The 72,089-nt window shown below is 44.3% G+C and overlaps 2 protein-coding genes across 2 annotated transcripts; both read left to right on the top strand.

Annotated features, from left to right (window-relative positions):
- Nucleotides 1-18,942: 18,942 nt before the first annotated feature.
- Nucleotides 18,943-37,134, top strand: LOC144694971 (vesicle-associated membrane protein 8-like). The gene is made up of 3 exons (XM_078565795.1): nt 18,943-19,165; nt 27,825-27,977; nt 36,741-37,134. Exons 1-3 carry the CDS (start codon nt 19,151-19,153, stop codon nt 36,882-36,884), a joined length of 312 nt encoding a protein of 103 aa, XP_078421921.1. The 5' UTR covers nt 18,943-19,150; the 3' UTR covers nt 36,885-37,134.
- A 28,732-nt stretch (nt 37,135-65,866) lies between these two features.
- On the top strand, nt 65,867-71,011 carry LOC144694957 (vesicle-associated membrane protein 5-like). The gene is made up of 2 exons (XM_078565764.1): nt 65,867-66,040; nt 69,061-71,011. The coding sequence occupies exons 1-2, from the start codon at nt 65,957-65,959 to the stop codon at nt 69,214-69,216; spliced, it is 240 nt and encodes a 79-aa protein (XP_078421890.1). The 5' UTR covers nt 65,867-65,956; the 3' UTR covers nt 69,217-71,011.
- Nucleotides 71,012-72,089: the final 1,078 nt, after the last annotated feature.

Raw genomic sequence — 72,089 nt, 5'->3', positions numbered from 1 at the left:
GACAGGGCTCCTGCTCACAGGGCTGCTGTTTAACACTGACATTAGCGGACAGGGCTCCTGTTCACAGCAGAAATGACAATTCACTTAGCAAGTGTTGTGCTTCTCCTCATGAGAGTACAAGCTGAGTCCCACATCTGCTGAAACTGGCTCTTAAAAAATTCGCCTGCAGCTGCTTGGGCCCTGAGCTCTGGAATTCCCTCCCCATTACCTCTCTTTCCTCATGTTAGACGCTGCCTCAAGCCTCCCTCTTTGACCAACGTTATGTGGTTCAGTCTCAATATGTGCAATGTTTGATAATGCTCCTTTCAATAAGCGCCTTGGGCCATTTACCTATGTTTAAAGGTTAGGGTTGCCAACTGTGGTTAAATGTATTTCTGGAAGTTTCATCACATGACTCGTCCCCAAACTCCAGCTATTGGTCCACCAGCTCATCCATCCTTGTGATGCACTTTCTTCCTACACTAATTTGAAAGCAAAAAGACTCATTACCCAATTGGATGATAGTTGATTGTCACCAAACAGCCTTTTGTCCCCCATTTTCAATACTTTTATATCTGGTAAAAATAAATGTTCAAAAATCATTACAAAAGACCATTTTTTTTAATGTCCCAAAGACATTTCCCTAGGGCTGTTCACAGCAGTGTCCTGGAGATTAATCTTCAATTCTTGGAGCCTCCAGGCCATTCCTGGAGGGTTAGCAACCCTGTTAAAGGTGCTATATAAATGCAAGTTCTTGTTAAAGAATGGTGCTGTCCCAGAGTCCTGGCCAACCTTCCTCCCTTGCCAAACTGCAGATTCATGAAATTTCAGGGATCGCAGTGTGTTTTGACCACTAGGATTAATGTACCTGTAAAAGAATATTCATCAAGGCCACCAGACAAGTCCTTAAAAAAAGTCTTCACCTTATCTCATTATTTACCTTGGGTTTATCATCCCTAAGAGTTAATTATACCTAACTTTAGCTCCTTAGACTGTCTGATATCAACCAATTTGGATTATATTAGTATTTAAGCTACCACTGATCAGGATCCCCATAAGCTATTGAATGAATTAATCAACCCTTTCTTGCCAATTTTCAACAAAGTCAAAGATTGTTTATTAACTTTAGCACATAGCTCATCAAAATTACAAATGACATCCTGTTGACTGTAACAGAGGTAAGCTATCCCTCCTCATCCTTCCTGGCCTGTCTGGAGCCTTTGACATGGTTGACCACAATGTCCTCCTCCAACGCCTCTCCTCTCTGACCTGGCCAGAAGACAAGAAGGAAAATATATGTATATTTATGTCAACCCGGCTACTTCGTAAAATTGTTATTTTTATTTTAAAAATGGACAAGGCTTTACCCTGACTAGCCATGACTCATACCAGAGGAATTTCTAACCTTCAGAAACCAGCAGGGACCTTGTTATCTTTAAAGAGGTGCTGTTTAACTCAACCACCCTCCTGTCCGTAACAACTGTCATCCAGCTGTGTGGGACTGCACTCACCTGGTTCCATTCTTAGCTATCTAATCATTGCCAGAATATCATCTGCAATAGTTTCTCTTCCCACTCCTGCAACGTTACCTCTGGTGTCTTCAAGGGATCCTTGAGCCCCACCTGATTTATCATCTACATGCTGCCCCTTGGCGACATCATCCAAAAGCACAGTGACAGTTTTCACAAGCCCGTTGTCTTCAGCCCCCGCTCCAAACTGTGTTGCCTAGCTACCAATTCTATCTCTCTCCGTGGCAACTGAGTCTGAGGCTGAACCAGGCTGTTCACAGTGTTTGGCCCTGAGATGAGCTTCCGACCACATATCAATGCCATCACGAAGGTCACCTATTTCCACCTCCATAACATCGCCCAACTTCGCTCCTCCCTCAGCTCATGATGCCACCACCAAATACATCTTCCCTACACCGCCCCCCCCCCCCCCACCCCACCACCCCAGTCGGCATTCCGCAGGGACCTTTCCCTCAGGGACACCCTGGTTCACTCCTCCTTCACTCCCAACACCTCAACCCCATCCCACAGCACCTTCCCATGCAATCATAGAAGGTGCAACACCTACCCCTTTACTTCCCCCTCCTCACCATCCAAGGGCCCAAACACTCCTTTCATTTGCACCTCCTTCAATTTGGTCTACTGCATTCGCTGTTCCCAATGCGGTCTCCTCTACATTGGAGAGACCAAACACAGACTGGATGACCGCTTTGCGGAACACCTTCGGTCTGTCCACAAGCATGACCCAGACCTCCCTGTCACTTGCCATTTCAACACACCACCCTGCTCTCATGCCCACATGTCAACGCAAACTGGAGGAACAGCACCTCACCTTCCAATTAGGCACTTTACAGCCTTCCGGACTTGACACTGAGTTCAACAACTTCAGACCATGAACTCTCCCCTCCATTCCCACCCCCTTTCTGAAAACCCCCTTTCTCTTATTTATTTTTATTTTTAAATTTTTATTTATTTCTTTATTTTTTTTATTTTTTCCCACTTATTATTATTTTTTACATTTATTTCCATTTTATTAATTATTTTATCCCCAGCTTTTAGCCTTTCCGATCTTCTTTCCCACCACCATCCCCTACCCCCACTCCACCCCCACTAGGGCTATCTGTCACTTTCCAGAGTGCTTACCCTGGTCCGGCCATTATCACATTCTGCTTCCCACTCTTAATGTCACCATTAGCACCTCCTATAGCCAGAACCACCACTATTAACAACTTTGACCTGTTCCACCCACCCCCGCCACCTTAAACAGTATATATTTCATCATATTTCTACTTCCCTTCAGCTCTGAAGAAGAGTCATACAGACCCGAAACGTTAACTCTGTCTTCCTCTCCACAGATGCTGTCAGACCTGCTGAGCTTTTCCTGAAGGGTAGATGTTGGCTACTGTGTATGTTATCTAGAATATTTGGCTAAGACGAAAATCATGATTGATAGAAGACAGGAGAACATGGACAGTTAGGAATAAGGGTGCCTTTTAATGAATTTAAGTAAAGACAAGATAATTAGAGCATTTTCAGAGCCACACTGGGCATGCTTAAATAAAGGCAAAGCAACCTGAGCCTTGGAATCATGTGACATTAGTCAGACCTTATTCACTGTTCAACTGTTTGATAAGTAAACCTTTGTATTTAACATTTCACTTCTTGTACTGTAGACTGGTTTATAAGTATACAAAACATATATACTTTGGAGCAAGGCCCCTTCCAGCCATAGTACTGAAACAGTCCATATCCATATGCAGCAAGAATTGGACAATATTCAGACTTGGGCTGATAAATGGCAAGTTCATTTGTGCCACACAAGTGCTCGGCAATGACCATCCCCAACAAGAGAAAATCTAACCATCTCCCCTTGACAGTGTGACAGTTAACTGTCAATCACCTGAAACCTGATTAGGGCCTGAATAGGTGTTGATTACTATTTGAAGCTTAACTAGTGTGAGTCAACTCAGTTCTATGTAAGAAAGGGACTGTTTAGAAGCACACTACAGTGTGCTTGCACATGAACAGGGGTGAGACCTCATCGTGAGTGAGACACAGCCAGAGTGAGTGTGGGTAATGGCAATTTGGTGCACAGTGGGAATTCGGTGCATAGAGGAAGAGGTGATCTTTGCATTTTTTCTTTGCTATCCAACTTCTTAAATCTTCAGAAAGAGGTCTTGCCCTGCTGCAGCAGTAGAAGCTACAAGAGAAAGGAATGACTGGTAAGTAGTGGGTGAGGTCGGGTAAGTATTTACTACTTTAATTGCTTATAGTTTAAGGTATCTTTGTGGTTTATAGTTTGTATATTCTATAGTAACAAGGATCAGGAAAGAAGGGCCCTAGAGTAATTGATTTAAAAGGTTTAATTTAAAGGGGTAAGTCATGGCAGGAGAGCTCAAAGCCGTGGTGTGCTCCTCGCGCTCCATGTGGGAAGCCAGGAACATTTCCAGTGCCCGGGACCAGCATGTGTGCAGGAAGTGTGTCCAGCTGCAGCTCCTGGAAGCTCATGTTTCAGAACTGGAACAGCGGCTGGGGACACTGTGTAGCATCCGCGAGTCTGAGAGCATCGTTATAGCACGTTTAGAGAGGTGGCCACATGGCAGATGAAGGGACTTGAGGAAGGAAGGGAATGGGTGACCACCAGGCAGTCCAAGAGAAACAGGCAGGTAGTTCAGGAGTCCCCTGGGGTCCCGCTCGCAAATTGGTATTCCATTTTGGAGGTTGATGAGGGTGATGGTTCCTTCAGGGAGTGCAGACAGAGCCATTCTTCTGGTGTCACAAGCAGCCTGTCTGTACAGGAGAACAGGAAGAGAGGAAGAGCAATAGTAATAGTGGATTCTATAGTCAGGGGAACAGATAGGCGCTACTGTCGCCATCAGCATGACTCCAGGATGGTATGTTGCCTCCCTGGTGCCAGGGTCTGGGATGTCACTGAATGGCTGCCAGGGCATCCTGAAGGGGGAGGGTGATAAGGCAGAGGTCATGGTACATGTTGGTACCAATGACATAGGTAGAAAGAGGGATGAGATCTTGCATCAAGAATTCAGGGAGTTAGGCAGTAGACTAAAAAGCAAGACCTCTCAGGTTGTAATCTCTGGATTACTCCCAGTGCCACCTGCTAGCGAGCACAGAAATAGGAGAATAGTGCAGATGAATATGTGGCTTAAGAGTTGATGCAGGAAGGAGGGTTTTAGATTCCTGGATCACTGGGATCGTTTCTGGGGAAGGTGGGGCCTGTACAAGCGGGACAGTCTACATCTGAACCAGAGCGGGACTAACATCCTTGCGGGCGGGTTTGCTATTGCTGTTGGGAGGAATTTAAACTAATTTGGCAGGGGGAGGGGCACAGAATGTTAGCAGAATAGGGACACATCATAATACAGTAAAACAATCAAGTCAAAGGGAGTACAGCTGCATTAAGTTTCAATGGAGTAAGACAAGGCTGGCCTCTACTTTAATGCCAGGAGTATTATAAAACAGATGAGTTAAGGGTGAGGATTGACACGTGGAATTGCGATATAGTAGCCATCACTGAGACGTGGTTGAGGGAAGGGCAGGATTGGCAGCTCAACATTCCAGGATATAGAATCTTCTGGCCAGACAGGGGAGGGGGTAAAAAAGGAGGAGGCGTTGCATTGTTAGTTAAAGGCCCAGTTACTGCAGTAAGGAGAGATGATATCTTGGAGGGGGCATCGAATGAAGCTTTGTGGGTAGGGCTTAGGAATAAAAAAGGGGCAGCCAGATTGTTAGGTATTTATTATAGACCTCCAGATAGTCAGCGGGAAATTGAGGAGAAAATATGTACACAATTTGCGGAGGTGTGTAAAAACAATAACAATAGGGTAATTATATTAGGTGATTTCAACTTTCCCAACATTAATTGGGATAGGCAGTGTTAAGGGCTTGGATGGAGTGGATTTCTTGAAATGTGTACAGGAGAACTTTTTAGGTCAATATGTAGAGGGTCCAACAAGAGACGGCGCAGTGCTGGACCTAATTCTGGGAAATGAAGCCGGACAGGTGGCTGAGGTGGTGGTGGGGGAGCATTTTAGCGATAGCGACCACAACATGGTACAATTTAAATTTGATATAGACAAAGAAATCGACAAGTTGCAAAAAAATGTTTTGAACTGGGGGAGAGTGGATTTTAGTAAAACAAGGTAGGATCTGGCCAAGGTAGACTGGGAACAGCTACTTGTGGGGAAATCTACAGAGGAACAGTGGGAGGCGTTTAAAAAAGAAATGGAGAGGGTACAGGTTCAATATGTTCCCTCTAGGAAGGAGTAACAAACCCAGAGAACCATGGATGACCAGAGATATTCAGGATACGATGAGAAGGAAAAGAGAGACTTTCAGCAGGTACAAGGGAAGCAAATCAGCAGAGGCATTATTGGAGTACAGAAAGTGCAGGGTGGAGCTTAAGAAAGCAATTAGGAGAGCAAAGAAGGGATATGAGAAAGCCCTGGCTGGTAAAAGTAGGGAAAATCCCAAGATATTCTATAAGTATATCAATGGGAAGAGGATAATCAGGGAAAGAGTAGGGCCCATTAGGGACCAAGGGGGCAATCTATAGGTGGAGCCAGAGGACATCGCTAGAGTGTTGAACCAATACTTCACATCCATCTTCACCCAAGAGAATGAGGATGAAGGTATCGCATTTGGAGAGAGACTGCGAGGTTCTTGAGCAAATTGATATAGGGAGTGACAAGGTATTGGAGGTGTTGGCAGGCTTAAAAGTGGACAAATCTCCAGGTCCAGATGATTTGTGTCCCAGACAGCTGAGGGAGGCAAGGGAGGAGATCGCAGGGGCTCTGACCCAAATTTGTAATTCCTCTCTGGCCACAGGGGAGGTGCCAGAGGACTGGAGAACAGCTAATGTGGCTCCGCTACTTAAGAAGGGTTGTAGAAATAAGCCAGGGAACTACAGGCCAGTGAGTTGCACGTCAGTGGTAGGGAAACTATTGGAGAAAATTCTGAAGGAGAGAATCTATCTCCACTTGGAGAGGCAAGGTTTGATCAGGGATAGTCAGCATGGCTTTGCCAGAAGGAGGTCATGCCTAACAAATTTGATTGAATTCTTTGAGGAGGTGACCAGGTGTGTAGATGAGGGTAGTGCAACTAATGTAGTTGATATGGATTTCAGCAAAGCCTTTGACAAGGTCCCACATGGGAGACTTATAAAGAAGGCAAATGCACATGGGATACAGGGTAATTTGATAAGGTGGATTCAAAATTGGCTTAGTTGTAGGAGACAGAGGGTGATGACAGAAGGATGCTTTAGTGACTGGAAGCCAGTGTCCAGTGGTGTACCACAGGGATCTGTGCTGGGTCCCCTATTATTCGTCATTTATATAAATGACATAGATGACTATGTCAGGGGTAGGATTAGTAAGTTTGCGGATGACACAAAGATTGGCCGGGTGGTTAATAGTGAGGTTGAGTGTCTTGGGCTACAGGAAGATATAGACGGTGGTCAAATGGGCAGATGAGTGGCAGATGGAATTTAACCCTTAAAAGTGTGAGGTGATACACTTTGGAAGGGGTAATTTGACAAGGAAGTATTCAATGAACGGCATAACACTAGGAAGTTCTGAGGAACAAAGGGACCTTGGCATGTGTGTCCATAGATCTCTGATGGCGGAGGGGCATGTTGGTGGGGTGGTAAAAAAGGCATATGGGACAATTGCCTTTATCAATCGAGGCATAGATTACAAAAGTAAGGAGATCATGTTGGAGTTGTATAAAACCTTGGTGAGGCCACAGCTGGAGTACTGTGTGCAGTTCCGGTCGCCACATTATAGGAAGGATGTGTTGCACTGGAGGGGGTGCAGAGGAGATTCATCAGGATGTTGCCTGGGATGAAATATTTAAGTTATGAAGAGAGGTTGGATAGACTTGGGTAGTTTTCGTTGGAGCAGAGAAGACTGAGGGGCGACCTGATCGAGGTGTACAAGATTATGAGGGGCATGGACAGGGTGGATAGGGAGCAGCTGTTCCCCTTAGTTGAAGGGTCAGTCATGAGGGGACATAAGTTCAAGGTGAGGAGCAGGAGGTTTAGGGGGGCGGTGAGGAAAAGCTTTTTTACCCAGAGGGTGGTGATGGTCTGGAATGCGTTGCCTGGGAGGGTGGTGGAGGCAGGTTGCCTCACAACCTTTAAAAAGTACCTGGATGAGCACTTGGCACATCATAACATTCAAGGCCAAATGCTGGTAAATGGGATTAGGTAGGTAGGTCAGGTGTTTCTCACATGTCGGTGCAGACTCGATAGAACGAGGGCCTCTTCTGCACTGTGTGATTCTGTGATTCTGTGATACTGTGACATTTGAAGTCATTACCATTGCTGAATCCCCCACCATTAACATCCTGGAGGTTGATTCTGGAAAGGTCCCATCAGATTGGAAAGTAACGAATGTAACTCCTCTGTTCAAGAAAGGCGGGAGGCGGAAAGCAGGAAACTACAGGCTAGTTAGCCTAACATCTGTCATAGGGAAAATGCTAGAATCTATTATTAAGAAGGTTATAGCAGGGCACTTAGAGAAACTTAATGCAATCAGGCAGTCATTTTGGTTTTGTGAAAGGGAAATCATGTTTGACTAATATATTAGAATTCTTTGAGGAAGTAACAGGCAACGTGGGTGCAAAAGGGGAACTTATAGATGTGGTGTTCTTGAATTTTCAAAAGGCATTTGATAAGGAGCCACATCAAAGATGAATTCACCAAATAAGAGCTCATGGTGTAGGGAGTAACAATTTGCATGGATAGAGGATTGGCTGGCTCATAGGAAGCAGAGAGTAGAGATAAATGGATCATTTTTGGGTTGGCAAGATGTAACTAGTGGAGTGCCTCAGGGATCAGTGCTGGGTCATCAATGATTTACAACATATATCAATGACTTGGATGAAGGGACCGAACGTATGGTTACTAAATTTGCTGATGACACCAAGATAGATAGGAGAGTAAGTTGTGAAGAGGATAAACGGAGTCTGCAAAGAGATTTAGATAGGTTAAGTGATTGGGCAAAAATTTGGCGGATGGAGTATAATGTGGGAAAATGTGAATTTGTCCACTTTGGCAGGAAGAATAGAAAAGAAGTATATTGTTTAAATGGAGGGAGGCTGAAGAACTCGGTAGCACGGAGATATCTGGATGTCCTCGTACATGAATCACATAAAGTTATTATGCAAGTGATTAGGAAGGCAAGTGGAACTTTGTGGTTTATTACAAGGGGAATAGAATATAAAAGTAGGGAAGTTCTCCAATAGGGCGTTGGTGAGACCACGGAGTACCGTGTACAGTTTTGTTCTCCTTACTTAAGAAAGGATATAATTGCATTGGAAGCAATTCAGAGAAGGTTCACTTGACTGATTTCCAGAATGAAAAAGGTTATCTTCTGAGGGAAGGTTGGACAGGTTAGGTCTATATCCATTGGAGATTAGAAGTGATCTTACTGAGACATATAAGATCTTGAGGGGTCTTCACAGGATGGATAATGAGAGGATGTTTCCCCTTATATGAGAGACTAGAGCTAGTGAGGAACAGGTTAAAAATAAGGGGTTACCTTTTTAAGATGGAGAAGTGGAGAAATTCTTTATTCCAGAGGGTCATTAATCTGTGGAATTCTCTTCCCCAGGGAGCAGTGGAGGCAGGGTTGAATATTGTTAACAAAAACAAAAATACCTGGAAAAACTCAGCAGGGTTACATTTGACTTTTCGAGTCCGTATGACCCTTCATCAGAACTAAGACATATAGAAATGAGATGAAATATAAGCTGGTAGAAGGGGGTGGGACAGGAGAGCTCGATATGGGGCCAGTGACAGGTGGAGGCCAAGAAGAGACTGCCAAAGATGTTATAGACAAAAGGACAAAGGGGTGTTGACGGTGGTGATATTATCTAAAGGATGTGCTAATGGGGACATTAAGGTAGTGGCAGATGGCCCTAGTGCGGGTGGGGTGGGGGGAAGGGATCAAAATGGGCTAAAAGATGGAGATGAAACAATAGATCGAAATAAATGTTAAAATAGGAGGGAAGAGAAAAAAATATAGTTGTAAAAAAAAATATTGGAAAAATTCGCTGCTCCCAATGCGGTCTCCTCTACATTGGAGAGACCAAACGCAGACTGGGTGACTGCTTTGCAGAACACCTTCGGTCTGTCCACAAGCATTACCCAGACCTCCCTGTCGCTTGCCATTTCACACTCCACCCTGCTCTCATGCCCACATGTCCATCCTTGGCCTGCTGCATTGTTCCAGTGAAACTCAACGCAAGCTGGAGGAACAGCACTTCATCTTCCGACTAGGCACTTTACAGCCTTCCGGACTGAATATTGAGTTCTCCAATTTCAGATCATGAATTCTCTCCTCCATCCCCACCCCCTTTCTGTTCCCCCATTTTCCAATATTTTTTTTACAACTATATATTTTTTTCATCTCATTTCTATATGTCTTAGTTCTAATGAAGAGTCATAGGGACTCGAAACATCAACTGTACCCCTCTCTGCAGATGCTGTCAGACCTGCTGAGCTTTCTCAGGTATTTTTGTTTTTGTTCTAGATTTCCAGCGTCCGCAGTATTTTGCTTTTATCTTAGTGTTGAATATTGATAAGGCTGAGTTAGGTAGATTCATGGAGGGAATCAAAGGGAATAGTGGGTGGGCAGGAAAATAGAGTTGAGGCCACAGGCAGATCAGCCATGATCTTATCAAATGGCGGAGCAGGCCTGAGGGGCCGAACAGCCTACTCCTGCTCCTAATTCGTATGTTGCCATTGATAAGAAACTGAATGGGATTAGCCATAAAAATACTGTGGCGACGAGAACAGGTCAGAGGTTGGGAATTTTGCGGCGAAAGTAACTCACCTCCTGACTCCACAAAGCCTGTCCACCATCTACAAGGCACAAGTCAGGAGTGTGATGGAATACTCCCCACTTGCCTGGATGAGTGCAGCTCCCACAGCACTCAAGAAACTCAACACTGTCCAGGACAAAGCATCCCGCTTGATCGGCACCCCATCCACCACCTTAAACATTCACTCCCTCCACCACCAACGCACAGTGGCAGTAGTGTGTACCATCTACAAGATGCACTGCAGGAACTCGCCAAGCACCTTCCAAACCTGTGACCTCTACCACCTAGAAGGACAAGGGCAGCAGATACATGGGAACATCACCACCTGCAAGTTTCCCTCCAAGTCACTCACCATCCTGATTTGGATATAAGTCGCTGTTCCTTCACTGTCACTGGGTCGAAATTCTGGAACTCCCTTCCTAACAGCATTGTGGGTGTACCTACACCACATGGACTGCAGAGGTTCAAGAAGGCAGCTCACCACCACCTTCCCAAGGGCAATTATGGGTGGGCAACAATTGCTGGCCCAGCCAGCGACACCCACATCCTGTGAGAGAATAAATTTTAATAAATCAAAGAACGGATCTAATATAAGTTACTTATATAGAGACACCCTTCTATATATATTAGATAAAGTACCTTTACACCGTTCTACTATTATAGAAATTACTGAAGGAACTACAGCATAATGATAGACTGAAGAATGAGACTTAGAAACAAATTTTCACCTCCAAGTAGACAGGAGGGAAGGTGGGTGAGAGGGGGTTAAACATTGGGAAACCCGATCCCAAGCTGTCCCCACTTCAGGTTTTAATGGAGGCAGGTTCGGATGTGGACAACTAACTTCCCTGTTCCAGATTTAAGTCTTGGGAAACCAAGCAGGTATAAGGAGTTAGAATGGCCTAATCCAACAGCTAAGAGTCTTTCCAGCACTGCTTGTGGGCCAAGAGGAGCAGGGTTTGTTTATTCCACCCCCCGCCCAGGCCACTAAACTGAACCACTTCCATTCCCACGATTGATCCGTTCTCTGCACAATCAGGCTCCCTCCATGTCCAACTCACTCTCTCCAGTATCCAGCCCCTGAGCTCTGATTCGCCCCATGTCTGACTCCACACTCATAATAGAACTATAGAAAAGTTACAGCACAGGAGGAGACCATTCAGCCCATCTTGTCCATGTCAGCCCGAGGACACCCAGGTGCCCTTTCTAATCCCTCCTTCCTGCACCCGGCCCACAGCCCTGCAGCTTACAACACTTTAGGTGCAGATCCAGGTACTTCTTAAAAGAGTTTAAAGTTTCTGCCTCTACCATCAACTTGGGCAGTGAATTCCAGACACCCACTACCCTCTGCGTAAAAAGGTTCTTCCTCATGTCCCCCCTACTGTCTGGTTTCGCTCATCGCCACAATGCCCAACTCCCCACCAGTGTCCCCAGTGATTTTTGACTGTCCCATCCCTTCCAAATTCTGACTCCCCCTTCAAAAGAAAGATCCTTCGCTGCAGCCAGGAAATGGATTGAAATTTAAACAAGGGCCTGCCACTAAATCTGCATTATTTCAGACTAAGAGTATGTAGCAAATATAGCTGAGGTACAAATCAGCCATGATCTAATTGAATGGCGGAGCAGGTTTGAGGGGCTGAATGGCCTCCTCCTGTTCCTAATATTCATGCACACTTGAAAAATTTGAAAGACTATGGGGGAAGAGAGGAGGAGTGGAAATATTTTGATAGCTCTTCCAGAGAGTCAGCACAGGCACAATGGGCCAAATGGCCTCCTTCTGTGCTGTATGATTCTATAAAATTTCAAGATCTCATTCCAAGCCTTATAAACTGGTACCTTACAGTAGCTATTTGTTTCCCTGAAATGTTCTTCCCCTTTAATCTCCAACTGTCAGTCCTGCTTTTAACCCACAGTTGTTACAAAATTGTTTTAACAGTCAATAGGTGAAAATGCTGGCTGGTGTGACTCTGCCCAACAAACAGGAACTCTGTCCAGCTGCGAATCAACCAATCCTTAGATGACTGAACAAAAAAGGAGCTGGTAGAGTTACACACTACAAACAATAAAACTCAGCAGGTCTGGCAGCATCGCGGAGAAGAGTGCAGTTGACATTTCGAGTCCTCATGACCCTTCAACAGAACTAAGTAAAAATAGGAGAGGGGTGAAATATAAGCTGGTTTAAGGGGGGAGAGGGGCAGAAGGGGGGGGGTGGTGGTTGTTGGGACAAGCAAGCAGTGAAAGAAGGAGATAACCAAAAGATGTCACAGACAAAAGAACAAAGAGGTGTTGAAGGTGGTGATATTATCTAAAAGAATGTGCTAATTAAGAATGGATAGCAGGACAAGCAAGGTAGCTCTAGTGGGGGTGGGGTGAAATAAGACTAAAAGGGCATAAAAGGTATAGATAAATGATCGGTGGAATACATTAAAAATAATGGAAAACAAAAACAGAATTACCTGGAAAAACTCAGCAGGTCTGGCAGCATCGGTGGAGAAGAAATCAGTTGACGTTTCGAGTCCTCACGACCCTTCGGCAGAACTGAGTATAGTTAGGAGAGAGGTGAAATATAAGCTGGTAAAATAATGGAAATAGGTGGGAAAAGAAAAATCTATATAAATTATTGGAAAAAACAAGGAGGGGGAATAAACGGAAAGGGGGTGGGGATGGAGGAGGGAGTTAAAGATCTAAAATTGTTGAACTCAATATGCAGTCCAGAAGGCTGTAAAGTGCCTAGTGGGAAGATGAGGTACTGTTCCTCCAGTTTGCGTTGAGCTTCACTGGAACAATGCAGCAAGCCAAGGACAGACATGTGGGCAAGAGAGCAGGGTGGAGTGTTAAAATGGCAAGCGACAGGGAGGTCTGGGTTATGCTTGCGGACAGACCAAAGGTGTTCCGCAAAGAGATCACCCAGTCTGCGTTTGGTCTCTCCAATGTAGAGGAAACCACATTGGGAGCAACGAATGCAGTAGACTAAGTTAAAGGAAATGCAAGTGAAATGCTGCTTCACTTGAAAGGAGTGTTTGGGCCCTTGGACGGTGAGGAGAGAGGAAGTGAAGGGGCAGGTGTTGCATATCTTCTGTTCGCATGGAGAGGTGCCATAGGAGAGGTTTGAGGAGTAGGGGGTGATGGAGGAGTAGACCAGGGTGTCACGGAGGGAACGATCCCTACGGAATGTTGCCAGGTGGGGTGAAGGGAAGATGTGTTTGGTGGTGGCATCATGCTGGAGTTGGCGGAAATGGCGGAGGATGATCCTTTGAATGCGGAGGCTGGTGGGGTGATAAGTGAGGACAAGGGGGACCCTATCATGTTTCTGGGAGGGAGGAGAAGGCGTGAGCGGATGCGCAGGAGATGGGCTGGACACAGTTGAAGGCCCTGTCAACTACCGTGGGTGGAAAACCTCGGTTAAGGAAGAAGGAGGACATGTCAGAGGAACTGTTTTTGAAGGTAGCATTATCAGAACAGATGCGACGGAGGCGAAGGAACTAAGAGAATGGGATGGAGTCCTTACAGGAAGTGGGGTGTGAGGAGCTGTAGTCGAGGTAGCTGTGGGAGTCGGTAGGCACTGCTCTCTTGCCCACATGTCTGTCCTTGGCTTGCTGCATTGTTCCAGTGAAGCTCAACGCAAACTGGAGGAACAGCACCTCATCTTCCGACTAGGCACTTTACAATCTTCCAGACTGAATATTGAGTTCAACAATTTTAGATCTTAAACTCCCTCCCCCATCCCCACCCACTTTCCATTTCTTCCCCCTCCTCCTTGTTTTTTCCAATAATTTATATAGATTTTTCTTTTCCCACCTATTTCCATTATTTTTAATGTATTCCACCAATCATTTATCTATACCTTTTATGCCCTTTTAGTCTTATTTCACCCCACCCCCACTAGAGCTACCTTGCTTGTCCTGCTATCCATTCTTAATTAGCACATTTTTTTAGATAATATCACCACCTTCAACACCTCTTTGTTCTTTTGTCTGTGACATCTTTTGATTATCTCCTCCTATCACTGCTTGCTTGTCCCAACAACCACCACCCCCCCACTTCTCTCTCCCCCCCTTAAACCAGCTTATATTTCACCCCTCTCCTATTTTTACTCAGTTCTGTTGAAGGATCATGAGGACTCGAAACGTCAACTGTACTCTTCTCCGCTGATGCTGCCAGACCTGCTGAGTTTTTCCAGGTATTTTTTATTTTTTGTTTTGGATTTCCAGCATCCGCAGTTTTTTTGTTTTTATCTCAGAGTTACACACTAACTTGGAGCTTGCTGTAGAAACGGAAAAGCTATACAGTTACAAAGTGAGTAATCTGAAACTGAAATTTCATAGTCAGGTTTTTTCAATATACTTTATTTATCAAATTTGTAAAATTACATTACATGACAGTTCAAATTTGGGATTATATAAAGTGCAATACGGTTCAGTTACTTTCAATACAGCTGTGTGGCACACTGAGGTGCCACACTACATTTACAATCACCCAGGTTACATTTACGGTTTACATTTCATGTCAAACATTCTCTTGCATACAGCCCAATAAGTTTTACACAGTTTTCAGCCCCTCGGTGTGTGATGACAGGAGGGCCTTAGACTGTCCTTTCACCATTGAGCCTTTGCGGTGGCTGCCCCAAGCTTTAGTGCGTCCCTCAGCACAAAGTCCTGGATCTTGGAATGTGCCAGTCTGCAAGAGTCAAGTGCTCTTTGCACTGGGAGACCAGCAAGTCTTGGGCAGACCAGAGGGTGTTTTTCACCAAATTGATGGTCCTCCAGCAGCAGTTGATGTTCATCTCGGTGTGTGAGACTGGGGAACTGCACCAGGTATTACAGCACCAGATATCATTAATGCTGAACCAGGTATCAGTAATACTACACAAGCTATCAGTAATTTTGCACCAGGTATCAATAATATGGCACCAAATATCAGTAATACTACACTGGGTATCCACAATGCTACACCAGACACTGACAATATTACACGACGTACCGGCAGTACTACACCAGGTCTGGCAACACTACACCAGATATTAATAATACTGCACCAGGTATCAGTAATACTGCATCAAATATCAGTAATACTATACCAGCTATCAATAATATGACACCAGGTATCAATAATATGGCACCAGGTATCAGCAATACTACACCAGGTATCCACAATACTGCACCAGATTTTAATAATACTGTACCAGGTATCAGTACTACAGCACCAGGTATCAATAATACTGCAACAAATATCAGCAATACTACACCAGAATTTCATAATACTACACCAGGTATCAGTAATGCTGCACCATGTATCAGTATTAGAGCACCAGCTATCAGTAATACTGCACCAGGCATTAGTAGTACCGCACCAGGCATCAATAATACTGCACTTGGTATCAAAAATACTCTACCAGATATCAGTAATAATGCACCAGGTATCAATAATACTGTACCAGGTATCAGTATTACTATACCAGCTATCAATAATACTTCACCAGGTATCAGTGATACTGCATTATGTATCAGTAATACTACACCAGCTATCAATAATACTTCACCAGGTATCAATAATACTGCACCGGATATCAGTATTACAGCACCAAGTATCAGTAATAGTACACCAGATATCAGTAATAGTACACCAGATATCAGTAATACTGCACCAGGTATTGGTATTAGAGCATCAGCTATCAGTAATACAGCACCAACTATCAGTAATACTGCACTAGGCATCAGTAATACTGCACCAGGCATCAATAATACTGCATCAGGTGTCAGTATTACAGCACCAGGTATCAGTAATATTGCACCAGGTATCAGTACTACAGCAGAAGATATCAATAATACTGCACCAGGTATCACTAATGCTATACCAGCTTTCAATAATTTTGCATCAGGTATCAATAACACTACACCAGATATCAGTAATACTGCATATTCCAATATCCAAGTCATATATTTATATAATAATAAACCTAGTGGTTCTAGCACTGACATTTGGAGGGCACCACATCCCGATGTTCTCTGTGTCAACAGCTCCAAACTGTACAAATAAGTTTTTCTTGTTTCCCCATCAAACTGCCTGCCAGAGGGATCTGAGAAAGCAGCTGCCAAGATTGAACCTGTATTGACGTTGTGAGTCCTGAGCACTAACCGTCCCTGACAGGTGCCACTGAATCTCACCTCCGATTCTCTGATGGGTTTCCAGGGAACACCAGGGATTAGTAAAACAATGAATGACCCTCCTCTCCAGGCTGGGGTTACACAGACATTACAAAACCCACAGAGGTTAAAGGGGGAACCAAACTACTTCACAATGGCTTGGGGGCAGGTTTAGTGAATTTGACAATTTAACTACACTCCCACCCCACCCTCTGTGGAATAGCAGAGGAGCTAATATTGACTCCATGAAGCCTGGATAACTTTCTCTTCATTACTTGCCAAGTTTGTACTGTGTCCTATGTCAGTTGTGTGTGTGGAGTTCTGCTCGGTAGTTGAGGTTTTTGCACAGCCTTCAAATCCACCGTGGAATTGGGCATCACAATTTCCTGCGCCATTCTGGGATCGAGAGGGAAGATCAACAGTGATAAAATAAAATAGTATTGATGGAAGCAAAATGGCCTATCAATAACTGATGCAAAGGATAGATAGAGCAGGGGTATGGGACTGATTGGATTGCTCTACAGAGAGCCACCATGGACTTGATGGGCTGAATGGCCTCTTGTTGCACCAGAATGACTCACTGAATTAAAATAATACACATATATTATAAATCTTTTAAAAATAATTCAGAAAAATTATTAAGCACTTACATGATGACGCCCATGAACAGCTAGCTTATAAACACAATATCTATGCTTTACATATGAAGCATGTCCTTTAGATCAGATGCTGGGAGGTAGCTATTGCAAAGGAATGGTATCTCGGGGCAGTGGGCAGTGGGGGTGTTCCAAAGCTCCTTACAGCCTGTGAAGCACTTTAGAAACAAAGTCACAATTGTAATGTAGGGAGCAAAACAGCCAATTTACACTAAAACTCCCACAAACAGCAATGAGATCATGACCAGATAATCTGTTTCTGAAATGAATGCTAGTTGAGGGATAAATATTGTCCAAGACACCAGGGTGAGCTCAAATGGGGCATTGGGATCTTTTATGTCTACCCATGGGGGGCGGGGGGGGGGGGGGGGGGGGGGGTTTAAACCTTTGTTTAACATTTCAGTTGAAAGTTGGTATAGGTGACAGTGTAGCACTCTGTCAGGACTGCACTGAAGCAGTCTGGAATGATGTGCTCAAGTATCTATGGAGTGGGACTTCTGGAGAGGAGTGGACCCTGTCATCAGCATCATTCCTGCTGCCAAGCTCCTGTAGCCACTAATGGTCAGGGTGGCACACACCAGGCCACAGGTGATGTCACCATTTCCCCCCTATCATTGGTTAGTAAATCCAGGTGCAAAAATCAAAGCTTTTGGCCTTCATTCACGCTTGCATTCTTGAAATGAAGATTTGGGCGTTTTACTGTGTTTTTTGGCTCCAGTTACCTCACCATACAGAAAATGTTAGCTATGTGACCGTCTTCCACCCTGCGAATGTGCCTGAGCCAGCCAAGCTGCCTCTACTTGATGCGTGCCAACATGCTTAGGAGCTTTGCCTTTGGAAAACTGCCACACTCGTGACTTTTTTCTTCCGAGAGATGCCCAGAATGTGTGGCAAACAGTGAAGATGAAAGTCGCTGAGCTTCCTTTCTCAATATGAAGGAATTTACATTCGAAATGATCTCAAAAGGATTACCGAGTGCGTGAGATGCTTCAGAGAGCAACTGGAAGACTTCACACACTATGTCTTCCCAAGGATCATGAAATATCTCAAACTGACCTATTCACTGTGTTCAATAGTTATGTAATTGTTCAATACGCAGCATCAGTTTGGAATGCTGGACTTACCAAACAGCATGTGAACAAGACTGGAGTGTTCAGAAATGAGTGTTTAAACTGATCCTGGTTAATCCGTACCGATGCTAGTCTGGACACGAACAAACAACTGAATATGTGTTCCCTTACTGAAAGACGGGTAAAGCTCTGCCTGGACTTCGCTAGTAAACTCTTGAATCCCACCTCCCACTGCCTCTCTCTCTCCTACCACAACCACACGAAAATAAATGTGCGATGGGAATAAGGAGGAAAGACTGCATTCTGTAAATAAGATATAGAACGAATACACAGCCTGATCCCCTACTTTAGAAAACTCATAAATAGTATGTAAATGATTGAGAATTTAAGGAACTCAATCTGATCTATGGACTTTAATACAAAATGCAGAATGCAGTAAACCTTTAATTTCTATTCTGTAAATTAAGGAAACCTGCATTTTGTAATGTATTAGTTGTATGCCGAAATGTTCATAATTTCAAAATCCTTTTATTATTTTATACTTGATTTTTATTTTAATGGTTGTCTATAACTATGTCATGACTTATTATTATTTGTAATAGTCATCGCAAATCAGTAAACCAATATCTATCTATCATCGCTTTAAGGGAAGGCGAGCTAGCAATTTGAAACATTTCTGATTTGAGTACAGGATGGATTCCAGGACAGTGCTGAGAGGGTTAAGTAGTCACACATTCCTGTTCTTTAGTATCTGCCCAGCTGCAGCCTCTCACAGGGTTGGTCTTTGCGGCATGGTAATTAAGAAGGAAGCAGGAAGTTTGAAAAGATGATGACATTTAAGAAGCAGGAAGTACACTGAAAACTTTTGCTCGACTCACTGGGACAGCAAAGTGCATGAACGTCCGGCGGTTAAAAGTCGAACGAAGATTGCTATTCCTGTGGGGGAGATCATGGCAGCAGCCGCTGTAAGTAGTGCTAGGAGCTTGTGTTTCTTGTCTGTGTATCAGAAGTTTGCTTGAGACAGCTTTTACCCAGCTCTGTGCGCCGGGTCCCGGCATTTGTTTTGTTTTGTTCTGACTAGGGGCAGTGAGGCCCCAGCAAGTGAAGTTAAAAGTGTCTCCTAGAGTTGGATTGGACAATTGTTCATTTTTATTGGATCTTACTGAACAATTCACTTTGCCGGACACTCTGTAGGTGGCCTTACCTTCCCTGTTACTGTAAACTCCTCCTGGTAAACTGCGAACTTTCTACTTCTGTGATTTCCTGTGACAACACCTGATGATTTGTTCATTGTTCATACTTTGTGGAAAAGAATTTGTCACACCCTTGTTTCGTTAAGACTGATGTGAGTTAACGTCACCTCATTGTGCGACATGATTAAAATGAAAATGATAGCCTCCCTTAAGGGAGTCGGCGCTCCTATTTAATATCTGCCCTGAGTTGGATGTGGAGACTCACTGTCTCTTGAGTTTAATCTTTCATCTGAAAGACAACACGCAGACAGTGCAGCATCCCCTCAGTGCTGTATTAAAGTGTCAGCCTATATTGCATCTGGACAGGGTAGATAGGGGGAAACTTTTCTCTTTTGCGGAAGGGTCAAGGATCAGAGGGCACTGATTTAAGTTGATTGGACAAAGAACCAGAGGTGGCAATGAGAAAAAACTTTTCTACGCAGCAAGTGGTTAGGATCTGGAATGTGCTGCCTGAGAGTGTGGTGGAGGCTGCTTCAATTGCGACATTCAAAAGGGAATTGGATACTGACCTTAAGAGAACGATTTGCAGGGCTACAGGGAAAAGGGCAGCAGAGTGGGACGAGCTGAGTTGCCCTTACTGAGAACTGGCTCAGACATTACAGACTGGATGGCCTCCTTCTGTGCTGGAACATTCTATGATTCTACACGTGTGCCAGTCAAGCTTGGGCAATGGTTTTGGGCAATAGGATGGTGGAGCTGACTGTTTTAATTTAAAATTTCTTGTTGATTAATGACTGGGCTTTTAACAAGTGGATTTCAAAATTTGTTGGGAGATTAGCTGAACTTGTTGTGCAAAAGAAGTCTAAGGATTGAGGTATTGCACCACAGTCTCACTGTGGTAGACCCACTTCAACAAATTAGTTCCAACTTAGCTCATTGAGAATGTTGAGTGGTACAGAACTCACCTTTACGACTATATCAAACTGTGATTTTATATAGTCTGATTCAGCAAATCAAATTCTTGAAATGGTATATCCGATATCTGGTGCGACATTGCTGATACCAGATACGGTGCTGATGATATCTGGATATGTTCGCACTGGATGGTGATCAGAGTGAGGACTCCTGGTAGACCATTACCTTCTCTAACTTTGCTACCTAAGGTATTGGCTAAGGTTGTCTCTGGGTCAGAAAGTTGTATGATTACATTCCCACTCCAGAGACTTGAGCACAAGATCTAGGCTTAGAGGAGTGCTGCATTGTCAGAGGTGTCACCTTGCAAATGAGACTTTAAACCAAAGTCCTGTCTGTCCACTCAGGTGGATGCAAAAGGTGCCATGGCACTATTTCAATGATCATTCAGTCAATTATCTCATTGTTTTAGGAAGGATGTGAGGGTCCTTGAGAGGGTGCAGTGGAGATTTACCCGAATGGCTCCAGGGATGAAGGATTTTAGTTACAAGGTTAGGTTGGAGAAGCTGGGGTTGTTCTCCTTGGAGCAAAGGAGATTGAGGGGAGGTTTGATAGAGGTGGACAAGCTTCTGACAGGTTTGGATAAGGTAGACAAAGAAAAGCTGTTCCTTTAGTTGATGGTACAAGGACTAGGGGGACACAGATAAGAGATATGGTGGGGGGAGGGGGGATGTGAGGAAAAATTTATTTATGCAGCGAGTGGTAATGAGCTGGAACTCGCTGCCTACGAAGGTGGTGGAAACAGAGACAATCAATAATTTCAAAAGGAAATTGGATGGGCACTTGAGTGAAATAAACTCTCAAGGTTACGGGGATACTCACCTCTGAATCACAGGTTCAAGTCACTCTAGGGCTTGAATGCAAAAATCAAGGCTGACACTCCAGTGCAGTACTGAGTGAATGCCAGATCTCCTTACAGTCTTTTGAAAGAGATGTTAAACTGTGGCCTGATCTGCCTGCTCAAGTGGCTGTAAAAGATCCCATGGCACTATTCTGAAGAAGAGCAGGGGAGTTCTCCCTGGCATCCTGGACAATATTTATCCCTCAATCAACATCACGAAAAATTGATTATCTGGTCATTATCACATTGCCGTTTTTGGGAGCTTGCTGTGTGCAAATTGGCTACTGCTTTTCCGACATTACAATGGCGACAGACAACACTTCAAAGAGCGCTTCATTGGCTTTAAAATGTTTTGAGATGTCCAGTCATTGTTTTAGCCATTTTTCTTGCTATATGTGCTTCCTTTAGTCTATCATAGGCATTGATATTTTACGATGGATAAGGGAATGACAGAATTCTTCTATAGAACAAAGTGGCAGGCCCCACGTCCAAATTCCACTCCCTGCTCCTCCACCATTTTTTTTCTCTGACCTGAAACGATCTCTTTACACTTTCCTTTAATTTGTATCTTTTCCACGACTGAAATCCTAAATATATTCCATGGGGTCAAGGCAATCCTCCTTTACAATACACCTTGCCAATAGGCAAGTACATAAATGCACTGGAAGAAAAACGAGGCAGAAAAGATCCAGGTTTGATCCCAGTTCATGTGGAACTAGCTGATCTAGTTGGGGGCAACAGTGATACAATGCCCACAGTATAGGGTTAAGTTTCTGTCCCTCCACTCCATTGAGGGACCCCTGTAAACTGTGTAACGTTGGGCGAGGCTAAAATCAGGATTGCCTACAATGCCTCATCTGTCAATATACCGACAGATACTGCACTCCTAAAGTAATTCAAAACATGGTAGGCTCTGTAAATTTTCATTCAATCACTCATTGAGTCCCATTGTCCAGGATGACGAATGAGCACTTGGATGAAGGAGGCTGTCAGTATCCATGGTTACACAGCAAGATGCCAGTGCAAAAGAGGGAGCAAAATAGATGTAAGATTAAGATGATTAATATTCACTTGGATGGCAGACTCACTTTTATTCTGGAGACTCCAAGGCTGTCATTTTGTGTCACAGCAGATGTTCCAGTAGTGACAGAGCAGTGGGTCAGTGGTTTTCAAAGTGCCCAACTCCAGCAGAGTGACATGTTTCCACAATGCCCATCTGGTGGTTCCTTTGAGTGCTAACTTGAAGATGGTTTAAGAATTGGGAGCAGGAGTAGGCCATTTGGCCTTCCGAGCCTGCTCCACTATTCAATGAGATCAGGGATGATCCTCTACATCAACTCCTCTTTCCTGCCCTATTCTCACATCCCTTTATATCCTTAGAGTCTAAAAATCTCAGTCTATGAATATACTTAATGATTGAGCAACCATAGCTCTCTGAAGTAAAGAATTCCAAAGATTCCTAATTCTCTGAATGAAGAAATTTCCCCTCATCTCAGTCCTAAATGGTCGACTCCCGGAATGTAGGCTCTCCAGACAAGAAAAACAGCCTCTCAGCAATGGCACTGACAAGCTTGATTGAGAATTTTAGACGTTTAGAGATATCACCTCTCATTCTTCTAAACACTGGAGGAAATATGTCTATTCTACTCAAAGATAAAAACAAAAAACTACTGCGGGTGTTGGAAATCCAAAACAAAAACAGAATTACCTGGAAAAACTCAGCAGGTCTGGCAGCATCGGCGGAGAAGAAAAGAGTTGACGTTTCAAGTCCTCATGACCCTTCAGCAGAACTGAGTAAAGTTAGGAGAGGGGTGAAATATAAGATGGTTTAAGGTGGTGTACTACCACCCCGCCCCCAACTTCTCTCCCCCCACCCCACCTTAAACCAGCTTATATTTCACCCCTCTCCTAACTTTACTCAGTTCTGCTGAAGGGTCATGAGGACTCAAAACGTCAACTCTTTTCTTCTCCGCCGATGCTGCCAGACCTGCTGAGTTTTTCCAGGTAATTCTGTTTTTGTTTTCTATTCTACTCAATCTCGTCTCACAGGAATTACTCTCCTCTCATCCCAGGAATCAACCTAGTCACCCCCTCTAAGGCAAGAGTATCCTTCCTTGGATAAGGAGAGCAAAACTGTACACTGAACTCCAGATGTAGCCTCACCAAAATCCTTATATAATTGCAGTAAAACTTCCTCCAGCCTGCTTGCATCAAAAGGTTAACATCCCATTTGCCTACGGAATGGCTTGCTGTACCAGCATGTTAACTTTTTGCATTGTGTCCATGCCTTGAAACTATCCCAACTATATTATATACACCCCTTATGGCAGACTAGAAAATCCCTTCCCCATCAGTCTGGGTTTTAACCCAAACCCCCAGGAATTAAAGGCGTGTGCAGGGTTTGTGTGGCAACTGGGAAGCAAAAACACACTCCTTTCACTCATTCCCTATTCTTGGTAATGTGATGCCATTTTCCAAGAGCAGCTGCAGGGTGAATCACTGGGCCCAACCAGTCCTATAACAGCCAGATAATTCCAAGCTGCTCCTTTGCAAGATTTAATAACATGTGATCTTTACTACAAAACCCATTGAGTTGGATAAGGGAAAATGTTGGCTATAGCACAGTACTATAGTACTATAGGCCATAGTACTCTTTAAAGGTCTATGGGTTAGCTCTTTATGGTGAATGAGTGGGTAAACAGAGAGCCAGTATGGAATCGATGGGCTGAATGGCCTCCCCTGTGCCATAATGACTTGATGACTCTGAACGTACAGAGCCATCCAGATTTGATCTCAGCTGGGGTATGACAACAGGCCTCAGTACTTCTTAACCAGTGAGGAGTATAGAATTGTAGAATGGTTGCAGCACAGGAAGAGGCCATTTGGCATCCATGCTGGCTCTCTGTGAGAGCAATTTGGCTAATCCCACTCCCCTTGCCTTTTCCTAGTAGCCCTGCAAATTGTTTCCTTTTCAGATAATTATCCAGTTCCTTTTAAAAGCCACGATTGAATCAGCTTCCACCACATTCTCGGGAACTGCATTCCAGATCCTAGCCCCTTGCTGCATTTGAAAAATATTTTTCCTCATGACACCTTTGGTTCTTTTGCCACTTGCCTTATATTGGTGTCCTCTTATTCTCGACCCTTCAGCCAACAGGAGTAGTGAATAATAGCATCTCAGGCTTCTGCTCCTGATCGCGATCCTGTGACCCTGCTGGCAGGCGTGCCATGTAGGCCGTGGGCTGCGGCTGTGCTGCCTTCATGGTTGAATAGCTTACTAACTGGGCTGGCATGTGAAGAATGGCCCATTTATACAGCCACAGAGAGTGGCTGGCACCTTTGGAACTGCAGCCCCTGTTACGCTCAGAGATGAGGGGGCAATAATGACAGTGAAAGGTGGGGCCAAGTAATCTAGCATTTCTGAATATTTTTGTGAACCCATCTTGCACCTGAAGATGCCTTTATTTAGTCATGGCCTGAAAAATGAGGCACGTATGTAGTGTATTGAAAATTGCATTGTGCATTTTGTTTGCTTGAAGCTACCATACACTCATGTACCAGCAGATGGAGTCTGCTAGCAAGACAATAAGAATAATAAAGGATCCATGTTAACAGCTCGTGCAGTTCTAATTCTAAATGTCTCTGGCTGAACATAGAACTGTTTCTATCCCAAGAACTTCACCACATATTCATGAAAAGATCTACCCTCCCTTTCTCAGGGCAAGATGTGTTTGGTTTGGTCAGCTTGGTGACTGTTTCTCCCCCACCACCCTGCCCTACCACCACCGTTCTTCTGCCAAACATGCACTCATTCCTAACAAGTCAAGCATCATGGTCTGAGTAACTCGAGGCCGTTACGTTGCATGAGACACGTTCTGGTGCAAAGCCAGACTTCATTAAGCTTCAATCATCTGCCAGCATTGGAATCAAAGGATGAAGGCTGCCACAAACTTGCTGGGGTGGATACTTGAGATCAAGGCAGCGATGTCTACCATGGCAGTCTTAATGATGGTCTGCTTCTCAGTTGCTCTGTGTTGTGTAAAGGATTTTGATTACTTATTTCCTCCACCCAGCCCTCTCCCTTTTTGTTCTCTTCCTCTCCAGAAGATGCTGCTCCTTGTCTCCACTTGCCCCTCATCCCAAATGGCATCCTTTAAAAGCGAGCCCGGCTAATCGACTGCAGCGTACATCACAGCCAAGCGCACTCCTGTCCTCACGACGTTTGTTAACAAATTACAAGAAGATATTGATAAGCTTGCAAAATGGGCATATAGTTGCCAAAAGAGTTTTCAACATAGAAAAGTGTGAGGCATTACATGTTGGCAAATAAAGGAGATTGCACATTACAGAATCATTGGGTGGTTACTTTGAAATTAAGACTTGAAATGGGGTATGAGAGAAAGGGGATCTGAGAGTACAAACACATAAATTAATAAAAGTAGTGATGCAGGTTATTATGGCCACAAAAAGTGCAAACCGAGCACTGGGATTTATTTCTAGAGGGATAGAATTGTGAAGTAAAGTTAACTCTTATATCAAACCTTGGTTAAAGCAATTGGAGGACTGCGTACAACCCTGCTTGGCATATTATAAAGTAAGCTGCTTTACTGAGGCAAGCAGAAGACTGGAATCCCCCTGGTAATCTTCCTCCATCAATGGTATGCTGTGTGTGTTGCCTGGGATAGATAGAAGCCAATTTCTTGATGAGCCGGTTATATATCTTAGACTAACCCACAGTACTCAAAACAGTGGTGGACATTTCATCACCTGTCTGATGTTCAGATGGGTGTCAAAGAACTTGTGGCATTATTCAGAGAAGAGCAAAGGAGTTCTCTGAGTCTTGGCCAACATCCATCCCTCAATAAACAACATACAAAAAAACCTCAGATTATTTGGTCATTCATGCTATTGCTGTGTATGGAAGCTTGCTGTGCACAAATTGGCTTCCATGTTTGCCTACAAAACAACAATGAGCCAATGGTGAGGGCGTTGGACCCTACTTCATAAGAAATAGGAGCAGGAGTAGGCCATTCAGTCCATCGAGCCTGCTTTACCACCTTAAGATCGCTTGTCCCTACCTACCTCAGCCCATTAGCTGTTAAAACTGTCCTCCAGAATTCAGGCGCATCACACCTTGACTATTCCTGGTTGTAACTCCACCTTCTGCAAGATTCAGTGCATCCAAAACTCTGCTACCCACATCCTATTCCACACAAAGTTGCATTCACTCAGCGGTTCCATCCATGCTGTTAATCATTGGCTCCCAGTCCCTTCCTCAGTGCCTCAAATTTAAAATGATTAACACATGTTTAAATGCCTTCATGTCCATACCCTTTCCTCATCTCTGTAACCTCCTCCAGCCCCAAAATTCCACTCCTCTGAATCCGCCATTCCTCTGCCTCTGGCCTCTTGTTCATCATTCCCACCCTTTTCCCCACCATTGGTGGCCACGCACTTCCCCCCTTAAAATGCTCCACCTCTCTATTTCCCTCTTCTCCTTTGCTTGATCTGTGGCTCTGTTGGTAAGACTCTCCCCTCTAAGCCCAAGGCTCAGGGTTCAAGTCCCATTCCAGGACTTGTGCACAAGAACTAAGACTGACCAGTGCAGTACTGAGGCAGATCTGCACTGTCAGAGGTGCCATCCTTTGGATGAGAAGTTAATCTGAGGGCCCATCTTCTTGCTCAGGTGGAAGTCAAAGATCTCGTGGAACTATTTCAAAGTAGAGCAGGGGATTTCTCCCCGGTGTCCTGGCCAATGTTTCCCCTTCAATCAACATCCCAAAAAACAGATTACCAGGTCATTATTTCATTGCTGTCTGTGGGAGCTTGCTGTGTGCAAATTGGCTGCTGCATTTCCTACATAACTGCAGTGACTATACTTCAATAAGTACTTAATTGGCTGTGATGTGCTTTGAGACATCGAAGTGAAAAGTGCAATATAAAGGCAAGTCTTTGCTTAAAGACATTTGCTAAAAACCATGGCACCTCTTTGACAAAGATTTTCATTTGTCCTTTTGTGTATTTTATATATTTGATTTTCCACAGAGCAATGCAGAGATGACACTAGTTTCTAAGTGTGCAAGAACTTTATTTAAAGAATTTTATACAGAGCTTTAAATGCCTATTCCCATGCTTCCAGCTTAGTAGCTTCAGCCTGTTGTTTACTTTCTTCTGAGTGAACACCCAGGCTTATCAAACAAGCACAGTGAGCATGGATTAGTTACCAGACTCACATAATCAAACACAGAACACTTGAACACTACACATCGCTTTTCTACTCTAAAGCACCTTGGGAAATGTCACGTTAAAGGCGCTATGCAAGTTGCTGTTCCAGTTTCCACGTTGAAAGCAGTGTTACATCCTGTGGTATCTGATGGTGAATTGGAAAGGCTGAGGATGGTTGCCTAGGGGCACTTTCCTCTGACGTTGCTGCATTCTAATCTGATCCTGTGGAGCTTTTATAAGGTGTAAAGCTTGAAATGGCAGGGACCAGGAGGTGTACTTAACCACAGTATGACAGTGAAGATGGTCATTTTAAACCCATCTCTGTGTTATGACTGTTCCTTGCTCAGTTGACCGTTATTTGCTCTGTTAACTGTTAATATTCTCTCTTGCTAGGAGGAAGGCCGAGTGAAGGAGCACCGTGTCAGGACCCTTCAGAGTGATGTGGAAGGAGTGAAGACCATCATGTCTGAGAACGTCGACCGCATCCTGGCTCGTGGAGAGAAGTTGGACGACCTGATGAACAAGACCGAGGATTTACAAGCCAGTGTAAGCTGGTGATTATTAAACAGATTTAGATGCTCCAGTCCTGACGCACTTGGTAAAATGAGTGAGAGCTTTGTGAGCAGAAAAATCTTAAGTTTGAACCCTGGTCTCTGTTGACTTTGCCGACCTCAGTCAAGGGAACCAAAACTCCTGCCCCATCTGGTGACTACACCTTGTGTGGACATGCAGTGTGGTCAAAATAGAGCTAGGCTATGATGTCCCTCAAAGTCCAGTATCTTGGTACAGCAAGCAATTAGAAAGGCTAGTGACATGTTGGCCTTTATTGCAAGGGGATTAGAGTACAATAAAGAAGTTTTGCTGCAATTGTATTGGGATTTGGTGAGACCTCATCTGGAATACTATGCACAGTTTTGGTCTCCATAGCTAAGGAAAGATATACTTGCCTTGGAAGCAGTACATCAAAGGTTTACTAGATTGGCCCCTGGGACGAGATGGTGAGAGGCTGACTAAATTGGGTCTATATCCCGGAAGTTTAGAAGAATGAGAGCCAATCTGGTTAAGACATACAAGATTCAGGAGGGGCTTGACAGGGTAGACACTGTCTGGGAATCTAGAACATGGGGGCACAATCTCAGGATAAGGGGCTGATCATTTAGGTCTCAGATGAGGAGAAATTTCTTCACTCAAAGGGTTGTGAATCTTTGGAATTTTCTACCCAGATGGTTGTGGATGCTCCATCATTGAACATATTTAAGGCTGAGAGAGACAGATTCTCTCAGGGAATCAAGGAATATATGGAGCAGGTGGGAGTTGAGGCAGAAGATCAGCCATGATCGTGCTGCATGTGGAGCAGACTCAAGGGGCCGTGTGGTTCTCTCCTGTCCCTATTTCTTATGTTCTTATTTTGTTCACACTCATTGTCTCAGCTCACAAAGCATGGTTACATGGACAAGGGTGCTCAGTGCCATTGGAACCACACTCCCATGTGGAGTTTGGTTTTCAGGAAAAAAGAGAGGTTAAATGATGACCCCATTTGTCCCCTTTGCTGCCATTCACCGTCCACATGAGGAGTGGGAGCCACTGCTGTATGTGACTTCTCCACAAATGGCCTCAGCCAATGCTGCTCCAATGTTACTGAGAGGCCAACTTGTCAAGTCCAAAGCAACACTGTCACTGGTATATCCATGCAGTGTAATTCTGGCTGTGTGGAATTTTCATAAGGCGTCGATTTGAACTGTGCAAAATACTCAGTGCACCACTCGAAATAGTGTCCTAAACTTTAGCTGTGTGTGAACAATTCAATCTGAGCTGGATAACACTGGGGTGAAGTTGTGATAGATACGAGGATGTGGCAATTGGGGGGAATTAATTAAGAGCATGAAACAAGAAGCATAAAACAGAAGGTTACAGTACGTGGGAATCCAAAACAAGGGGGCCACAACTTAAATTCAGAGCAAGGCCATTTAAAAGTGAAATCAGCAACCACATCTTTTACATAAAGGTTATGGAAATCTGAAATACCCTTCCTCATAAGAATGTGAATGCTGAAGACTCAGATTGACAGATTCTTATCAATAAGATCATAAGAAATAGGAACAGGAATGGGCCATTCGTCCCAGTGAGCATGCTCCGCCATTCAATAAAATCATAGCGGATCTGATTGTGGCCCTAACTCCTGCCTGTCCCCTATAACCTTTGCCTCCCTTGTATCTGTCTAACTCAGCCTTGAATATTCAAGGATTCAAAAAATATTCAAAGAAGAGAATTCCAAAGACTAACAACCCTCTGAGAGGAAACATTTCTCCTCATCTCAGTCTTAATTTTAAACCCTTTATTTTAAAAATGTGCCACCTAGTTCTAGATTCCCCCACGAGGGGAAACATCCTATCAGCATTTACCTTATCAAGCCCCTTCAGAATCTTATATGCTTCCATAAGATCATCTCTCTTTCTTCTAAACTTCAATGAGTATAGACCCAACCTACTCAACCTTTCTTCATAAGACAACCCCTTCATCCCAGGAATCAGCCTAGTGAACCTTACCTGAACTGCTTCCAATGCAAATATATCCCTCTTTAAGTAAAGGGACCAAAACTGTACACAGTACTCTAGTGCTCTCACTGATGCACTGTACAGATGCAGGAAGACTTCCCTAGTTTTATTCTCCGTCCCCCTTGCAATAAAGGCCAACATTCCATTTGCTTCTCTAATTACTTGCTGTACTTGCATACTAATTTTTTGTGATTCATGTACAGGAAAGCCCAGATCCCTCTGTACCGTAGCATTCTGCAGTCTCTCCATTTAAATAATATTTTGCTTCTGTAGTCCTCCTGCCAAAGTGACAACCATTTCTTTGTTTCCCATTATTAATTCCCCAGTCTCATCCTCTAAGAGACCAATGTTCACTTTAGCTACTCTTTTCGTCTTTATATACTTGTAGAAGATTTTACTGCCTGCTTTTATATTTCTTGTTAGTTTTCTCTCATACTTCAATTTCTCCCTCTTTATATTTTCAGTCATCCTTAATTGGTTTCTAAAATTTTCCCAATCTTCTGACCTGCCATTAGTCTTTGTAGCAATTGTACATCTTTCCTTTCAAACTGATACCATCCCTAATTTCCTTAGCTAGCCACAGATAGTGCATCCTTCTGTTAAGGAAGGATACCAAGGGATATGGATCAAAAGTGGATTAACTGGCTTGTGGAACAGATCAGCCATGATCTAACTAAATAGTGGAACCAGCTTGAAGGGCTGATGGCTTTCTCCTAGATATGTACTGAGTCAAGTACAATTATTATAACACTATATTGGTACCAACACACAAAATAGGTCAGAGACGTGCATTGAAAGACAGGCCATATTAGCCTTTAATTCCCATTTTTATTATCGGTTTGCATATCTCATCTCAAATAAGGAATCTAACCAATGCTCCCTAGTTCAAGTTCTAACCGCTTGAGGTACTATCCTGGGCTTGATATTCAAACTTGCTTGTCACATCTTATTTATTATATATGGGGAGCTTTGATCTGAATCAAGGTGACTGTAATCTTACCCTAGCTTGTGACTCTACCTGATTGTGCCAGCTTATTAAAATATAGGACCATTTTAACAAGAGGAGGCTATTTAGCCCCTCAATGTGATCATGGCTGGTCTGTGACCTATCTCCGTTTACCCACCTTTGCCCCATATCACAGAATGGTTACGGCACAGAAGGAGGCCATTCAGCCCATCGTGTCTGTGCTGACTCCCTGAAGAGGCAATACACTTAGTGCCATTCCCCTTCTCCCCATAACCCTGCACATTCTTCCTTTTCAGATGATAATCCAATTCCCTCTTGAATGCCTTGATTAAACCTGCCTCCACCACACTCTCAGGCAGCACATTCCAGATTCTAACCACTCACTCTGTAAAAAAGTTTCTCCTCATTCACCATTGCTTCTTTTGTCAATTACCTTATATCTGGGCCCTCTTGTTCGCGATTCTTCCACCAATGGGAACAGTTTCTCCCTATCTACTCTGTCCAGACCCCTCATAATTTTGAACACCTCTATCAAATCTCCTCTCAACCTTCTTTTCTCCAAGGAGAACAGTCCCAACTTCTCCAATCTATCTACATAAATGAAATTCCTCATCCCTGGAACCATTCTCGTGAATCTTTTCTGCACCCTCTCTAATGCCTTCACATCCTTCCTAAAGTGTGGTGCCCAGAACTGGACGCAATACTCCAGCTGAGGCAGAACCAGTGTTTTACACAGAGTTGACAATAACTTCCTTGCTTTTGTACCCTATGCCCCTATTAATGAAACCTAGGACACTGTATGCTTTTTAACTGCTCTCTTAACCTGCCCTGCCAACTTCACTGATTTAAACACAAATACACCCAGGTTCCTCTGCTCCTGAACACCTTTCTAATTGTACCCTTTGTTTTGTATTGTCCCTCCACATTCTTTCTACCAAAAGTAATCACTTCACACTTCTCTGCATTAAATTTCACCTGTCATTTGTCCACCCATTCCACCATCAATATCTTTTCATACCTTTCATTAACAAAAGTCTATCAATTTCAGATTTAAAATGAACAATTGATCTAGCTGTTTGTGGAAGAGAGATCCAAATTTCTACTACCCTTTGTGTGTTGAAGTGTTTCCTAATTTCACACCTGAAAGACTGGCTCTAATTTTTAGACTGTGCCTCCTAGTCCTAGAACTCCCCAACCAATGGAAATAGTTTATCTCTATCGCCCCCATCTGTTCCCCTTAATATCTTGAGAGCTTCAATCAAATCATCCTTTAACCTTCTAAATTTCAGGAAATATAACCTTAGTTTGCCAAATCTCTCATAATTTAATGCTTAGACTCCATGTAGCATTCTGGTAAGCTTACACTACACTCTCTCCAAGGCCAATATATCATTCTAAAGGTGTGGTGCCCAGAACTGCTCATAGTAACACCAGGTATGATCTAATCAGGGCTTTGTATAGCTGAAACATGACTTCTATCCCTATGTATTCTAGTCCTCTAAATATAAAGGTCAGTATTCCATTAGCCTTTTTGATTAGTTTCTGTTCCAGCTCATGGCATTTTAATGATCTATGTACCTGGAATCTCTGGACTTCCACCATATCTCGCTTTTCACCATTTAGAAAGTACCCTGTTCTATCCATTTTAGGTCCAAAGTGGATAACCTCACATTGAAATCTATTTGCCTTAGATTTGCCCTTTTACTGTAATCTATCAATGTCACTTTGTAATTTTATGCTTCCAGCTACACTGCTTACAATGCATTATATCATCATTGGCAAACTTGGATATGTGGCTTTCTACCACATCTCTAAGTCATTAATAGATTAAAGGTGAACAGTTACGGCTCCAACACTGACCCTTGCTGGACCACTAGACACACCCTACCAATTAGAGTGCCTGCCCATCATCCCTACTCTGTCTCCTGCCACTCAGCCAATTTCCTAACTAGGTCAATGATTTGCCTTCAGTTTCAGGGGTTTCAATTTTACTTAAATCTCATATGAGGGACTTTATCAACTGCTTTCTGGAAGTCCATATAAATACCATGCATAGACATTCCCCTGTTCACTACTTTAGTCACCTCTTCAAAGAATTCAATAGGGTAATCGGGCATGACCTACCCTTTCCAAATCCATGCTGGCTTTCTCTGATCATTTTCAAAGTGTTCAGTCACCCTATTCTTAATTATAGACTCCAGTAACTCCCTGACAACAGACGATAGGCTAACTGGACAATGATTCCCTGGTTTCCCTTTCCTATTCTCAGATATCGAAGTGGCATGTTTAATTTTCTGATCCAAAGGAATGGCTCCTGAATCAAGAGAACATTGAAAGATTATAGTTAGGACATCTCCAATATTCTCACCTATTGGGATGGAAACCATGTGGTCCTGGGGAATTGTCACTCTTCAGCCAGTATTTTCTTCATTGCTGTCACTTGCATATTTAATTTTGCTGAGCCCCTGCACCGGATTCAATAATAATAATAGAGTGCACTAGAGCTACACAAACAACCAATTTAAGATGATCAGTCGAGCTCGTAATGTGACTCATTTAAGCTTGCTAGAAGTGACATACATTCATACACAGGGATCCGTTATCTACAGACAAAAGGAATATCTTCAAGTTTTCCACCTTTTTTGAATTACTCGGGAGTTTGGGAGTCCATTGTTTCCCATTACTTTCTCCATGGCAACGCCTCGGCCAATCAATGTCAACTTGCCAATCAATCAGCAGCCTTTTCTCCTGTAGTATAAGTTGTTGTGATTGTTTGAAATTTGGCATTCTTGCATTTGTCCTGATGAGTGCAAATCGAAAAGCTTTGGCAACATTTCAGCAATATTCAAATACTGTACTATCAAGCGAATGCTAATAATAGTTTCCTTGGTTTCCAGCATGCTAACCTCTTCCTCTTTTGTAAATACTGACACAAAAAGTAATTATCCCTAAGTTTCATTGACAATATCACTGTTATCAGTTTCAAGGGGTCCATATTGCTCCTGACCACCAACTTTTACTTCATATAATTGTGAATTTTTTGTGATAATTTTGCTATCCCTTGCAAGTTTCTTTTTATGCTTCCTTTTTGGAGCTCTTATCAATCTATTTTCTCATCCTTTGTTGTTCTTTGTATCTTTCCCATTTGCCAGGATCAGTGCTATTTTTAATATTTTTGGATGGTTTTACTTTCTGTTTTGTTTTATTTCTTCAGATGTCCATGGTTTTCTTTTTTGGCAAGTGAAGCTCTTGGCTTAGGGGTATAAACTGATTCTATGTCATATTAAATTCTCTTTTAAACACTTCCCACTGATCTGCTTTCCTGTTACTCATTAATAGAGCTGTCCAGTTTACTGTGGACAGTCTCTATCTCTTCCTGTTGAAGTCAACCTTACCCAAATCTATCGAACATTACTTTGAACTCGATCATGTCAAAATTGAATTGATTCAATGTTCACACACTAAATCTGGCTCATTACTCATTAATAAATCTTAGCTGGCATGTTCCCTTGTTGGTTCCAGGACATACTATTGCAGAAAACTATCCCAGGCACACTCAAGAAATTCCTTTCCTTTCTGACATGTACTCATCTACTTGTCACAATCTAAATGAAAGTAAACATCGCCATAATAACCACCCTGCCTTTGCTACATGCTTGCTAATGTCTATGCTTGTATACAAGCTACATTTCACAGCTGCTACCAGGGGTGTTAATTTTATCCCAAGCCAGTTGGGAAGCATGAAACTAGACAATAATAATTTTACTGATGATTTTATTTACAGAATGCAGCATTTCATATGACTGTTTCCCACCTAATACCCCTATGTCCCAGCAGTCTCTCTTTATAAGTGCTCTCAGTATTCCATTAAATAATGTCCTTCACTGTGTATCTTAACAATATAATTAACATACCATTAACAGGAGACCTATACACAACTTCCACAAAAACATCAATCCTTTTCTATTTCTTGATTCTACCTTTAAAGTCTACACTGCCTGTTTACCTCACATTATATTCTCTCTTGTCATTGATTTCATTCTTAAGCACTAAGGCTATACCTCCCCCTCTACCATTTTCCCTATCTTTCCTATAGACCATATAACCTGGTATATTTAGTTCACAGAGACTGTCTTGCAACGTGTCTTAGTAATGATTACCATGTCATAACCTCCAAATTAAACTTGCGCCTGCAATTCATTTAGTTTGTTCTTTATACTCCATGCGTTCATATAAGGAGCATTTATTTAGGCCACACACCCTAACCTGTCCTTTAGCTCTAATGTTTTACCCAATTGTTTCTGATTTCCCTCTTCTGGTTTAATCGGTGTACAGCTAAGCTTAATTGGTAGCAATCTGACCTTTGCGTCAGAAGGTTCTAATGTTGAACACCATGTCTTGAGTATGTAACCTGACTCTAGTGCAATTTTTTCATTCATTCATGGAGTGTGGGCATCATTTGTAAGGCCAGCATTCACCCCTGATTGTTCCTGTGAAGGTGGTGGTGAGCTGCCTTCTTGAACTGCTGCAATCCGTGTGGTATAGCTATAAACACCGTACGGTTAGAGCATTCCAGGATTTTAGCCCAGAGATAGGAAGGAACATTGATATAGTTCCAAATCAGGATAGTGTGTGGCTTGGAGGGGAACTTGCAGTTAGCTGTGCTCCCATGCATCTACTGCATTTGCCCTTCCAGGCAGTAGAGGTCAAGTGTTTGGGAAGTGCTGCTGAAGGAGCCTTGGCAAGTTGCTTCAGAGCATTTTGTAGGTGGCACATGCTGCAGCCACTGGTAGAAGGAGTGAGTGTTGTGGTGATTGCCCCTGTTAGAAGCACTAGTCTTCAGTTGAGTGGTAAACTAAAGTTCCTTCTGCCTATTCTGGTGATTCCGGTGGACGATCATCATCATCTGAAGAAGAGCAAGGAGTTCTCCCAATATCCTGACCAACACTGAGTACAAAAGCAGGGGAGTTATGTTGAACCATTGTAAATCTGTACTTAGGACACAACTATTATGTCCAGTTCTGGTCACCACACTTTAGGAAGGATATGAGGGTCCTTCAGCGGGTCCAGAGGAGATTTACCAGAATGGTTCCAGGGATGAGGGGTTTTGGCTACAAGGTTGGGTTGGAGAAGTTGGGGTTGTTCTCCTTGGAGCAAAGGAGATTGAGGGGAGATTTGATAGAGGTGGACAAGATTCTGACAGGTTTGGATAAGGTAGACAAAAAAAATCTGTTCCCATTGGCTGATGGTGCAAGGACTAGGGGAGTTTTGGGCAAGAGATACAGGTGGGGGATGTGAGGAAGCACTTTTTTTTATGCAGCGATCTGGAACTTGCTCACTATGAGGGTGATGGAAATGGAGACGATGAATGATTTCAAAAGGAAATTGGATGGAAACTTGAGGGAAATAAACTTGCAGGGCTGGGGTGGGGATGGAACTGACTGGATTGCTCTACAGAGAACCAACGTGGCCTCGATGGACCAAATGGCCTCTTTCTGTGCTGTCAAGACTCCGGAACATTTCTCCCTCCGCCAAAACCACAACGAATGATTGTAGCATTTGTCTAAATAACAATCTGCAGCGCATTTAAGCAATTAATTGTGTGAAGAGCTGTGAGAAAGTGTTTCTCTATCCACAGATGCTGCGAGACCTGCTGAGTTTTTCCAGCATTTTCTGTTTTTGTTTCAGATTTCCAGCATCTGCAGTATTTTGCTTTTATATTAAAGTGATAGATCACCATTTAAATGCAGCTGTTACTGATTATATTATTTACATGTTCTCTTGCAGTCAGAACACTTCAAAACCACCTCTCAGAAAGTTGCAAGGAAGTACTGGTGGAAGAATACAAAAATGATCATCTTGATAGTCGTTGTTGTTTGCGTTATCCTGATTCTGATCATCCTTTTTGCGACAAAAGTCATTCCAACCTAACAGCAAGAGCCTTTGTACACTTCACCATGGTCTTAGTTTGTTGTGTAACAAAGATTTTTATTCTTTCTGGCCAGTCTATGCCCTGCTGTCACGATGGAAATGCGCTCTTGGTTTTACTGTTGATTTTGTACTGTATATTTTCAGGGCCACCCCCTCGCTGTACACAACCCCGCAAAATCCCTTGTAAAAACTTACTGATGTAAATGTTGACTCAATAAAATATTAGGTAAAGGGCTGGAAACACAAGAAATATCTGTTCCTATTTTTTTCTCTGAATTTTATGCTCATCCAGGACAGTTAGAGTTGAGGAACTGCAAAGGTAAGATAACCATAATGGGAGTTATGTACAGGCCTCCGAACAGTAGTCAGGATGTGGGGCACAAGATACACCAGGAGATAGAAAAGGCGTGTAAGAAAGGCAAGGTTACAGTGATCATGGGGGATTTCAATATGCAGGTAGACTGGGAAAATCAGGTTGGTAGTGGATCCCAAGAAAAGGAATTCGTGGAATGTCTACGAGATGGCTTTTTGGAGCAGCTTGTAGTGGAGCCCACTAGGGAACAGGCAATTCTAGATTTAGTGATGTGTAATGAGGCAGATTTGATAAGGGAGCTTAAGGTGAAGGAACCCTTAGGAAGAAGTGACCGTAATATGATAGAATTGACCCTGCAATTTGAGAGGAAAAAGCTGGAATCAGATGTAACGGTATTACAGTTGAATAAAGGCAACTACAGAGGCATGAGGGAGGAGCTGGCCAGAATTGACTGGGAGATGAGCCTAGCAGGAAAGACAGTGGAACAGCAATGGCAGGAGTTTCTGGGAGTAATTTGGGAGACACAGCAAAAATTCATCCCTAGGAAGAAGAAGCATACTAAAGGGAGGACGATGCAACCATGGCTGACAAGGGAAGTCAGGGACAGCATAAAAGCTAAAGAGAAAGCATACAATGCAGCGAAGAGCAGTGGAAAACCAGGGGATTGGGAAGCCTACAAAGACCAACAGAGGACAACTAAAAAAGAAATAAGGAGGGAGAAGATTAAATATGAGGGTAAACTAGCCAGTAATATAAAAGAAGATTGCAAGAGTTTTTTTAGATATATAAAGGGTAAGAGAGAGGCAAAAGTGGACATTGGGCCATTGGAAAATGACGCTGGAGAAGTAGTAGTGGGGAACAAAGAAATGGTGGATGAACTGAATAGGTACTTTGCATCAGTCTTCACGGTGGAAGACACGAGTAACATCCCCAAAGTTCAAGAGTCGGGGGGCAGAGGTGAGTATGGTGGCCATTACCAAGGAGAAGGTGCTAGGAAAACTGAAAGGTCTGAAGGTGGATAAATCACCTGGATCAGATGGATTACACCCCAGAGTTCTGAAGGAGATAGCTGAAGAGATAGTGGAGGCGTTAGTGGTGATCTTTCAGGAATCACTGGAGTCAGGGAGAGTCCCAGCGGACTGGAAAATCGCTAATGTAACTCCCATGTTTAAGAAGGGAGTGAGGCAAAAGACGGGAAATTACAGGCCGATTAGCCTGACCTCGGATGAGATGAGATTTCAGAATACTTGGAAGTGCATGGTAAAATTGGGGAAAGTCAGCATGGTTTCATCAAGGGGAGGTCATGCCTGACAAATATGTTAGAATTCTTTGAAGAGGTAACGAGTAGGTTAGACAAAGGAGAGCCAATGGATGTTATCTACTTGGACTTCCAGAAGGCCTTTGACAAGGTGCCGCACAGGAGGCTGCTCAGTAAGATAAGAGCCCATGGTGTTAGAGGCAAGGTACTAGCATGGATAGAAGATTGGCTGTCTGGCAGGAGGCAGAGAGTGGGGATAAGGGGGTCCTCCTCAGGATGCCGGCCGGTGACTAGTGGAGTTCCACAGGGGTCAGTGTTGGGACCACAACTTTTCACTTTATACATTAATGATCTAGATGAAGGAACTGAGGGCATCCTGGCTAAGTTTGCAGATGATACAAAGATAGGTGGAGGGACAGGTAGTATTGAGGAGCCAGGGAGGCTGCAGAAGGATTTGGACAGGTTAGGAGAATGGGCAAAGAAGTGGCAGATGGAATACAACGTGGGGAAGTGTGAGGTCATGCACTTTGGTAGGAAGAATAGAGGCATGGACTATTTTCTAAATGGGGAGAGAATTCAGAAATCTGGAGTGCAAAGGGACTTGGGAGTCCTAGTCCAGGATTCTCTTAAGGTTAACTTGCAGGTTGAGTTGGTAGTTAGGAAGGCAAATGCAATGTTGGCATTTATTTCAAGAGGACTAGAATATAAAATCAGGGATGTGCTGCTGAGGCTTTATAAGGCTCTGGTCAGACCACATTTAGAATAATGTGAGCAATTTTGGGCCCCGTATCTCAGGAAGGATGTGCTGGCCCTGGAGAGGGTCCAGAGGAGGTTCACTAGAATGATCTCAGGAATGAAAGGCTTAACATATGAGGAACGTTTGAGGACTCTGGGTCTATACTTGATGGAGTTTAGAAGGATGAGGGGGGATCTGATTGAAACTTACAGAATACTGAAAGGCCTGGATAGAGTGGACGTGGGGAAGATATTTCCATTAGTAGGAGAGACTAGGACCCGAAGGCACAGCCTCAGAGTAAAGGGAAGACCTTTTAGAACAGAGATGAGGAGAAACTTCTTTAGCCAGAGAGTGGTGAATCCATGGAATTCATTGCCACAGAAGGCTGTGGAGGCCGGGTCATTGAGTGTATTTAAGACTGAGATAGATAGGTTCTTGATTGGTAAGGGGATCAAAGGTTACGGGGAGAAGGCGGGAGAATGGGATTGAGAAACTTATCAGCCATGATTGAATGGCGGAGCAGACTCAATGGGCTGATTAGCCTAATTTCTGCTCCTATGTCTTATGGTCTTATGGACAGAGTTGGTAATGCTGGCGAATAGAATATTGTATACTTTAGGCTCTAGCATCAAGCATGTCCAGGTCTGCTAGAGCACTAAATCTCCCTCTACACTGTCCCCATCAAAAGTTTCCAGGACAGGTACAGCACAGGGTTAGATACAGAGTAAAGCTCCCTCTACACTGTCCCCATCAAACACTCCCAGGACAGGTACAGCACAGGGTTAGATACAGAGTAAAGCTTCCTCTACACTGTCTCCATCAAACACTCCCAGGACAGGTACAGCATGGGGTTAGATACAGAGTAAAGCTCCCTCTACACTGTCTCCATCAAACACTCCCAGGACAGGTACAGCACAGGGTTAGATGCAGAGCAAAGCTCCCTCTACACTGTCTCCATCAAACACTCTCAGTGCAGGTGCAGCAAGAGATTGATACAGTTAAGCCCGCTTTACACAGTCCTAAAAATATGTCTAACTCCCTATCCACCCTGTACTACATTGATGTGATATTTCATGCACCTGCTGTTCAGTGCCCACATTGCCAGTTTAGTGTCAATTTAGCTAAATTCAAGACAATTTAGTGCTATGACTCCCAGGTTCATGGGATTGGCCCACAGTCATTTAACACCTTTACAATAAAGGGGGTTTTCAGCTCATCAGACTGTGCTGGATGCAAATCCAGCTTCCTGGAGTGAAATTATAATCTTCCATCTTTGTAAAATAATTTCCTAATGTACCCATTTCCTCGGCGTCATTTACTCTTACCAATGCACACGCTGCAATGTTTGCTAATTGGTTTGAGCTGAATCATCAAAGAAATCTCCGACCTACCATTCACACACAAGCAGCAAATGGCTGCTAACTGCCTGGGGTAGGCATCCATTATTCTGTTCAAAGATTAAACACATCGCATTGACAACATTTGTTTCTGTGGGTTCTTCTTTGCAAAACTGTGCATCACTTCTGACCACTGCAGTGAGCTTTTCTGCTTATTCATATCTACAGACCCAGTCGAGCAATCGCTCGAGGGATCTCAACATTCTTTTAGTTGAGAGAGTTAATAATTATTCCCTGTACGTGGTTAGGTTGTGAGAGCTCCTTTGACTTGTGGGGCGCAGCCATCTGGCGTATTCTGAGGGGAAACACTGCACTGTTCATATGAGGAGCTGTTTCTCTCAGAGTGGGTGTACCTACACCGCACAACTGCAGCAGTTCAAGATGGCATCTCACCACCACCTCCTCAAGGGCAATTAGAGATGGGCAACAAATGATGGCCTAGCCAGCAACGCCCATGTGGAAGAATAAAGATAAGAGTCTGTAATAATGACGTGGAACCTGGATCTGAATTAACGAACAAAGGACAAAGCATTAATTTAATTGTTTTGAAATATTACTCCCTAAACTAGTGTGGGGTCAGTATTGGGGGTACAACCTCTAATCTTACAGAGAAAACAAATATTTTTAAACGACTGCTCCATTACTCCAAGAGAGAAGGATCAACATTTCAAGTCAGAGCCTCTGAAATATTAAACTGTTTGCTCCTGCAGATATTCTGCAATTGCAGTATTTTTCTGCTCTTCTTTAATTCCTAATTAATTTCAGACATGATTAAAATTTTCATACTTTTCTTTAGAAACAAGTAGGACCCTTGCAAGTACTGCTGGACTGACCACTACTGTAGGTATACATGTATTTGTGTGTGTGTGTGTGTGTCTGTCTTGTGTGTGCGTGTGTGAATGTGAATGCGTGAGGATATATATGAATGTGTATGCGTGCGAATATATGTATGTGTGTGTCAATGTGTATGCATGCGGATATATTTGTGTGTGTGTGAATGTGTATGTGTGAGTCTGTCATGAGTGTGCCTGTGTGTGTGTCTATGTGTGTGTGTGTATGTGAATGTGTGCTTGTGTGAATGTATATCTGTCATCTGTGTGTGTGTGTGTGTGTGTGTGTGTATATGTGTGTGCGTATGTGAATATGAATGTGTGTGTGTATATGTGTGTGTGTGTGTGTGAAAAGTGGGACCACCTGTCTCTGGCCAACACCCAGCAGGTTGTGCCTGGAGTTGTGGACAACACGATTCGGCTCACTCTGCTATTTGATACCTGCTGATCACGAGGGAGATGGGACAAGCTGGCCACAACACTGTGCTTAATTGTGTATGTGTTTTTACAGCAACTTGGAAAGTAAAGTTTGGAAGGGGAGAGTGATATTTGCTCAGTTGATATCCTGTACAATGCAGCTTCAGTGATAATGTAATGTGTGTGTGAACAAGGACCTCAATTAAATGCAAATGTTCTCTTAACTATAACTATTTCATTGCTTGTTTTTAACCCCATTTTCTCTCCTCTTCTCATGAAGGTGCTGACATGGACTGTGGCATGGGAGTCAGTGATTCCCCAGTAATTCGTTCACTTGTTTCATTCAGTGTCACTTGGTAGCAATCAGAAGGCGGAATCCTGCTTTTATTTTTAAAAAAAGTTTATTATTTCATGGGATGTAGGTGCCACTGACAAGGGCATTATTTTTTTAGCTCATCCCTAACTGCCCTTGAACTGAGTGGTTTGCTAGGCCATTTCAGAGGGTAGTTAAGAGTCAACCACATTGCTGTGGGTCTGGAGTCACAGGTAGGCCAGACCAGGTAAGGACAGCAGATTTCCTTCCTTAAAGGGCATTAGTGAACCAGGTGGGTTTTTATGAAATTCAACAATGGTTTCATTGGCCGGGATTTGTCGTGGGCCAGACGGGAAAGTTTGGAGAGCAGCCAAAAGTCAATTGACCTGCTGGCAGAAGGGGAAAAACCCACCGATTGTCACTACTACTGAGGCTAGCTTTGTCGACACCAGATTTATTCATGAATTTAAATTCCAACAGCTGCCGTGGTGGGACTTGAACCCTTGTCCCCAGTGCATAAGGTGCTGAGACCATTCAATTGTAACATCCCTAACTGCTAGTCCAGCTGAGCCTCAGCACAGCCTAAGCATCAAACATATGGCTCTGTGTCACGCCATGGGGTGGATGTGCTGGGGGGGGCGGGGAGTCAGTTGTGAATCCCCATGTTTCTTCAGTCAATGTTCCTCAGTTCTTCTGGGTGCTGTGAGCTGGTACTGCCCAACTGCCAAAACACCAGACCACCTATTATCAAGGGACCTTTGTGTCCTCATTGCCTTACCAGCTGGTGTACCCACCTAATCCCACTCTCCTGTCTTTTCCCTGAATTAATTTTTCTCTTCAGATAATTCTCCAATTCTCTCTTGAAAGCCTCGATTGACCCTGCCTCCTCCACACTCTCAGGCAGTGCATTCCAGATCCCAACCATTCATTGCATGTAAAAGCTTTTTCCTTATGTCACCGTTGCTTCTTTGGCCAATCGCCCCAAATCAGTGTCCTCTGATTCTGGATCCTTCCACCAATGGGAACTGTTTCTCCCTATCTACCCTGCCCAGACCCCTCATGATTTTGAACACCTCTATCAAATCTCCTTCTAATCTTCTCTTTGCTAAGGAAAACAGCCCCAGCTTCTCCAATCTACCAATGTAACTAAAGTTCCTCATCCCTGGAACCATTCTTGTAAATCTTTTATGCAACCTCTCTAAAGCCTTCACATCCTTCCTAAAGCATGGTAACCTAGGGTTATTATTAACCACTTTCTCAACCTGCCATGCCACCTCAATGATTTGTGCGCATATACCCCTATATGCTCCTATAGAATTGTTCTCTTTATTCCCTATTGCCTTTCCTTGCTCTTCCCGCCAAATTGAATGAGGGAGGGCAAACCGACCAGTTTGCTGTGAGCCATTCTCAGCTTTACTTGGCCTCTGCATGTGAGTTTGTTTCTAGAGTGTGAGGAGCAAATATGTAACCACAGAGCTGACTGGCTGGAAGCAGTGTGGGTTAGAATGGCGGTTTGCAACGTGAGATTAAATTGGTCCTTCCTCTTGTGGGTTGTGTAAGTTTGATATTTTAACATATGCCTGCTTTGGCACTGGTACAGACAAGCTTTCCAAATATTTGAACACTCCATCACATTGTTTAACTGACATTGAAGACCCCTTAACTGCAGTTTGGAGTGGAAGTGAATATTTAACAGTTTTTTTAATCTATTGTAATATTCCACTTTATTTTCTTTTAATTGTGTTCCGTTCTGCGAACGATTAAATTCTACTTGTCTCTGTATGAGAGGCAGAGCTGAATCTTGTGCCGTTTTTATGCAAAATTTCTAATCACTTTCAAAATCCCAACTATGTAGGCCCACTGTTCACCACAGCTACTGATGTGCTCAACTGCACTCGCACCTCCACCTTTGATACCATAATCTCCATTAAAAACATTTCCCTCGATCTGGCTGTTGCTCCTGGTAGGGCCCTTACATCCAAGGAACACAGACTTGAAAGGGAATGGCAGACAACTGGTTTAGCCATCCACTGTCAGATCTGGCTGGACCACATCAGCACTACCATGACCTGCTTGAATTTTCTAAAACTGCTCACTATTCCACAATCATTCTGGAATGCAAAGATAACCCGTGATTTCTTTCCTCTACCTGCAAGTTCTTCTTCCTAAACACCTCTCCCCTGACCCCTACACCCTCACTTCCACCGTGTGAGGAGCTTGTGGGCTTCTTTGTTACTGAGATCGAGACCACCTCATCAGCCATCTCTGCTACTCCCTGCTGCTAGCCCACTTGGCCAAACTTCCTCCAAAGCTCCCCCCTGCCCTAGCCCTGAGCACACATCTTTCTCTTATTGTCTCCCCTCATTCCCTCTCTGAACTCAGCTTGTCCATGAGACCCACCTATTGCTCCCTCAATCCTATTCCCACTAAACTGATGACCGCCCAACTTCCCTTACTGGCTCCAATGTTAACTGATATTGTTAGCGGTTCTCTCTCTTCAGGTGACACTATACCATCCTTGCAAACTACCGCCCTATCACCAACCTCCCTTTCCTTTCCAAGGATCTTGAACATGCTGTCTCTCCCCAAATCCGTACCCATCATTCCCCAAACTCAAACTTTGCATCCTTCTGATCAGGTCTCCACCCCACCACAGTAGCGATACAGCTTTTATCAAAGTCACATGTGACTTTGACTGTGTCAGAGGTAAACTTTCCTGACTCATCCTTCTCAGCCCATCTGCAGCCTTTGACACAGTTGATCACACCATCCCCCTCCGACTCCTCTCCTCTCCACTGTCGCCCAGCTCGGTGGGACTGCTCTCACCTGATTCTATTCTTACCTATATAATCATAGCCAGGGTATGACTATCAATGGCTTCTCTTCCTGCACCCACACCGATGGCTCTGGTGTCCCCCAAGGATCTCTCCTTGGCCCCCCTCCTATTTCTCATCTATATGATCCCCCACTCCACCCCTGGTGACATCATCCGGAGCTGCAGTGTTAGTTTTCACATGTGTGCTGGCGAAACCCAGCATTACCTCACCACCACCTCTCTTGACCCCTCTAGTGACTCAAAGCCTCTCCTCGGCAACTGTCTGAGGCTAAAGCAAACTGTTTGAAAATTTGATGTCATATTTGATCCCGAGATGAGCATCCAACCATATATCTGTACCGTCACTACGCCCACATGCTTGCACCTCTATAACATCACCTGACTTTGCCAATGCCTCAGCCCACCTCCTGCAAAAAACCCTCATCTATGCCTTTGTTACCGCGAGACTTGACAATTGCAGTGCACTCTTGGCTGGCCTCCCACATTCTACCCTCCATAAACTTGAGGTCATCCAAAACACTGCTGCCAGGTCTTAACTCACACCAAGTCCCGTTCCCCTGTCACCCCCTGTGCTCGCTGACCTACACTGGCTCCCGGTCAAGCAACATCTTGATTTTAAAATTCTCAACCTTGTTTCCAAATCCCTCCATGGCCTCACCCCCTCCCTATCTCTGTAATCTCCTCCAGCCCCCACAACCCTGCGAGGTATCTGCACTCTAATCTAATTCTGACCTCTTGAGCATCCCTTATTTTAATCACTCCACCACTGGTGGCCGCACCTTCAGTTGTCTAAGCCATAAGCTCTGGAATTCCCTCCCTAAACCTCTTTGCCTTTTCATTTCTTTTAAGACACTCCTTAAAGCCTACCTCTTTGACCAAGCTTTTGGTCATCTGACCTAAAAACTCCTTCCTAACCTGGTGTCACTGCAATGTTCACAGCCCTGCCCTCCAGCCTAGCTAACTCGTTACAGTTAAACTACAAGATGTAGAAGTGATATGACTCCTTTATCTCAACCAGGGAGCTGAGTGCTGAGATAATTTATTGCTACAACAGTTCTCAGTGCTTCCTTTTAATGCAATTGCTTGTAAATCCATTTCACACCATTGTGGCACCTCTGCAGCATAACAGTTAACAGGATAAGCTGTGGGTCACGAGTTCTAAGGGTGCCAGGCTGCTGCACCACGGGTACTCCTGCTGCATTCAGTCACTGGACAATATCTATTCTCAAACAACACCGCTTAAAAAAAAATATATTATGTGGTCAATTTTGCTGTGGGAGCTTGCTGTGTGCAAATTGGCTGCCACATTTTTGACATCACAACAGTGACTACACTTTAAAAGCACTTCAATGGCTGCAAATTGCTTCGGGACATCCTGACAGCATGAAAAATTTCCTTTTTCTTGGGCACGCACCTTCCAATTTTCCCTTCGCTCTTTCTGGCTGCGACTGAGTTGCATCGATGCCAAGCATCCTCCGATGCCTGGGCTGTGCAATCGGTTTTCACGGGCGGGTTTAGGCAGGCAACTGTCAGGATACGAAGCTGCACAGGCATTGCATCCAAATGCTGCTCCAGCCCCATGGCACCTAACAGCAGGAGTGAGTGGAAAACAATCAGGAGAGTGGGGATCATGGCTGATTTTGTTTCGCATGCTCCCTAACAATAATGAGAATTGTAGACCTCCCCTTACTTTTTTTTTTGGTTCATCCAAGAGATGCGGGTGTCGCTGGCTAGGCCAGCATTACTCGCCCGTTCTTAATTGCCCTTGAGAAGGTGGTGGTGAGCTGTCATCTTAAACTCTGCAGTCTATGTAACACCCACAGTGCTGTTAAGCAGTGAGTTCCAGGATTTTGACTCAGTGACAGTGAGGGGACGATGATATAGTTCCAAATCAGGGTGGTGTGTGGCTTGGAGGGGCAAATGTCATAGCTGAGTTGAGAAATCTCAGTGCTGAACTCTGCCAGAAGTGAAATGTGTGCCTGTGGTGCTCTGAATGGCTCTATAACAAACAGGGTGATTAATATGTACACAATGACCAAGTGGAAGAGCTCCGAACTGGCCGATTTATGACTATTATGTGATGGCACGGAGGTTGTAGACAATGTTTTACTCTTGCAAGAGAAAAAGAACGGAATTGTTTATGTTTTATGATTTAACCTCATTATTTTTCAACCATCCTTCATTCCCACAAGCATCCGAGGAGTTTAGTTAGCTTTCCAATTCTTTTTGCACTCCCTAGCTACCACCTCCATCCACCTCCTTGGAAACAGTTTGTGATTATGGCAGTCTATTTGCAACCTTTGTGTCACGTTTGATCCCAAGTTGAGCTTCCAACCTCATCCATGCCATCACTAGGACCACCTATTTCCACCTCTGTAACATCGCCCGACTTCACCCAACTCAGCTCATCCGCTGCTGAAACGTTTATTCCTGCCTTCATTACCTCTAGACTCAAACACACTTCTGGCTGGTCTCCCACATTTTACCCTCCGTAAACTTGAGGTCCTCCAAAACTCTGCTACCGTTTTGTCTTAACTCGCAGCAAGTCCCATTTCCCTATCACTCCCTGTGCTTGCTGACCTGTGTAGGGTTCAGGTTCTCGTCCTAGTTTTCAAATCTCTCCATCGCCTCACCCCTCCCTAACTCTGTAATCTCCTCCAGCCCCAGAACCCGCCGAAATATCTGAGCTCTTCAAATTCTGGTCTCTTGGGCATCCCTGGTTTGGGCGGGGGGAGGGAATTTTAACCAGGTAATCTGGTAAGTATTTTAAAAAAATACAAGAAATGTTCAGACATTTCCTAAGCCAGTTATCCTGATTGTAGAGGTTACATTCCAATACAATGCTTCCAGTGGCAATGGGCACTTGCAGAGAGTGAGGCCAGGATCTTGAGGATGGCGGGTTTCCCTTCCCACCATCTGAAGAGTCGGTGGAGAACACATCCCCGCCATTACTACTTGCCCCGCAGTCATTTAATGCTCCAACTAGTGTTAATTGGCTGGAGACAGGACTTAAGCCCCCCTCACTCGGAAGTCCCGCGTCAGAGAGCTGCTGGCCAATCTAGTCTCTGCAGCACCAGAGGCTGCTGTGAACAGGACTGAGTCTGCACGCAGTCCCCAGAACCGAAATCCCGGAAGTCCAGGACCAGGTAACTGTGGGGGTATCAGGGTAGGGAAGGGAGGTGAGGCCCAGGAGAGAGCGGGTGTTGGTAGAGAGACTGGGTTTTGGGGGGTGGGGAGGAGGGAGGGCCGGACCTCCTGGGCTGGGGTGTGCCTGATGTTAAAAGGGGGGCTGCTGATGCTAGGCACCGCCCCCACCGACTGCCTTCCCACCTGAGGCCTACACATGGTTCATTTTCGTGCTTCCCACCCACCCCGCCCCTGAACTCCTCCCGCCAGCATGAAAATTGATGCTGGGTGGGAAACGGCCCTTACGTGGTCAATTATTGGCCACTCAAGAGCCTCAATTGAGGCAAAGGTGGGCTGGCGGGCCAGCCTAGGCCTCACCCGTCCAGGCATAAAATTGCAGAGAGGTCAGGAGCCCAGTGGGAAGGCCATCTGAGAAATGTTACATTTGCCTCCCCACCCTGTCCCGCCCTCAAACCCGCTGGTGGGGAATGTAAAATTCTGCTCTGTAATTTGGCTGATAATGAGCACCTAATCCCGATTATCTGCCCATTATCCTCATTTGCATTTTCCCCATTGCCAGGTGTCAGACACACCGATTTGTCTGTTTTCATCCTCTTTTTAAAATAAATTCTGTAGCATGTGCAGGGCTTGCCAGGCTAAAAGATTGTGCCTATAAGCAGAGACCAGATTACAGCACACTCAATCCCATCCCGAGCACAGTGCCAATGTTTGTCTTGCTCAATATCTGTTTAAAATGTAAGCCACAGCACTCGGTGCAGGTCAGAATGGAGTTTGCATTCGGTCAACAACGCCCGAAGAAGGTGTAACTGCATAAGGCTAATGACCATTCTACCATCTCACAAACATGTCATAGATAGAATCAGGACACCGTGTGTGTGTGTGTGTGTGTGTGTGCGCGTATGCATTTATAGTGTTTGTGGGCTCATGTTCCACTCCAGAGACTTGAGCACAAAATGCAGGCTAACACTTCAGTGCAGTACTTAGGAAGTGCTGCTGGAAGTTTTTGAATGAAATAAACCGTAGCCCCATCTGCAGTCTTCAGAAGAGAGCAGAGGGTTCTCCTCGGTGACCTGGCCAATTTATCGCTTACCCAACATCACTAAAAAACAGACTACCCAGTCACTAGCACATCGCCGTTTGTGGGAGCTTGCTGTGCACGAATTGATGGCCGCGTTTTCTACATTACAACAGTGACTACACTTCAAAAGTGCTTCACAGGCTGTGAAAGGCATCCTACAGTTGTGAATGATGTAATATAAATGCAAGTCTTTCTTTAGTGTAGATACACTGGGACCCTCCACAAAGTTTTTACTGCAAGTACCCTTGTTGACATCACATTCAGTGTGGAGGACATTTACATAACCCATGTCTTCTACATTCAGCAATACTGTCACAGAGGAGATCACAAACTTCCTCCTGGATTGAAAACTCTTTGTGTCTGCGTAGTAGGAAATCCCATATTTTCTCTTACTTTCTCTGGTTAAAAGTGTGAATCACAAGCAATCGCTACAGAAATCACTGTGTAACGATGATGAAACCATTTTGATAGAGAACTAGCCTCAGCAGAAATAAAGAAAACATCAAGGATGTTAAAGCTAGTGTGGGAGTGGTCAAAGATTTCAACATAGTAATAACAGCGCATGTTTCCACACTGTGCCTGTCCATTGAACTGTGCCCTGAAATGTGCCCTGCAGTCACCAGATCAACTCCTCCCAAATTTGATGCATGTTTGAAGAGAGTATTTTAAGATGAATAACCCTCAGCTGGAAGCAATTGGAGGTGATGAACTGGCACATTTAAGCATGTAGGATTTTTCCCTCTCTGTAATTAAATCATAGAATGATTTATCTTCAGATAATTATCCAATTCCTTTTGGAAAGCCTCAATTGAATCTGCCTCCACCACACTCTCAGGCAGCATATTCCAGCTCCTAACCACTCACTGCTTTAAAAAGCTATTCCTCATGGCACCTCTGGTTCTATAGCCAATCACCTTAAATCTGGGCCCTCTGGCTCTTGATCCTTCCACCAATGGGAACAGTCTCTCCCTATCTACACTCTCCGGACCCCTCTATCCAATCCCCTCTATCCAATCCCCTCTCAACCTTCTCTTCTCCAAGGAGAACAACCTCAGCTTCTCCAACCTATGCATGTAACTGAAGCTCCCCATCCCCGGAATCATTCTCGTCGAACCTTTTTGCACCCTCTCTATAGTCTTCACGTTCTTCCTGAAGTACTTGCTCAATTCCTCCTTTCCTGTGAGAGTTGACTCCACCCCAAAGCAATAGTTCAATGATCAGCTTGTCATCCTCAGTGGCCAGTTTCCACCTGTGAGCCCTGATGTGTTGTTCAGTCATTGTGGGGAAGTATATCGCAGCTGAGTCAGATCCTATTCCCTTTCATCTACAGGTCTGCACCCTCGACAAGGGGGTTCCTTTAGCAAGTCCACCAGAGGGAGCCACTAGCCGTAATGAAACCTTGCATTTACTGGGGTAGCAACTACACCCACTGTGGTTATCTGTTTAACTCAACATGGACAGCCAGCGTTGTAGGGTCTCAGAATGGTGCACCCATCAATTCAGTGTGCGGCTCAGTGACTGCATCTCAGAAGCAATCTGAAAGTGTTATAAAACACTTTGAGACTTTCCAGAGAGAGAAAGGCGCAGTACAAATGCAATTTCTTTCCTTCTGGGCCTAGCAACTCACGCCTCTGAGACAGAAGGAGTTCTCCCTGGTGCCTCCAGCCAACACCTAAATCAGATTAACTGGTCATTGCTGTGTGTGGGCGCTTGTTGTGTGCAAATTGTTTTTTTTTCCTTCAGTCTTTCATGGGAGGTGGGCGTCACTGGCAAGGCCAGCATTTGTTGCCCATCCCTAATTACCCTTGAACTGAGCGGCTTGTTAGTCCATTTCAGAGGGCAGTTAAGAGTCAACCACATTGCTGTGGGTCTGGCATCACATGTAGGCCAGACTGGGTAAGGACAGCAGATGGGTTTTTACAGCAATCGATGATAGTTGTCATAGTCACCATGAGACTAGCTTTATGTTCCACATTTATTAATTGAGTTTCAACTCCACCATCTGCTCCAGTGGGATTTGAACCTGTGTTGCCAGTGTGTTCGGGGCCACTGGATCACCACCAGTGGTGGTAATGGTGGTGACATTACCGCCATTTCTGAAACACATTTCATTGGCTGGACGTAATACACTTTGAGATGCCCTGAGATTGTATATAAACGCAAGTTTGTCTTTCTTTCCTATAACACCTGCACTCCATTTATAAATATGGTGCTTTCTTTTCAACACTGAGAACAGCAGCATGGCTTCTGAATGCATTTTAACCAAAAATATACATATAAATGGATCAAATATATTAAACTATGAGAAGATTTACAGGAAATTTCTTCCTGCAACTCACACGCTTCATGCTTTTTTAAAAATTCTTTTTGATGGGTTGTGGGCATCGCTGGCAATGCATCGCTAATTGCCCTTGCCTTACGTGGCCATTTCAGAGGGCAGTTCAGAGTCAACCATAGCAGAAAACGCAGCAGAGAGTGGCAAGAGGCAGAATTGTTGGGTCCCGCTGAGGGCAAGAACGGAGGTGAAGGGACTGAAAAATACCTGTGCCAGCTGGTGTGCCAGTTTCCCCACCCCATTCCTGGCATGGCAGGGACGAGGCAGGTAGGCAATTAGGCTTGTTAAGAGCCTTCTAAAGGGAAGCAACTGGGATTTTCCAGGTTTGGGTCTGGCATCACATGTAGGCCAGACCAGGTAAGGATCTGGGGCGGGAAACATCCAACAACAGGCTGGTGTTGGGGAGAACCCAGGCTCCAAGGATGGCTTACAGTGCCTCTCTGCCTGGGTGGGGGTATAACCAAAGGCTGCCTTGTAAAGGCATTCTGCCCCACACAATACTGGCCTGGCTGCTTTTTATTTACATTTTTAAAGAAGTAGGTGAGAGGGTGCCACCATGTTGAAGCATCTTCTCCCTTATTTACCCTTCCCTGCAGCCAGCTGCACCTCTCAACGTGGAAGGCTTCTGCTGGCCCTCCAGCTTTGAGAGCCCATCCATCAGCCTTTATATCGGACAGGGAACCTGTTCTTCATGTCAATTAAGAGGGGGCCTCCCGTTCAAAATCCCAAAGAGTGACTGCTCCCCTCCCCCCTGGGGACCTGAAAACAGACCCGACTCTCGTTTCCTGCATCCGAAGCGAAAGCTCAGCCCAAGGTGCGCACCCATGTCAGGCAGCCTCCACTGGCCGGAGTCGGTAGCGAGTGTGCGAGCCTGCAGTCTGCTGGAAGGGCCGGTTCTAAAGTTACTCTGCTGCGGGCTTGCAGATAAATATTGTTTAGTTTCTGATCTATATCCGAGGAGCGCGTCCCAGGCAATCTATGAGTACAATTGCAGAGCTGCACTCTGATTCCGGGCTTTAAGATCTTCAAAAATGTGGAACATTTGAGCATCAGTGCTCCGCTGTGACTCCCGGCTCAGTTTCTAGCAAAGCTAGTTGACCTCAGCAACTAAAGCGCTCAAATTGGCTGCAGCACCTCCCACTGGAAAGTGCGTGTGCATGTGCGTGGGGACTTTTGGCTGTGACAAAATCCAGCCGAGCAGTGATGCAACGGAGCGTCAAATAGCTGGCCATTGTCCGAGCTGGCAATGGTCACTTCCCCTAAGGTACCTGCCCACGTAAGCACTCTTGCAAGTTGTGGGGCGGTTGGGACAACTGAATAATAATCACGAGGAGGATAATTGGCCTCCTCGCTAGTCTCGGGCCACTGAAGTCATGTGTATTGCTCCCACCAACAGCTAATCTCAGCTTGGGCCTGGATTTAACATGGGATCTGTAGCGTAGATGGCTCAGTATCAGAGTGGACAGCGGCTTCATGCAGTGTATGACAAAGAGCAGCACTTTATTACCGAAACCCTCTCATTCCTTCTTGGAAGGAAGGGAGGAAGGTTCGCTCTGAGCTGTTTTCACACGACTTTAAATACTCTTTGAAAGAAAACAATGATTGGAATGGAGTAGGCATTAATATTCCAGCCAAGTACCCACATAAAGAATCTGCTGCTTCAGCCTCTTGTGTTTTGAGGCATGCCTAAGGCTTGCATGAAAATAAATTATGTTCCTTTTAATCCGAACAAAAGCAGACAAACGTCCCCTCATCTGATGTCATTCTCCATTTCCACAAACCACCCCCCACCACCCCCACTTTCCCTCCACCCCCTAACCTGCCCCCACCTGCCTGGAGTTTCAGTTAGCCCCAATTTCTGTTGTCTGCTGAGCTGGACGATCATAGAGTCATTCCGGCACAGGAGGAGACCATTCGGCCCATCAAGTCCATGCCTGCTCTCTGTACAGAGCAACCCAGTCAGTCTCATTCCCCCATTCTATCCCCGTAGCCCTGGACGTTTATTTTCCCACTCCGTTTCCTGCCAACGCAAGATAGCTGCCGATACCCGTCTGCGCGTGCGCACTGTTCCGCACATGTGCAGAAACCTGATGACGTCATTTCGCTGCGCCCAATCTGCCAAAGTAACCATGGTTGTGCGAGGCCCCTTGGGGATGAGCAACCATAATATGATAGATTTCTTCATCAAGATGGAGAGTGACGTAGTTGATTCTGAGACTTGGGTCTGGAATCTTAATAAAGGAAACTACGATGGTATGAGACGCGAGTTGGCTATGATGGATTGAGAAACGTTACTTAAAGGGTGGATAGGCAATGGCAAATGTTCAAAGAGCACATGGGTGAACTGCAACAATTGTTTATTCCTGTAAAACAGGAAAGGTGGCCAAACCATGGCTTACAAGGGAAATTAGAGATAGTATTAGATGCAAGGAAGAGGCATACAATTTGGCCAGAAAAAACAACAGGCCTGAGGATTGGGAGCAGTTTAGAATTCAGCAAAGGAGGACCAAGGGATTGATTAAGAAGGGGAAAATAGAGTACGAGAGTAAGCTTGCACGGAACATAAAAACTGACTGTAAAAGTTTCTATAGGTATGTGAAGAGAAAAAGATTGATGAAGACAAATGTAGGTCCTTTACAGTGAGAAACAGGGGAATTTATAATGGGGAACAAAGAAATGGCTGACCAACTAAATACATACTTTGGTTCTGTCTTCACAAAGGAAGACACAAATAACATACCAGAAATGTTAGGGAACACGGGGTTTAGTGAGAGGGAGGAACTGAAAGAAATCAGTATTAGTAGGGAAATGATGTTGGGGAAATTGATGGGATTGAATGTTGATAAATCCCCGGGGCCTGATAATCTACATTCCAGAGTACCTAAGGAAGTGGCCCTAGAAATAGTGGATGCATTGGTGGTCATCTTCCGAGATTCTATAGACTCTGGAACAGTTCCTACAGATTGGAGGTTAGCTAATGTAACCCCACTATTTAAAAAGGGAGGTAGGGAGAAAACGGAATTATAGACCAGTCAGCATGACGTCGGTAGTGGGGAAAATTCTAGAGTCCATTAAAAAAGATTTAATAACTGAGCACATGGAAAACAGTGGCAAAATCAGACAGAGTCAGCATGGATTTATGAAAGGGAAATAGTGCTTGACAAATCTACTGGAATTTTTCGAGGATGTAACTAGTAGAGTTGATGAGGGGGAGCCGGTGGATGTGGCTTATTTACTTTCGGAAGGCTTTCGACAAAGTCCCACATAAGAGATTGGCGTGTAAAATTAAAGCACATGGGATTGGGGGTAGTGTATCGAGATGGATAGAAAACTGGTTGGCAGACAGGAAACAAAGAGTAGGAATAAATGGCAGGCAGTGACTAGTGGGGTACCGCAGGGATCGGTGCTGGGACCCCAGTTATTCACAATATATATTAATGATTTCGATGAGGGAATTAAACATAATATCTCCAAATTTGCAGATGACACAAAGCTGGGTGGGAGGGTGAGCGGTGAGGAGGATGCAGAGATGCTTCAATGTGATTTGGACAAGCTGAGTGAGTGGGCAAATGCATGGCAGATGCAGTATAATGTGGATAAATGTGAGGTTATCCATTTTGGTAGCAAAAACAGGAAAGCAGATTATTATCTGAATGGCTATAAATTGAGAGAGGGGAATGTGCAACGAGACCTGGGTGTCCTTGTACACCAGTCGCTGAAGGTAAGCATGCAGGTGCAGCAGGCGGTAAAGAAGGCAAATGGTATGTTGGCCTTCATAGCCGGAGGGTTCGAGTACAGGAGTAGGGATGTCTTACTGCAATTGTACAGGGCCTTGGTGAGACCACACCTGTAATATTGTGTGCAGTTTTGGTCTCCTTATCTGAGGAAGGATGTTCTTGCTATAGAGCGAGTGCAGTGAAGGTTTACCCAACTGATTCCTGGGATGGCGGGACTGACATATGAGGAGAGATTGAGTCGATTAGGATTATATTCACTGGAGTTCATAAAAATGAGGGGGGTATCTCATAGAAACCTACAAAATTCTAACAGGACTAAACAGTGTAGATGCAGGAAGGATGTTTCTGATGGTGGGGGAGTCCAGAACCAGGGTCACAATCTGAGAATATGGGGTAGACCATTTAGGACTGAGATGAGGAGAAATTTCTTCACCCAGAGAGTGGTGAGCCTGTGGAATTCATTACCACAGAAAGTAGTTGAGACCAAAACATTGTATGTTTTCAAGAAGGAGTTAGATATGGCTCTTGGAGCGAAAGGGATCAAAGGGTATGGGGAGAAAGTGGGAGCAGGCTATTGAGTTGGATGATCAGCCATGATCATAATGAATGGCGGAGCAGGCTCAAAGGGCCGAATAGCCTACTCCTGCTCCTAGTTTCTATGTTTCTATATTATATGCTAGAATGTGAAGGCTTGGGTAATGTGAATTAAGCAATGTAAATTGGAGCCAGCATTTTGAATTGTCGAAAGCTTGAATTAAGTGACTTTCGAGTTAGGATGCAGCAGCTGTAGCAATGGCTGTTTCGCTGTACATGATTGGTTTATGATCTGCATTCTGTTTACCCAAAAGTGACTTTCTCAATTAGCTTAGATTAATCAGCGTTGGAGTTTGATTTGAAGGCTGCAGGGTGTCACATGTTGTGGAACAGGCAATGTCGCCCTGCACTGATAATGTCGCAGGAGCATTTTACTTTGCTGGGGACTGGAGTTGGGCCGAGCAGGAACTTCCCCGAGACTTGTTCTTGTACCAATACTGTCACTGAAGTGATATTATCAATAACGTGACAGTGTACTTATTCTTCCTGTCTCCGGATAGGGCTGAATTCTAAATTTTATGAGGATGATTCAGGCCCTTCAGTTTCTAACTGTGTGGTAACAAATAATATGACAATGAACATTGCTAAAGTAGCTAAACAAGGCGTGCAGGGAATTGTTGGTGCATTAAAATCATTTCTTGATCAGTATACACTGGACGGTGGCTGTTGCCTACTCTGTCGCTCACAATGATGTAACAGAGTTAAACACTAGAATTGCACTTGCATGGCATTGGCAACAAACATAGCCTTATTTCTCTCACACAAAAACAAAAATAGCTGGAAAAACTCAGCAGGTCTGACAGCGTCTGCAGAGAGGAAGACAGTTCACGTTTCGAGTCCGTATGACTCTTCATCAGAACTAAAGAAAAATAGAAATGAGGTGAAATATAATCTGTTTAAGGGGGGATGGGACAGGTAGAGTTGGATAGAGGTGCAGTGATAGTTGGAGGCAAAGAAGAGATTGCCAAAGATGTCATAGACAAAAGGACAAAGGGGTGTTGACGGTGGTGATATTAGCTAAAGGATGTGCTAATGGTGACATTAAGGGTATGAAGCAGGTCGCTCTAGCAGGGGTGGGGTAGGGGAAGGGATCAAAATAGGCTAAAAGGTGGAGATAAAACAATGGATGGAAATAAATTTGAAAATAATAACAGAAATAGGTGGGAAAAGAAAAATATATTTTAAAAATTATAAATTATTAGAAAAAAGAGGGATCAGAAAGGGGGTGGGGATGGAGGAGAGAATTCATGATCTGAAGTTGTTGAACTCAATGTTAAGTCCGGAAGGCTGTAAAGTGCCTAATCAGAAGATGAGGTGCTGTTCCTCCAGTTTGCGTTGAGCTTCACTGGAACAATGCAGCAGGCCAAGGACGGACATGTGGATATGAGAGCAGGGTGGAGTGTTGAAATGGCAAGCGACAGGGAGGTCTGGGTCATGCTTGCGGACAGACCGAAGGTGTTCCAGTCTGCATTTGGTCTCTCCAATGTAGAGGAAACCGCATTGGGAGCAGCGAATGCAGTAGACTAAATTGAGGGAAGTGCAAGTAAAATGCTGCTTCACTTGAAAGGAATGTTTGGGCCTTTGGACAGTGAGGAGGGAGGAAGTAAAGGGGCAGGTTTTGCACCTTCTGTGGTTGCATGGGAAGATGTCGTAGGAGGGAGTTGAGGCTCCCTCAAATGCCCATCCAATTTCCTTATGAAATCATTCATCGTCTCCACTTGCACCACCCTCGTGGGCAGCGAGTTCCAGCTCATTCCCACTCGCTGCGTAAAAAAATTCCTCCTCACATCCTCCCCCTGTATCTCTTAACCAAAACCTTAAATTTGTGTCCCCCTATTCCTTGCACCATCAGCCAATGGGAACAGCTTCTCTTTGTCTACCTTATCTAAACCTGTCAGAATCTTGTCCACCTCTATCAAATCTCCCCTCAATCTCCTTTGCTCCAAGGAGAACAACCCCAGCTTCTCCGACCTAACCTTGTAGCTAAAACCCCTCATCCCTGGAACCATTCTGGTAAATCTCCTCTTGAGGGTCTCCTCCTGAAAGTGTGGCGAGCAACAGGACCAAGTTTGATCGCCAAGCCATACGCTAAATCGGTATTGTAAACAGCTCTAGAACACACCCATCAAAAGGTGCCAAAACCCGGAAGCCAAAATTATTTGCGGGAAGGAGGAGGAGGCGGCCACAAGAGGGGAAAACCACCGCTGCTCCGAGTCTAAAATAGCAGCAGCGGCAAGTGACAATCCGGGCAGAAAACCAGGAGCAGCAGCAGCAGCAATGGTGAGTAAAGTTTCAACTTTCCATCGCATTGAGTGTGTATCTGCCCCCGGCTCTCGGTAGCGGACTCGGTATGCCCGGAAGAGAAATTGAAAGTAAGAGAAGGTACTCGGGGTCAGTTTAAAAGGACGCCCGAGACGATCTGGATCAAAGTTCCAGACAGACTTGCGGCTCTGCCATTGCCTTTCCCCTTGTAATTCCATTCGCTTGTGCGCTGGAAATAGATATCTCAGCTGGGCTGATAAAACGTCCCCCAAAAGCAGCCAAGAAAAATATCACTAAGCAGTGGCGGGCGGTGGGGTGGGGGGGGAGTATTGACAGAGGACCTGACAGAGGAGCTCGACCTGCCATGGTACTTGGCCTAAGATGGGCTACCCTCATATTACATACTGGTTTCATTACCCTTGTGCTAGCTGGGGTGTTGACGCATCTTATCACTATCTGGTGAGCCTGTTTGGAAAGTTAAAAGGTGGATTCGATTTGGCTGTGATGCCCCCCATGGTTGGCTGACCTGCGGACACTCAGTGCTGCTGAAACCCTCATCAGTACCTTTGTCATCTCTAAACTTGACAGTTCCAGTGCACTGCTGCCCAGTTCTGCCTCTGTAAACTCTGCTGCCCACGTCCTTACTCGTGCCGAGTCCCGTTCACCCATCCCCCCCCCCCCCCCCCTGTGCTCGCTGACCCTACTTTGGCTGTGGGGCTAACTTTAAAATCTGCATCCTTTTTAAATCCCTCCATGGCCTCACTATGTAACCTCCAGCTCCACAACCCTCCGAGATCTCTGTGCTCCTCTAATTCTGGCCTCTTCAGACTCGCTCGATTTTAATCACTACATCATTGATGGCCTCAACTGCCTGGACCCCAATCTCTGCAATTTCCCCTCATAAACCTCTCTGCATCTCTTTCCTCCTTTAAGAAATTCCTTACAACATACCTCTGTGACCAAACATTTGGTCATCTGACTTGATATCTCCTCATGGTGCCCAGTGTCCATTTTAAAAAATATATAATGCCTTGGTTCATTTTACTAAGTTAAAGGTGCTACTTAAGTACCAGCTGTTGTTAAATGGGCTGTCACCTTGGGAACCATACCCCAGTGACAGGCAGTCATCTGGATATAGAATGATGGTTTGTTCAATAATTTTCTGATTTTTAAAAAATGGTCTGTAAGTCCAATTATTTGTCATCTAACAGCTGCAGTAACAGGATGTGCTATTTTGTTTTAGCCACAGATGATAAAAGGATTTTTATAGACGTGTGCATTGATTTAAAAAACACCAGCACTTGCATCGTTATCACCAAGATCTCTTTAAGTGGACAGTTACATATGAGAAATGTTTACACAGTCACTCTTCAGTTGGTTTTTTCACTAGGATTAGTGTAATGGCGAGGGTGCTACATCTTTATACCTTGGAGGTTTGTCTAGATTTGAGCTGAATGACCCTGGGGTGAAGAATTGGTGGGGACAGATCTCTCACGGCAGGAAGGAGTGATTAGAGGGGTCACATTTAGAGAGTATCAGACAAGAAGCGCATTTGCACAACGTTGGAGGATGTTGGCTTAAGTGGAACTTTCTGTATGATGCTTTGACACTAACACTTAAAACAATGAGAATTGATTTGATGTCCTTGCAAAGAAACAGGACAATGATAAACCAAGAATGCTGGAAATCAGAAATTTTAAGAAGTGCACAATGCTGGAAATGAGATGTGGGTTGACCAGCATTTGGAGGAGAGAGGTAGAGTAAGATTTTGGGCGGGGTCCTTTGTTAGAATTCAAATCTGACGAAGGGCTTCGATCAGCCTACCGATCGTTACTTTAAAAAGAATGTAAAAGACCTGAGTCATCTTAAGGGACACTTTTAAAGATCAGACCCCAGCTGGAGGGCCACGTTCGGTTTGGAGCACCTGAGCCTCAGCCGAGTTGAAAAGGCTGCTTCCACTGCCCTTGTCACTCACTCTTCTCTAAACAGTATCGGTAGAAACCGACACAGGCACTGTGGCTCTGGGATCTTTTCATAAACCAAAACATTGTGTTCTGCAAACAAGGCCAGGTGTTTTCAGGCAAAATCCAGCTGAGCTGCCAGCCCCCTGAAGTGACTTAATAATGAGTGACATTGCATCAGGACAGAAAAAAACTAATAGAAAAGTGCAGCTGTAATTCCTCAAAGGTAGGCTCATGCTGCACCACCCAGGGATACCAACAAAAATAAAACATCTAAACTAAAATACCTACAGTAAATATTAAGATCAGTGCATTTAGCACAACTGTTGTGGGGAGGTTTAGAACAGATCATTCTAAGTTCCAATAGGCTCAGTAGAGCCTTCCTGCCGCTAACGCTCCCCATTTATCTGGACTGGGGACTGGCACTGATACATGCTGGCTTGCCTGCACCCGTGGCTGGGTTTATTTGGCAAATAAAGCCCAAAGTGAGGTGTTGTGCTGCCATTCTCTTCCCATCTGGGAGATGCAAGGCCATATCCTTGTCCAAGGACAGGACAGTAGCTAAAGCTAAAAGATTTTTTCTATTTGTCAGAATAGGCATGCTGCCCAATCTACCGTCAATATTTTTGAGGACATAAGATGGGGGGCTCGCTTACAAGAGCAGGGGTGGGAGTGGCCGATGACAAAAAAAAGTCTGAGAGGTTGTGATAAGGCATCATGTAATGGAAGTAATTTTATGATCTGTAGTGAAGTGCAAATGGTTCCAAGCCATTTCAACTGGGTGGAATTACTAAACTTCAAGTGGGTAGAAACATTCATTTTCCCTTTATTTACCTTCTACCAGCATCAAGACTGCGGACCAATGCATTTGTATCGAATCATCACAGTGACCTCAGCATTTCAGCATTCAATGCAGTTAATGTATGTAATATAGGGTGAAGTCCATAACATCAAAACATGACCTTGCAGGATTATGTACTTGCAACGCAAAGCACTACAGCAGTACTTCACAAACCATTTTCCAAGGTGATCCCATTTTAACTCACCACCACCTTCTGAAGGTCAATTAGGGATGGAAATCCAGGCTTTGCCAGCAATGTCCACACCACATGAGTCAATATACTGTATCACAAAAAAACTCTTTAAATTAACATGACCCCAGACACCAGAAAACAAAAGAGAAAGCAGCAATGGAAGGCAGGATTTTCCAGCTCTGCCCGCTGCTGGGATCGTCCGATTCGGCCGATAGTCAATGGACTTTCCCTGGGCCGCCAAATCTCCCACAGCAGGACCTGCCACGACTGAGCAGGTCCTGGCCAAAGTAGCACAGTAACATCCAATGTGTAATTATTAAACTTGACATCTTATAGATCAACATATAAATTATACATCGTATAATATGAAAATCTGTGTTTTTAAAGTACTTTGTGAGAATGTACTCATGTAGGTTTCAGCCAAGCTCTCCATATTTCCTGGTGACAGAAGGTTCAGTGAAGCCCCCTCCCCTACCCAGACAGCCACCAAAACACACACACCAGCCCCTCTCCGCAATCCTTCTGTGCCCCCGACAAACACTAACCACCTTCCCAAATTCCCTCCCCCAACTCACTCACTCAGCCGCCCCTCTTCCCAACAGCCCCTCTCTCCCACTCACTCAGTCAGCAGCCTCTCTTCCCAACAGCATCCCCCCCACTCACTCAGCAGCCCCTCTTCCCAACAGCCTCCCCTCACTCAGCAGCCCCTCTTCCCAACAGCCCCTCTCCCCCACTCACTCAGCAGCACCTCTCCCAACAGCCCCTCTCCCCCACTCACTCAGCAGCCCATCTTCCCAACAGCCTCCCCTCACTCAGCAGCCCCTCTTCCCAACAGCATGCTCCCCACTAACTCACTCAGCAGGCCCTCTTCCCAATAGCCTCCTTCCCCTCACTCAGTCAGCAGCTCCTCTTCCCAACCCCCACCCCACAAAGGGTGGATATTTGTAAAAGTAGGAGAACATGAAGGAAAAGACACAATGCTTAGTCAACGTTTGTCCCCAGTTACTGTGTGGCAGGGATGCAGACTGTATAAAGCAATGGGTAACGTTCCCTTTGCACACCAACCAGATACAATCCTGGAAACGTATTGAACTTCAAAGTGTAGCTTCACCTTTAGGTACCAGAATGTTGCACTCGCTCAATCAGTACATCACCATGCTAGACTATGACAACATTCCCTCAGCAGCCTGGCCTCTCCAACAACCATATAAGCAACACTGAGCCTGGGGCTCCAAAGGCCCCTTCATGGTCAGGCCACTGTTACTGAAAACTGGCTGCAATTCACTACAACCAGCAAAGGCTCAGGCTCCACTGCTCTCTCTTCCTCCCTTCCCAAACCCCGCCTGCCCAACTCCATGGCTCCAGCAAGCGGCCAGTAACAGAGTGCGTCCTCCCAGTGGGGTGAGTGACGGAGTTAGGTCTGGGCTGGTATGAGGCTAAGCGGCAGTAATTGAGGTTTGGGCCCGGGTGAGTTGCAATGGGCCTCCCCACAATGGAGTCATCGATTGTGCCCTGGACAACTCGGACTCAGGGATTGGCTGAAAGAACATGAGATCAAGGTCTTGTGCACCAATGACTATGGAGAGACGGAAGTCGGAAAATCATTTCCAGGGGCGGAATTCCATACTTGAAAAGTCTGAAATCCACCAAATGGCAGGAATTTCTCATCCCTATATGAGTGATTTGAGATGCAAAAACCAATATCATAATTTGGAGTAAAGAGACCCAAGACCTAACATCCTTGAAGCAACACGGTCTGATAAGGGAGCTTAAGGTGAAGGAACCCTTAGGAGGAAGTGACCATAATATGATAGAATTTACCCTGCAATTTGAGAGGAAAAAGCTGGAATCAGATGTAACGGTATTACAGTTGAATAAAGGCAACTACAGAGGCATGAGGGAGGAGCTGGCCAGAATTGACTGGGAGATGAGCCTAGCAGGAAAGACAGTAGAACAGCAATGGCAGGAGTTTCTGGGAGTAATTTGGGAGACACAGCAAAAATTCATCCCTAGGAAGAAGAAGCATACTAAAGGGAGGACGAGGCAACCATGGCTGACAAGGGAAGTCAGGGACAGCATAAAAGCTAAAGAGAAAGCATACAATGCGGCGAAGAGCAGTGGGAAACCAGGGGATTGGGAAGCCTACAAAGACCAACAGAGGACAACTAAAAAAGAAATAAGGAGGGAAAAGATTAAATATGAGGGTAAACTAGCCAGTAATATAAAATAAGATTACAAGAGTTTTTTTTAGATATATAAAGGGTAAGAGAGAGGCAAAAGTGGACATTGGGCCACTGGAAAATGACGCTGGAGAAGTAGTAGTGGGGAACAAAGAAATGGCGGAGGAACTGAATAGGTACTTTGCGTCAGTCTTCACGGTGGAAGACACGAGTTACATCCCCAAAGTTCAAGAGAGTCGGGGGGCAGAGGTGAGTATGGTGGCCATTATCAAGGAGAAGGTGCTGAAAGGTCTGAAGGTGGATAAATCACCTGGACCAGATGGATTACACCCCAGAGTTCTGAAGGAGATAGCTGAAGAGATAGTGGAGGCGTTAGTGGTGATCTTTCAGGAATCACTGGAGTCAGGGAGGGTCCAGAGGACTGGAAAATCGCTAATGTAACCCCCCTGTTTAAGAAGGGAGTGAGGCAAAAGACGGGAAATTAAAGGCCGATTAGCCTGACCTCGGTCGTTGGTAAGATTTTAGAGTCCATTATTAAGGATGAGATTTCAGAATACTTGGAAGTGCATGATAAAATAGGGCAAAGTCAGCATGGTTTCATCAAGGGGAGGTCATGCCTGACAAATCTGTTAGAATTCTTTGAGGAGGTAACGAGTAGGTTAGACAAAGGAGAGCCAATGGATGTTATCTACTTGGACTTCCAGAAGGCCTTTGACAAGGTGCCGCACAGGAGGCTGCTCAGTAAGATAAGAGCCCATGATGTTAGAGGCAAGGTACTAGCATGGATAGAAGATTGGCTGTCTGGCAGGAGGCAGAGAGTGGGGATAAGGGTGTCCTTCTCAGGATGGCGGCTGGTGACTAGTGGAGTTCTTCAGGGGTCAGTGTTGGGACCACAACTTTTCACTTTATACATTAATGATCTAGATGAAGGAACTGAGGGCATCCTGGCTAAGTTTGCAGATGATACAAAGATAGGTGGAGGGACAAGTAGTACTGAGGAGGCGGGGAGGCTGCAGAAGGATTTGGATAGGTTAGGAGAATGGGCAAAGAAGTGGCAGATGGAATACAACGTGGGGAAGTGTGAGGTCATGCACTTTGGTAGGAAGAATAGAGGGAAAGACTATTTTCTAAATGGGGAGAGAATTCAGAAATCTGGAGTGCAAAGGGACTTGGGAGTCCTAGTCCAGGATTCTCTTAAGGTTAAGTTGCAGGTTGAGTCGGTAGTTAGGAAGGCAAATACAATGTTGGCATTTATTTCGAGAGGACTAGAATATAAAAGCCGGGATGTGCTGCTGAGGCTTTATAAGGCTCTGGTCAAACCACATTTAGAATATTGTGAGCAATTCTGGGCCCCGTATCTTAGGAAGGATGTGCTGGCCCTGGAGAGGATCCAGAGGAGGTTCACGAGAACGATCCCAGGAATGAAAGGCTTAACATATGAGGAACATTTGAGGACTCTGGGTCTATGCTCAATGGAGTTTAGAAGGATGAGGGGGGATCTGATTGAAACTTACAGAATACTGAAAGGCCTGGATAGAGCAGATGTGAGGAAGATGTTTCCATTAGTAGGAGAGGCTAGGACCCGAGGGCACAGCCTCAGAGTAAAGGGAAGACTTTTTAGAACCAGAGATGAGGAGAAACTTCTTTAGCCAGAGAGTGGTGAATCTATGGAATTCATTGCCACAGAAGGCTGTGGAGGCCAGGTCATTGAGTGTATTTAAGACCGAGATAGATAGGTTCTTGATTGGTAAGGGGATCAAAGGTTACAGGGAGAAGGCGGGAGAATGGGGTTGAGAAACTTATCAGCCATGATTGAATGGCGGAGCAGACTCGATGGGCAGAATAGCCTAATTTCTGCTCCTATGTCTTATGGTCTTATGGTCCTTCATAATTTTGACAACTTAAATTGGTTCATTTCAACAACTCCTTATCTTCCCTGTTGAGTAAAGGGGTTTTGTGGAATCACTGCATTTCTATGATTTCCTGAATTTTCAGCCTCAGCCATGTGTTTTTCGGGGATAGGGTGGAGTTGTTTCATACGTAAGATTACATAGGATATATGGCACAGAGACAGGCAATTCGGCCTAACCAATCCATGCCGGTGTTTATGCTTCACCAGCCCAACTTTCCATCTAAATCTACCATCGTAACCCTTGATTAAATCCTCCCTTATATGCTTGTCACATTTCCCCTTAAATGCATCTATACTATTTGCTTCAGCCTGTTGTAGCGAGTTCCACATTCTCACCACTTTCTGGGTAAAGAGGTTTCTTCTGAATTCTCTATTGGATTTCTTGGTAACGATCAAGTTCTGCTCTTCCCCACAAGAGGTATCTTTCTCTCTGTATCCACTCGATCAAAACCTTTCAGAGTTTGAAAGACCTCGATTAGGTCACCCCCTCAGCTTCCTTTTTTTTTCAAGAGAAAAGAGACCCAGCCTGTCAATCCTTTCCTGACATGTAACCCCACACATTTCTGGTATTATTTCCTCAAAGGAGGAAGTGAAGATTATTCCCTGTTACCATACAATGGACTCCTTAGGCTCCTTCTCAATCTCTTATTGTGATTTCATTCCTTGTAGGGTACGAATAATTCCGATATAATTAAAAAACTCCAGAAAGAAACGGATGACGTATTGGAGGTGATGTGTGCTAATACTGATAAAGTGAAGGAGCGAGGAGGAAAACTGGAAGCACTGGACGACAGAGCTATGCAGCTGCTGGAAGCCGTGAGTAAACTCTATATATGTTTGAACAGCTACATGTTCCCATAGAATGCTTTTAGATAGATCTTGCACAAACAAATACAAATCCACCAGTTTGACTTCAATCCGTGTAGAATAATGGAATCTATTATCGAGTGAATTTGAGGATTACCTGTACTATAACAAAACAGCAGTCAATATAGGTTTAGACTAACCTCCTTTTCACAAAAGTTACTCCGACCTTGTTAAACCCTATTAAGAAGTAGGAAGAACAAGCAGAGGCCATATAAAATAAAACGGTACAATTCTAAAGGGGCTGCAGGAGCAGAGGGACCTGAGGGGTATATCACAAATATCGCAGCCTGTCCTGCCCACAAATCATTGAAGGTGGCAGGACAGGCTGAGAAAGTGGTTAATAAAGCATACAGTATCCTGGGCTTCATAAATAGAGGCATAGAGTACAAAAGCAAGGAAGTTTAGGGGGAGGCGATGGCGTAGTGGTATTGTCAATGGACTAGTAATCCAGAGACCCAGGGTAATGCTCTGGGGACCTGGGTTCGAATCCTGCCACAGCAGATAGTGGAATTTGAATTTAATAAAAATCAAAGAATGATGGCCATGAAATCATTGTCAATTGTTGTAAAAACCCAGGAAATCTGCTGCCCTTACCTGGTCTGGCCTACATGTGACTCCAGACCCACAGCAATGTTGTTGACTCTTAACTGCCCCCTGAACTAGGGTGGATGTTGGCCTGGCCAGTGATGCCCACATCCCATGAATGAGTTGACCTGTATAAAACACTGATATGGCCTCAACTGGAGTATTATATCCAGTTCTGGGCACCACTTTAAGAGGAAGGAATGTGAGATATAGAGATGCAGGAATGGTTCCAGGGACGAGGGACTTCAGTTATGTGGATAAATTGGGGAAACTGTTCTCCTTGGAGAAGATTCAGAGGAGATTTGTGTTCAAAATCACAAAGGCTCTGGAAGAAGAGATCTTGATAAACTGTTCCTCTTGGCAGAAGGATCGAGAACCAGAGGCTAGATAAGAACAAAGATAGTTTCACAACCAAATGAGGGCAAGTGCGGAGGCGGACGGCATGAAAATTTGCGCTGCCAGCCAAAGTGCCTGCATGCCAGCTTCCCAAAGGCAGGTAGACAATTAAGGTGGGTAAATGGTCTATTAAGGCCAAGGTCAGAGGCTGAATGGAATTTTCCCCTCTACAATGCTAGTCTGGCAGCAGTGCCCATCTTTCTTTTAAAGCTTGAAAAGTTGGAGAGAGGTGGAGGCATCCTCTCTCTTCCTTACCTGAACTGCAGGCTGAGGTTCCTTCCAAGCTGGAAGACCTCTTATGAGTCCTGCAACTTTGAGAGCCTGCAAGCCATTCTTAATTGGATGGCAAACCCACCCACTGGCTGTTAATTGGCCAATTCAGGGAAAATCACTGCTGGGTGACTGTTTCCCACACAGTGCAGGGTTTGGACCCCCATTTGACCCCTAAGTCAGGGTCCTGACCCAAAACCTTAAATCCAGTCCCATGAGTCTTATTCTTAGTGTCAAGGAGTGAGTTATAAGGAAGACTACAGGAACATGGGCTGTTTGAGAGGATATATCTGAGAGGTGAGGAGTTCAAAATAGTTAACGGAGTGAAAAAATAACATAGGATTAGATAGGATAAACAGCACAAAAATAGGCCATTCAGCCCAACTAGTTTATGCTCCACTCGAGCCTCCTCCCATTTTTTCCTATCTAAATCTATCATCATAACCCTCTGTTCCCCTGAATTGTGAGAATATGATTCAAGGGACATCAGGTCATGGTGAAAGGCAGAGTTAAGACAAAAACTGGGTAGTTCTTCATACATACAGTCATCAATATGTAGAATGGCTTCTTAGATAAGGTAATAGAAGCAAAGGCGCTGGAATCATTTCCAAAACAATTAGATGCAGCAAAGGAACAACTTTAGAATCTTTCGGGATGGATGAGTTAAGCTGGATCAATCCTGTGATCCTGATTTGTGTTCGGTATGGATTGGAAGAATTCCATGTTTGCTCCGGATCTCAGTTAGAGTGGGAATAGGGACACTGCAAGTGACCTTACTGCCCAAGTTAGGGAAGGGAAAATTAGCTAGGGTTCCTAATCATTGCAAGTGACAATTGCTGGAAAATGCCTGTGTTTGGACATTGGAAGGAAATAGCAATGCCTCCACAGTGAAATCAAGAAACTTGAATATCTATAGCTGTGATTGCAGCCTTAGGGTTTTGCTAAACACTTTACAACCAGTGAAGGTGTACTCACTATTGTAACACAGGAAATGTAGCAGCCAGTTTGTGCACAGCAAGGTCCCACACACAGCAATGAGATACATGACCAGATTACTTGTTTTAGTGATGTCAGTTGAGCGATAAATACTAGCTGGGACTGGGAAAACACCCCCTCAGATCTTCTTTGAATTGTGCCATGGGACCTTTTACATTTACAAAAGAGGGTGGACGGGGCCTCGGTTCAATATCTACTCTGAAAGATAACACCTCCAGCAGTGCAGCACTCCCTCAGAGTTGCACTGAAGTGTCAGTTTAGATCATGCGTAAAGATCTCTGGATTGAGATTTGAACCTTGTGACTCAGAGGGTAGATTTCTACCACTGAGCCAAAACTGACAGGTAAGGTGTTGCCATTCGCCGTCCAAATTTTCACATGGCCAGTTGTGGATGAAGTACTAGAGGGTCAGTGTATTCAATATTTCTGGGCTGATTTTCTCTATTCCATGCTGGTGCTAAAAAGAAGACATTCTGCCTCCGTGAATCTTGTTCTTTCCATAATCACAGTCTATTGAATATTATGAAATATTGCGTGAAAATCCAAGTTTGTCAAATGCATTAGACAGTCAGCCACCTCAATGAGTGACGTCACCTGTTACCAATCCCGCGTTTTATGCTCTTTTCACTTGAACAATAACTTTCAGAGTTTCAAAATAGTTGTATCAGTAACTCTGTTTGAGGATTTTTGGTGCATACTAATGGCGTGTGTTCATCTTCATAGGGTAAAGTGTTTCAGAAGACAGCGAAAGATGTAGAAAAACAAGAAAGGCTTAAGAACGTGAAATGGAAAATTATTTTGGGAGTGACTGTTGGTCTTGTGGTTCTCATCATCATCATCATAGTGATCATTTGTTTTATTCCATCTTCCAAACCATAAGATTCAGTTGCTCCTTCCACAACAGAAAAAACAGTGAATGGGCAGTAGTGACCATTGTGACCTGGACTGTGGATTGCTTTGCAGTGTTAAGAGTAAGACCTGTCGTCATTGCTGCTGAGCCAAGATACTTTTAACTGTGGTACTTAGAAGTTAGAAACTAAACAGCCATGAGGAGCAGCAATTGACACCGTTAACACAATTTTATTGCGTTCTTTAATTAGTTTGTTGACTATCCATTACAGCAAAAAAAAATCAATGCAACTTAATTTTGTATTGAAATAATATATGGGATCCAGATGGGCCTGTTAGATTCTTCAGCTTTCCCAAGTCTGCCTCTCAAACAGTGTGGTTAGGGCCCACCTCTATATCTACGTAACACCATTCCAACAAATAAAATTAGGATACGATTGCTTAATAGATATGGTACTGAACTAACAACCGAGAAGTTGTGAGCTCCTAACTCGCTATACCAATGAAATTAAATTCAACAAAAACAGGTAGTTGTGGCCCCAGAAAAGTGATCATAATAGTTGGTGGACTGTGGGGAAAATCCAACTGGTCTCTAAGGGAATTTATTTCCCCCAACTGGTCTGTTCCCACTTTATATAACTCACCTCCTGACTCCCCAAAGCCTGTTCACCATCTACAAGGCACAAGTCAGGAGTGTGATGGAACACTGTCCACTTACTTGGATGAGTGCAGCTCCCACAACAATCAAGAAGCTTGACACCATCCAGGACAAAGCAGCTCACTTGATTGGCACCCCATCCACAAACATTCACTCCCTCCACCACTGGCACAGTGTGTACCATATACAAGACACACTGCAGCAACTTGCCAAACCTCCTTCAACAGCACCTTTCAAACCTGCAACCTCTACCACCTAGAAGGACAAAGGACAAATTTTATCTCTGTTGGTTAAAGTTCTCTTTTGATAGATTTGAGCTTTACAGACCAAGAGAATTCCCATGTACCACCACAAGTCTCTACTGATGTACTTCACAGAATGGGAGAGGTCTAGCCACTTTCCCTCCCTCTTTTTACTTTATCAAATTTATCATTTATCTTTGGGAAGAACTCGTGGTGTACCAAAACAACTCCTTTCTTCACAAGTGCACCTATAGCCTCCCTATTAAACAACCCACCGATACTCACTTATAGGAACAAAGGACTAAGGAGCAGGAGTAGGCCATTTGGCTCTTCGAGCCTCTTGCACCATTCAATAAGACCATGGTTGATCTGATTGTGGTCTCAACTCCATCTTCCTGTCTGCCCTCAATAACCCTCGACTCCCTTGTCCATCAAAAATCTATCTAACGTAGCCTGAAATAAATTCAATCACCCACTGCTTTCTGGGAAAGAGAATTCCACATACTAACGACCCTCTGAGAGAAAAAAATTTCTCCTGATCTCCATCTTAAGAGGGAGGCCTCTTATTCTTAAACTGTGTCTCCTAGTTCAAAACTCTCCCACAAGGGAAACATCCTCCCGGTATCCACTCTATCCACCATATCACTTATGAAAAGTGGAGGCTTCTCCATGGTCCTGAAGCTTGTCGCAGCTCAGTGAAGGAGTCTGCACCAACAGGAGAGGGAGGAGAGAAAACTATGAGAGTAAGAGAAACAAGGGCGAGGAAAGCCACTTAAGTGGAGTACCTCAAGAATTCAAAAGAATTGGAAAATTAAATGCAGTGTATCCAATATTTTGAAGTGGAGTTTAATGTATTGAAGCTGACTGCCAGATCGGTTATGTTGTAATAAAAAATCTTTTAACCTTACGGATATTGTAAAATAAAGAGTTTGAAAGGAAATGCTTACTGGCTGCATTCAGAATTATAATTCATGCAGAAAATCTTTCATTTCTTTTTCTTCCCATTCAGAGGATAATCTGTTTTACTTATTTCACTTTTATATCACACACTTCCTCCTCACTGCAACTCCGTGGTGTTGGAATTAAGATTCATTATATTGTGTTCTGCTGTTGCAGTTATTTCCCAGAACCTTCAATGTGTGACATTCCTTGTCTCCATCATTGTTTCCTTCCTACAAGCTAAAACTCAACGTGGCATCGCTTAATTATAACTCGCTGAATTAACTTACTTTCTTTTTGACTCCTGCTCTTTCCACGTTCTGTAAAATGGGCTTTGGCCTTCCATCATTAATGAGGGGATTAGGATTACCCAGCTCCTATTGGTCAAGAAGGCAACATTGTCTGACCAGCAGCCTTCCCACAGGTGCAAAAGAAAAATACTGAGGATGCTGGAAATCTGAAATAAAAACAAAAAAAACTGTTGGGAATAACAGGTCAGGCAGCATCAGCGGAAAGAAACAGAGTTAACACTTCAGATTGAGATGACCTATCATCAGAATTCATTGGTGCTGTTAGTCCCAGTACTTGGGCAGTTTGCTAAGGAGCAAAGTTAATGGAGCAAGTAACACGTCCCATTGCTCTGGGCATCATTTCCAATTTTACATAGCAGACTCCTGACTCATCCCATTTTGTAGGAAGCTTAACTCAATTGCCAATTAAGAGCCTGACATTTTTTTTGCCATTGTAAGCTTCTAAATGACGATATTTACTCATTTCTATGGTGATTTTCAAAGGGGATCTCTTATAGTTGGTTTCAGTTCACATTTGGATTTGGTGTAAGAACTGGCAAGGTGTCTCCGAACCTCAGAGACTGCCACCAAGAAATGGCAGTCAATCTGCATCTTGATCTTCTCAGTGACCTTTGAACCACCTCCCTCCCAGAAGCTTAACTAGACCAGCCATATAAATACTGTGGCTACAAGAGCAGGTCAGAGGTTGGAAATTCTGTGCCAAGTAATTCACCTCCTACATCTACAGCTACAATTCCCTTCATCTACAAAGCA

The sequence above is a fragment of the Cetorhinus maximus genome, chromosome 20, assembly GCF_964194155.1.
Source record: "Cetorhinus maximus chromosome 20, sCetMax3.hap1.1, whole genome shotgun sequence".
Taxonomy (NCBI): domain Eukaryota; kingdom Metazoa; phylum Chordata; class Chondrichthyes; order Lamniformes; family Cetorhinidae; genus Cetorhinus; species Cetorhinus maximus.
The sequence above is the reverse complement of the archived record's forward strand: the minus strand, read 5'-3'. Positions and strand labels throughout refer to the sequence as shown.

Coding starts and splice junctions, on each gene's coding strand:
- LOC144694971 (XM_078565795.1), top strand. Junction 27,978..36,740: donor CCGAGGATTTACAAGCCAGT/GTAAGCTGGTGA, acceptor GTTCTCTTGCAG/TCAGAACACTTCAAAACCAC.
- LOC144694957 (XM_078565764.1), top strand. CDS start 65,957: ATGTGTGCTAATACTGATAAAGTGAAGGAGCGAGGAGGAAAACTGGAA. Junction 66,041..69,060: donor CTATGCAGCTGCTGGAAGCC/GTGAGTAAACTC, acceptor TCATCTTCATAG/GGTAAAGTGTTTCAGAAGAC.